A 68,832-nucleotide genomic window follows, 5' to 3' on the forward strand; every position below is an offset into this window, starting at 1 on the left:
CAGCATGCATATAAATCATTCATTCTGTTAAGACGATTAAAGACAAAATAATAAGTAACAGTAATGTGATGTTTGTGAGATCTCAATGACTATATGGGCTCTAAGTTTACATCTTTCGAAACAGAACATACTGGAACTAACACGGAGAAAAAAAAAAAAAACTGTTGATCGGCCCGGACACAATATCCCATCACTAATCCTCTAATGTTGGTCACATAAGGCAATGTTATGGGACACAACGGTTAGGTGAGTAGAATTTACTGATACACAATTTTAGGCTTGTTTGTCATTGGCTTCACTTCGCTGAGTGCGTCACAATGCAGCACTGAATATAAGGAGAAACAATTACAAGATACTCTTACTTGTAAGTACTACAAAAATCTTTAGTACATCTTCAAAGAACAAGTATTTTCATTTTAATTTTATTAGAACACGACCACATATATATTTATATATACACAGTCTGTCCCGTGCGAAAAGTGACTTTTTTTTTTGTGCCACGGAACCACCAACTATCTATGGAGAAGTTTATGTACTAGGTAGCGATACATTTTGACTATCTTTCATCAAAGTTGCAAAACGCTAGCAGCGACGGTCGATGCATACGGATCTTGTGACAGTACCTGTTGAACGTCGGTCGGAAAGGAAAGCAATGTGCCAACATTAAATTCTCTTTCAAATTGGGTACGGCAGAGAGGTATTGAGCCATAAGAACGTGTTTAACAGGTATTCAAGATTTCGTGATGATCGTGGGAGCACCGAAGGTGATCCACGACCAGGACCACCAGTGATTGTGCAAATTGACGCAAACGTTTAACAGTAACGGAGACTGTACCCAAAGATCCTTGTACATCTGTAAGTCTCATCGAGGATCTCAATGGAATTCCAAAATCCATTCTACATCTCATTCTAATCGAAAATTTGGACAGACGACAAGTTTATGTCATACACTCTATGAACAACAAAAATATTGTACAGTGAAACAAGCAACTGAATGGATCCAGGATTATGTCAATCATTGTAACAGGTGCGGAAACACGTGCTTTCGGTACGAACAACTCACAAACCGTCAGAACTCGGAATGAAAGGGCAAGGCTCTCTGAAACCGAAGAAAGTGTGCATGTAAAAGAGCCGAATCAAAACTCTGTTCACTATTTTCTTCGATTTGAAAGTCATCATCCACAAGGAATTCACTTCAGAGGGTCGCACTATGAACGTCGAGAATTATGTAGTGTTTTGCAACGTCTGTTGGCCAGAATTTACAGAGTCCGACTTGCATTCAACAAGGCTTATGGTCTCTGTTGCACGACAATGTACTCGTACACCAGAGCAGGATAGTATGCCAGTTTGTGCGCAAAAAGGGATCATGGAGGTCAAACAGCCCTCATATTCTCAGTTCTCTAGATTTGATTACATAATAGATCTGGCTATTTCCGAAACTAAAATTTGCGTTGAAAGGAATACGTTTCGACAACATTCCAGAAACGCTTCGACCGCGATTTTGGAGGGAATTCCGAAGCATGAGTACTAAGACTGCTTTACCAAGTTCTACACCTTCAATGCATGTATTAACGAAATGCATTTTTAAATACACGGTATTGTAACTTATTATATTGTCTTTTATTTATCATTAGTCACTTTTCGCACTGGATAGACTATATATATATATTACAACTGGAAAATTCTAAAAGCATATTTTCATTAATACCGGTAATAATAATAATAATAATAATAATGGAAATGCTGTATATCCATGAAAGGTATAAAATTCGTGATTTGTTCTTATTTTTGTAAAATATTTGCCAACTTTACTGAGTAAAGAAATAAATCTTAAAAATTACATGGGGAAAACTAAGTCCATTGAGTGATTAACAAGAATGAAAGAAAATATAACACATAAAAAAAAAGAATGTGTGTGACAAACAAAATTAAACAATAACAAAGCTAGACGTTTTATATACCGCAATGCAATTCATACTGTCACGGAAGTACATTAAGGACTGCTAAGTATTTAAAGATACACTAAAACACTACGATACCGTATCATACTATAGCAATATCGCTACAAAGCGTCACGAGTTGTGCCTAATTAATAACACATTATTTTTTTAACCTGTGGACGGGTTTTTGATATGTAGTTGAATTGTTAAGACTTTTTTTCTTTAAATCCTTTAAATATGGAATCGTAAAATCAAAGCACGTCATAAAGTGATGCAAAGCATATATAATAACATACAATAAAACAGATCAAACAACGTACCAATACACAGTAAAGACACTTTCTTTGAGCTTCTTAAAAATATATACATATACATAGAGAATAACAAAAGTAAAAACTTCTAAATATTTTTGATTTTCAATCTATGATACTTTACATTTTGCACGTAAAATATTAAAATTCAAAGTAATTTAGAACAGTAGCAGTAATAATTCGATTCTCTGCTTACATTTTGTTACTAAGTATGAATTCCACCGGGGACTCCAATATCTCATCAAAGGCAAGAGGTGCAGTATTTTCTTTCAAGTTATTACAATATAGGTTTTTATTTCCAAAATAAAAGTCAATATTGTTCGAAACGTATAACATGATCCATACATGTAACGATTATGATACGTAAACACACGCATAACTACATAAAAATGTAACGAATGACTTTTCTAGCACTCTATATAAAACATGTATACATAAAAGACGAAAATTCAAAAAATTACATATTAAAATCTTTATGTAACTCGAAATCCACCTGGGACTGTTCCTTGAGAACGAAAAATCAGTACACATTTATATCACAGCCCTTATTAAAAGGAAGAAAATAACTACTTACCCAATATGACACTCAATCAATCACAGTCCTTAATTACTGGGACTAGTTTTCTTTGGCTTGTTAACAATGGCATATTCAGTATCATTGTACACCTTATGATCTGGTCCATTGTTCTGATTATCCTTAGCACCTTCAGTGGTTTTCTTCCGAATCATTCCATAACCGTAATGAGAATCATCTGCGAGTCTACACGCTTCGATTTTTCCTATCACTTCATACTCGTTCCACGCTGGTACATCCTCCTCATTAACCGCACTGCCTTTCTCTTTATCGAAAGACTTGATGAGCTGAGAAACGATTCCACTATTACCAGAAGAGAAAGGTGGCGACTCTAACTTGGAATGTTGCAAAGGAACTTTCTTGTAACCATGCTTCGGTTCCAATTTCGAGGAAGACGTACCAAGGTGCTGCAATTTATCATAATTCTCAGTGGTATCCTGTTTTACAAGCGACTGTTGAACGATAATTTTGGAACTCTGTGACTTTGAACAGCTATCATCTCCAGTGCCACTACTACTAGTTTTAACAATACTTTTATCATCCTCGGAATCGCTTGGAATATTTTCCGTATGTGTTAATTCGCTCACTCCCATTGTTTTCCAGGCATCTCGTCGTATTTCAACACAGTCATACGGCGATGATTCCTGTGCGGTAGATGGAAAAAACACGTTATTTTTCTCTAAAGTATTTCCGCCATCAGTAGTAATATCTGGAGTGAATGGAGAAATGTTATCCACCGTGTGTTTTTTATATACACTTAGTGGAACAGGAGTATCTGGTAATTTCTTTCCTTCAAGTGATTTTCGCGGTGGTTTCAGTGGCTTTATTTTGGCAGCATATAAAGTGGTATTACTAACAAATGGACTTTCTTTACTAGAGAAAGCTAAAGGTTTCACAAAGCCATGATGATCAAGATCAAAAGGAGAAATAGTGGTGGTGGATGGGGAGGGGGGTAAAGGACTTCGGGATCTGGCTTCCATATTACAAGCAGCATGAAACTGGTTCTCTCCACAGATGATACCAGGAGACGGGGGTGTATTCAACACTTTCTTCATATTTTTCATTTTGGAAGAGACGCATCGGAAGATTTCTTGTTGATGATCGTGCTCAAACTGAAATACTCCTTCTCCTGTATCGCATTTCCTCCCAGCTTCAAAGGTGAATTTTCCATCTCGGTAACCATACCTACGGATGTACTTGTATGGCCACATATACAGTATTAGTTGATCACTATTTCTGAGCTGTATGGAAGATGCAGAGACGATCAACGTATATTCTCCTTCCAGGCCGCATCTTGCTGAAGCTTCCGTAGGCACCACCTTCACAATAAATATCCCTAAAATCAAACGAAATTTCGCTCAAGTGAACAAAATCCTCTTTTAACTCAAGGAAGAATACATTTCATTAAAAGTTATGTTTAGGTGTTGAACATTTATAAATTTTATTAGTCGTTTTACAGTACAATAAGTTTTCTTCGATGCCTGCCCATCTCGACTAAAACTTACTGAAAGAGAAAATGTGCAATAATGACCAGCTTCGATATTTTAAATTCACAATTCGTTGAGAATTAGATTTAAAGTAATCATTTACTGAAACGAACTGACACATGATTAAATATTAATTGTAACTTACTTTATAATAGTCTTAATATTAAATTATCAGAATTTTCAATACTAACGTCTATCTTCATAGAGTATTATTTAAAACATCAACTACAAATCAACTCTTACTCCAATAACTCTACCGGTACGTAAATGCGTAGTATACGGTTATCTCCTTAATGCTACAAAAACGTATGAAATCCGTGAAGAAGGGATAGACGCACTCTAAGAATTATAAGTATATACAATACATCACAATAAACCCCACCCTAAATTTTTTGCACGATAAAGGGTGAATCACAGATACTAATCGAAAATTTAGATGTGAATTGATTTGCAACTAGTTTTAAATAATACCGCCGATGAAGACAGCAGTTACTATCAAAAATTCCGATAATTTAATGTCAAGATGCATTAAGATAAGTTAACAGATTTCAAGTCAAAAATAAATAAATAAATAAATAAATAAATAAATATATTATAATATTTTCAAATAGGTAGCACCAGCCAACAAGGCATAAGATAAAATGCATACTGAAATTAAATATAAATGCTTGCATATTGAAATTAAATAAATAACAGTAGCTACAAGAATTACGCAATGATTGTCTACAATAAGAAAAGTATAAATGGAAAAAATACACAACATGTAAGTAATTGTATAAAAATGAAGGTAATTTTGGTGATAATTAAATCAGGGGAAAATGGTTGAACCATTGAAATGATTCTTTGAATATAGTTATCATCTCCCTCAAACTGAATATTTATCATGTTTCATTGATTAAAATGCATATCATAAGAGAGGAGATCGGGATCATAATTTATGCGGAAAACTGAGTATTTTACGAACCTCTCAACTTAGAAACATGGAATTCGGTATAGACTCCACATTAAAAATAAATAGACGCATGTCCCAACGTTTTTGAAAATGTTCGTTTTAAGGAGAGAAAAGGAGGCATTTTATATTACTGATGATATGCATGCATAATTCTGGAACACCTAATGCAACTTATCAAACTTGGTACATACGACTTACAATCTGGAAATATTAAAAGACTGTGGGGGTAAGACAACCATCCCTATCCCTACAAATGGGAAGGAAGGCGGTGACATGAACAAATAATCTTAAAAAGATTGATATTAGTGCCGAGATGAATACTGACACTCTCGGTCGAGTGCTGTGGAGGTAAGACACCTACTACCCCTAGGGGAGGAGAAGGAATAGCATGTAACAATTTAGTCGAAAACGACTGACATTACGATTAGGATTAGGAATTAGATTTTTGGGCTTTCCGCATCTACAGGCGGCCATGTTAGCCCGTCATGTATGAAGGATGACGTCACTCGGTGATCACACTATCCAAGGAAAGGAAAGGAAGAAAGATTGGGGAAGGAAGGAAGCGGTTTGGGACCTATGTTAGGAACCATCCCGGCATTTCCCTGGGGTGAATGGGGAAAACCCGGAAAATTTTCACTCAGGATCGCTGGCCTGTAAAAGCTCTTACACTTTTTCGATCGAGTGTCCGCACCAACGACAGACATTAGTGTCGAATTCACAATTTTCTGGGTCGCTGAAATGAAATGAAATGAAATCTTTAAGTTTTACGTCCCACGGTTATGCCGGTTAGGCTAAAGGAGACGGTGATAATGAGTAATGAATGAAATGGTGGAATGAAGAAAGTGAGAGGAAACGGGAGAACCCCGAGAAAACCCACGCACACGGTGTTTGTCCACCACAAAGTTCACTTGGCGGGGGCTGGGATCGAACCCGGGACCCTAAGCACCAGAAGTGAACGCTCTACCACTGAGCCACCGCGGGGGTCGCTGAAATGAATAGTGACAGTTCCAATGTCATTTAAGTCCAAATTCATCCCTCATTAGCATAGGGCTGAAGGGTACTCTGTGGAAAGTGGATGATAAACATAATTGAATGTGACCAATACTAGCGTCCAATCCACAATTTTCAGAGTCACTGAGATGAATAAAGAAACTCCCGATGCCGTTTATGTTCAAAAAATGAAATGAAATCTTTCAGTTTTACGTCCCACGCTAGGCTAAAGGAAACGGTGATGATGAGAAATGAATTGAATGTTGGAATGAATAGTGGGAGGAAACGGGAGAACCACAAGAAAACCCACGCACACCGTGTTTGTTCACTACAAAGTTGACTTGGTGTGGGCTGGGATCGAACCAGGGACCCAAGCACCACTGAGCCACCGCGACCCTCGTTTAAGTTCAAGTTCCGTCATCATCCGCATGAAGAGTAAGAAGGAGTGAGGGTGGATGGGAGAAAGGGTAACATTATGGATTTCTATTATTACACTTCCATTGATACTTGTATCCTACAGGGGGAGGGAACGAAGACGGTTCAAATACCTTTCACAAACCTATTTTCCCCGTCCGAAGAACGAGCATTTCAACTAGTATATATATAAATGGAAACTAGCACAAGGTGTTAAAGTTTAAGTTATAAGTAACCCCGAGGAAATCCACGAACACGATGTTTGTCCACCACAAAGTTCACTTGGCGGGAGCAGGGTTTGAACCCGGGACCCCATGCACCAGAAGTGAGCGCTCTACCACTGAGTTACCGCGCCCTCTATTGAAGAATTGCATCTTCTACTTGAATTACAGTAGAAAATAAGTCCGAGCCAACTTCTTCACAATTTTTACTGCATGTAATGTAAAAATCAACCAAAATAAAGCATGAAAGAACGCAGATATTGGAATTGTAATTTTAAATTCTCAGCTAATAATGGTGGTGAGCTTAGGAGAAACTGGTTTTCATGCAATAAAATATGCAGTTTTATCAATAGTGGAGCAGCTGAAAAGCCCCAGTTACTGCAACAAGACTAAGTATGTAATGACTCCTTCTGTCATGTCCAGTTTTCTATTGAAGTACAAGAAATAATAGATGAAGATTGAGAGAATAATTTTTTTCTCATATGTTCTATATATCATATTAAAAAAACGAAGGAAAATAATTCATTCTTTCTAAAAAACGTTCCTTCTGTACACATACTGCGTATCTTCTGTCACTACGAGTCAAGAAAAATGAAAGATTTAACTACGAAGAAACTACAAGAATCTGCGGAGATACCACGAAGAAAAATATATTGAATGGATGTGTTTATTTACTTATCTGAAGAAAGTTAACTTCTCTGAGATAAACAATTTGGAAACACTATTATGTAGACGTTTTAAATTTTATAGGTTTATTTTTTCACAGTTATCTTGAATTTAATTACTTATATGCTTGTTACCACTTGCATATGTGAAAAGTGAAAAACATGTTCCTTCTGACACATAGTATACAAAGATCACGTCAAGACAAACAAAGGAGGAATTAGGTTTATCGTACCTCGACTAAACACTTCAGATTAGAGACGGATGACAAATAAGAATAGACAAAGAACACTGAGAACAACTGAATGATAATGTGGACATCAACAATTATCATCTATTATAAACTCCAAGATGCGACCAGGCTTCGAATTCGTAAAGGTACATTTCGGTCACTTCGTTAAAATGAATTGCCACAGCATAATGCAATGAACTCTTGTAAAACGAAAACTTAAAGAATCGTACCTTCACCGGAAGAGCAATACAATTCATTGTCCTCTTCAATTGTTTCCTTAGACGTGTTGTCTCCAAATGCTACAGTCTGAAAAGCAGAAATCCAATCTGCTAATTCTGCATTGGAGAAAGTTGCGAAGTGATGTATACCAGTCTTTGTAACGATCTGAAACAAAATAAACAATATAACAATAATTTACAGAAGAAGAAGAAAAAAAAAGAAAACACAGTTTACGGTAACAAATAACTTTAAACGCCCAAAACCTCACATAAATAGAAGCCTTGTGCAATCATATTATCACACTGAATTTGAAAAAAGTCGAGAGTAATTTCTTGTAATAATTATTACATAGTAACCACAATACACAAGATATCGAACTTCCATGATCCAGACATAAATTTAATTAACTCGTTAATGTCCTGCAGATCAGGAGTGGCCAACCTGTTGAGCGGCGACTCGTAAGAAGTAATCCGCGGTGGTCAGTTCTTGCACTATCCATCTCAATCCAAGGAATTCCAATGGTCAATCCTATTAGATATAACCAGTACATAGCTCATAGCTGACTTTTTACAGCTTTAGGTAAAAATAAACTCAGCTTTAAATAAAGACCTCTACACTCTTCAACTATTTTATAGTTATTCTGTGTAGTGAAATGTTTTAAATCTAAGTATTCTTTATTCATTATAATAGCCGGAAGGTTGTAACCAAGTCTCCTTCATTTCATAAATTAATAAATAAATAAATAAATAGGAAATGCATAAAAGTTGGCAACCGTGTCTCTTTGAACAAAACATTTTTTACACATTATTTACAAAGCTTAATTTCGGATTGTAGAATTTCATTTTTTGTGAGGGCACACAGTTTGTTACGTTAAGGTGGTAAATATGTAAGATTCCTGAATATGCGCTTTTGTTTTGGGGAGTGGGAGAAGGGAAATAGTGGGAGAAGGAAATGAAAAAAAGCATCAATTAATTTTTTGCTGCGGCTCTCTACCTTAGTAGTACACATGGTTATGTCCCTTGGGCTCATTATAATAGGACACCCTGGTCCTTTATTAAAATAAATAGACTGCCATTGATTTCTGGAATGAAAAGTAGTCCTCAAACCTAAAAAGGTTGGCTACTCCTGCTAAATATAGCACAATCTATATCAATTCAGGCAGGGGGTTACTTTGATAGTTTTCAGATGTTAAAATTCAGGGCACAGTAAGAATCCCATTTTTATTTTCAGTCCTAAAATATTCTTGGCCTGAGATACAGGCCGCCAAAGATGGCACTTGGCGCCATTACTCACGTGTGACTGTCATTAAAATTATAAAATGATGTATATCTGGAAGAGTTCAAGATATTTTGTTTGCTTTTTGTTCTACTTGAAAGATAATGATTTAATGATTCAAATAATATCCTCTGTTTGGAAATATTATCCAAGTTTTCGAAGTTTCCGTGCCTTCAATCATTTTTTAAAATACTTATTTGTTTATTTTTGAAAATTCAGATTTTTTTTTTTTTTTTTTTTTTTTTTATCAATACCACACAGTACTACCATACATTCCCTGAAAGGAGGACTTCCACTTTGAGTTTATAACAGATTTTTATAAACAATGTTCATATTTTAACTTCTGGGGCTAATGTCTTGATTGCACCATTTTTAAAGTTAAATCCTTCATGAGGATTGTGCTGAGTTTTAGGGTATTTTGCGGAAAGGAATGAGTTCGAAATGTCTTCTCACTGGAGCCACAGGAGAATGAAGTGTACTGATTTTCTGCATACCCATAAAAGAGTGGCAATATAAGACTACCAAAAAACTACTCCCTTCAGGTGGAGAATAATAGTGCTCATTTTACGACTATTTCAAAATCAAGATGTTTTTAGTGATGACTTCCTGTATTCTAAATGCTTTGACAGCATATCGACAACGACACAAACTGAACAAGAAATCTCCCCTGGTGTGGATGATGATTTTGTATCTGCAGAAGAATTACATTTCCTGAATCAGTCAGTTATAGAGGTTGCTAAGAAATCCTGCTAAGAAATCATGGTCAGTGAAGTCAAGCTGTACGCTGTATGCACTAAGAAAGCATAATACATAGCACAGCGAAATTACTGCAGCTACGGATGAGTACGCCAAATTTTAACTAACCCAACTTTTCAAAGTAAACATTCCATCTTCAGAAGAAAATGAACCAAACGAAGCTCATGCCACTTGCCAGAAATTTATAAACATCAATTTAGCTGCTGAATTGTCTGAATCCTACAATGAAAAGTTGCAACTTTTAACAACAGGTATCTACTGGAGTTAACATGGAAATTTCCAGTATTTCCAGTGTCCAGTATAATACGGTGAACTGAAAAAAGACGAGTTTCACACACGATTGTATGCTATACTGTGATATTTAACAGCTGAAAATGTAACGTTTTCTTCACTATTCTAATAGAAAGAATCTACAGAAACTAGTGACTTAAATTCGAAACAAAGAAAGAAGAGTATTTTCTGGACGGCATTACTTCCAGATTGTCAGTCGTAATCTGCACCTACTTTTTGCGTGTGTGTATGCTAGCCTTCACTCATCCCCTACAACCAAATCTGTACTCAAAGGGTTCATCATACTTTTGTTTTTAATATTCGAATTACAGTTAGTACAGAAAATATTGTTAAGGAGAAGACCAGTTCTTCCTAATGAGTTTCCCACAACTTAAATCATCCTTCTGGAAATATTTACATATGGAGTGCCTCCACGAGCAGAAACAGCATCATACACAAGCCACCGGGATACCAAACTATCTTCGTGTGTAAGTTTTTGTTCAGACACTGTTATATTATGTAGGTGTTTCCCTGGACTCGATTTGTGCGAAAACAATTCCAACATGTCTAGATTCCAATTTCCAGTGGCTACTTGTTCACTGAAGAAAAAGTTTTGGTTTGATTTGAGTTTGGATACGATCAACATAAGCTCCCACCGGGAATCGAATCCGGCTCTGCCGTGTCAAAGGCGCGTATGCTAACCATATAGTCACGAGGGAGCTCCGGTGAAGAAAAAAGATCCCATGATTTGGTTCTTTGACAGACTATACCAGACGTTGACCTTGGGTGTGCTCGTGTATGCATGTGGTTGTTCAGATTCCCATACGCGACAGTTCTGCCTATTAACACACTCGCTGATAAGACAGATAGCTTAATCAGGAAAGAAGATACGAAATGAAAAAAATGATCATCGGCATCGATTCTCTGAAGCATTTTCATAGCAAATCCACGTCTCCGTGCTTTGTCTTCCGGTTTCACTTACTGTACGAATAGAATTTTGTACGCATGCAACCGTAACTTCTTGCGATTCGCTTATAATTTACATAAAAATTGGAATAATTTTCCAATAGTTTTTGTAAGTTAGAATTATTCTCCTTATGTTGAATAAAATTCTAACAAACTAGATGACACGTAATTTGTTATACAAAAATACTCCAGAAAATACTGCAAATATATGAAAATATATATAATGAACATTCCAAAATTGAGTGTATATATATATATATATATATATATATATATATATATATATATATATACTCACATATATGTATATGTGTGTATATATGTATATATGTATATGTATATATGTATATATGAAATTGAGTGTATATATGAATATGTGACGTACATAAGAAAAAAAGAAATACACATACACTTATCGAATATTGAAAAATTATTGTGCTTTCAATATGCTGACTATCATATAGAGGGGACAAACTTTTCACATAAGCTTACGAAACAGATGAAGTAGTCACTAAACCTGTCTATTGTCTACTTCATTTGTTTTCTGAGCTTATGTAAACCGTCTGTCTTCTCTGTGTGATCAAGTCTACACGTCGAAAGTGCAATACTTTTTCAACATTTGGTAAGTGTATTTGTATATTTGGTATATATACAAGGTGTTTCAAAACAATACACACATCGTTTGGGAGCTGATTCCTGACACCAAGATAAGACGAAAAGTATACACAACTGGGTGCACAAATGCTTCCTTTCGGAGTTATAGGCTGCCGAAAACATGAAAAAAAAAAAAATGAACTTTAAAGGTCCATAGCTCCAAAACTATGAGACCTGCCGAAGTCTGGTCACCATTTCACGTAGGAACTAATATGTGCACTATTCAAAAATATGGTTCAGAATCCTGAGGTACTCACGAAGCAATTTTTATAGAGGGAGTTTGGCTACGGGCGTATAATCTGAAGTACTCACCAACTACTTCTATAAAAGATGTTGTGGAAGTACCGCAAGATTCTGAAACATGGATATTTGGATAGCGCACATACTAATTCCTAAGTGAAGTCTGACCCGACTACGGTAGGTCCCATAGTTTTATGCTATGGACCTTTAAAATTCATTTTTTTTTTCATGTTTTCGGCAGCCTATAACTGCGAAAGGAAGCATTTGTGCACCCAGATTGGTCTATACTTTTTATCTTATCTTGGTGTTAGGAATCACCTCCCAAACGTTGTCGGTATTGTTTTGAAACGCCCTGTATAATGCACACTAAATGACAGTGTAAGGCACACATCATTTCTGTTTTCTTGGGATAATTCGATGTTCTTTGTTAAGTAGCCCTCATTTTCCACTCCAATGAAGGAAATGTCTTGAGGAAACAGGGAAGGGCTGTTCTAGTCTACACGGAATGACAACTGCCAACGCTTTTTAAACGTCAGGTTTAGTAGGCCAGGAGAAATTCCTCCCGATCCGCGTCATAAAATTGACTGTCCGTATATTGCCCTCTGACTCTTCGACAATCCCTAAAAAGAAAACAATTAGTTGATCATAAGATTGAGACTTCAATAGGTTAAAAACAGATACCATCCATCTTGACTTGACTGAAGTTTTACCTCCGGCTACCTGACAGCCCCAAATCTGAACTTACGCGAAACACTCCTTAAATGGTCTAGGACCCACTAGCTGGCCTACGAGGTCAGCGTGTCGGCTCCTACGACAGTTGCGATGGTCTGCGCGATCAGGTTTCAGTACATTTCTACTCAAATGAGTTTTTCAATTGCCTCACTGTGCGAAGTAAACACCATTAATTTTTGAGCTTCCACCGGGAAACAAACCCAGAACCATGCACGAAAGGCGAGCATACTAGTCACTAGACCATAAACGAGCTTTATTTCTATCAATATATTGAAAGAACACATATTTGGAAGAGCATGAGCATAACAACAGTATAGGATTATCAACTCCGTGAACTTGTCTCAACATCGTGGATTCCTTAGTTTTCAGATGGACATGGAGTTGAGAAAATCGAATATAATTTATCTTTACCGGCCCACTTTTTAACCAGTACATGTGAGTAATTGTGTACGAATTTTCTACGTTAAGGCGTAGGTTCCTCAAGGGAAAGAAAGTATATACCATACAAATACATTCAGTAATAAATACCATGGTGTTGAGTATCAATTAATATACGCACCTGCTTTCCACACACAAAAATATTTTTCCTATAGCTTTTAACACATGCACACAACATTTTCTGTTCTTCAGTCAAACATGTCTGCCTTGTCTTCTTGTGGGTGTTGCCAATGTGGACGACCATGCTATCTGTTGAGAGCAATGATAATTTTTTCTCATGCCATGGAGTTGAGACGAAATAGAGGTGAGAGAAACGAAGCATAGTCAAGCTTTCGAAAATAATCGTTATAAAGGTTTACTTTCCCCAAAACCGAAACATTCAAGTGTTCTCTTACATTTAATGGTGTTTGATTTGCGACTTCAGTTGTAATTTATTGATTAAAAATCATCTGTAGTCTGTGACAGCCCACGGTGTTGAGAAATTGAGTAATAATTATTTTTTACGTATGTTTCGTGTTATATTTGCAAACTGTTATACATGGCATACCTACTTTGTGACGGTTACTACCAAACAAAATAAAAATGAGGTGATTCTTTCTAGTAGTAGTTTGAAGAAATGCCCGTGACAGAAAATTTCCCTTTTTCGTGGAATCACCCATACACAAATATTCTAAAAATTGTGTTCCACACAGAACTAACAAATACAAAAAAAAATTATGCTAAAAATATATGATTTCCATTATTTTTCACAACTTTATGATATTTTATTTTTGTTATCAGTTTCGTTTGAAAATAGTTAACTTTTCATAATAATCGATTAATTTCCCACACATTATATTTTATATTCTTTTACAACAGAAGACAATTCTCATTACATAACAGCTTCTTCGTAACTATATGGTTAGTACACCTATTTTCAGCGTGGGAGGTCCAGGTTAAATTCCCAGCGGAAGCCCATGTGATTCGGATCTCACGTTAAACTGTAGGTCCACGTCTCTCAGCCTCGGTGCTGAAAGACGCTACAAACCAATCCAATCGATCATTGCATAATCGTGAAAACTATCAATTTAATTTTAAATTTAATTAATTAAAGATAATTTTGATTTTACTCGTTACTTTTTGATTTTATTCGTTACTTTTTAAATTTTAATTTTACTCGTTATTTTTTCCGACATCAATTTTTAATTGAATCAATTATTTTTCCTTACTTTAATTTTTAAATTTAATCCGATATATTTTTCATTATTTTTCCAAACTATGATTATTGTATCTTTTGTTAAATAAATAATGTAATACAGAATTCTTTGGTTATAATTTTGTAAAGTTCTTTTAACGAAATCAGTAATGATAACACATTTCATTGGATTAAAGAAGAATACGCTGCAAAACACGGATACCCTACGCTGTACGTTTGGTCAACTAAAGATGCTTAGATAATCCAGAAATGGCTCCTTTATCGTGAGTTTCTTAAGCGTCCTTTCACCCTAATAAGAATATTCCTTTTTGTCATTCCTATATACGTTTCACATAAGGTCCTTCAGTCAATATAAAAGTTACTTTGTGCAGAAAATCGTATTAAGCGGAATTTATCAAATTTCTTGCTCATGTGAGGATACATATATGACAATGACCAAAAGGAATGTTAGCACTCGGTTGAAAGAAAGTTTGAGAGAGTACCAAGATGACAAAGAAGCCTCTTTGAATTACCTAAGCATCTTCAAACGACCAAACACACAGTAAGGGATATACGTATTTTGCACCGTGTCATTTTAATTTGAAAGAAATGTGTTTGAGACATATTACATTAGGACAAAAAGTCCAGGACTAAACACTGACAACGGAAATTTAGATAGAGAATGGGATAACATTACTAATCTCATCATCATAATAATAATAATAATAAAGTAATATATAAGCAAAGAATTCTTTATTACATTACTTATTTGTCAGAGGGTAATTTTTCTACACAATAATCACTGAATGTACTAATACAGATAACATTGTGGTGTGGTTGAATGCACCAATATGAATAACATTTTAGTATGGCTACACTGAATGTACGTCGATTTAAATGACTTCTGGCAAGTGGTGAGAACAACGTTGTAAATATATTCATAGAAGAATCAAATTGGTGAAAAAATCTGTAATGCAAATAAAATTAACAAGGTCTGTGAGTAGTTTAGTACACTAAACGTATGTGTGTATGTATAGATTTATAATTTTGAGGATTGATGAAAAAAAATGGATGCCTCCATTGTAACTCGGGTCACAAATTTACTACTTCGTACTGAAAAACTTTTCATATATCTTTTATACTTTCCATTCTGCTTTTACAACTTAGAATGTGAAGAGCCTATTGAAGAAAGAAAGAAAAAAAAACACCTTAAGCTACTGTTTGTCCTGATGAGGGATGCCCGATTAAAGCACTCAAAATATCGAAATAATATTACCTCTACATGAACATTAAAGAAGGTTAGTAAATTCAATATTATACATTAGACCTGTCTTTCTATTAAACAGAAGTGATTTTTTTATTTTATTTATTTATTTATTTTATTTTATTTTTTATTTTTATTTATTTTTTTGTCACAACCTTTGGTTAATGATTTCTCCAATTATCCGGATTACTGCATATCCTGATCTGGACTGTCGGATTCCTTTTGCTTGACTATTTAATAGCATTTGGAAGTAAAATACTTCGTAAGATAATTCGGACATCCAAGGGAGTGAAGTATCAGTAGAAGAATAAACCTATATGTCATTTAACCAGATTATCAAGATACTATTATTGCAACCAACAACATACTTATATCTACGGATTCCTTCCTTTCTTAACAACTCATAGTGCAACAGGCTACACTGAACTGTAACGACTTTGAAACATATATGATGCACAACTATATCATATTTCCACACTGTTTGGTAAATCGAAAACTGATTACAGCTCAATTCAACAACCCTACATTTTATAATACATAATTCCACTAAGGAAAAACTGTTAACACAGAATACATTCTTTATAACCCTCGATTCACATGACTTATACCTAATGTACAAATATTTAGCTCTTGCATCTCTACTGCGACCTGGATAAAACTTGCTTACATTACTTCCTGTAATAAATAGGTGGTTAGAGCACATAAATTCTATGCAGATGGACCTATCATGGGAAAAAAAAATGTAACAAAGCCCCCATTAAGAGTTTTCACGTTAAAACGCATGCACAGATTTCATTTTTATTTGGCGCTGATAAGACACGTTAAACTCCAAACACATATACATATCATTTAAAAACATTCACACCTAGTAATAAAAATGTATATTATGTACAAATGTTCTTAAACGTTTCAAGAATACAGGAAATATTACTTACTACGAATACAAATGGTTGATGTTTCTGCGCGTCGGACGTAATTTTAACACAGTTCTCCAGTGTTATAATACGAATGGCTGCTTGCTTCTTCCGAAAATCGTCCTCGCAATCGAATATCTCGAGCCTTTGGATGCCATGTTTGCTCGTTTTGAACAGCTGACAAAACTTCTTATGCCAAGACTTCTACGTAAATTAAAAAGCAGTTATGAGTTAATTTGATGAAAATATGTATTTCTTTCAAAACAATAATTAAATGTAGAGAATAACTAAGGCAACTGACTCATTCCACATCAAATCATCCACGTCACGTCACCGATCAATTCATATTTCAATGGAACTTCTTGTACGTGTTAACAATGGCAAGGAATTAAGACCTGTAAAATTTCTCTTCCGCAATCCTAGTAATTTATGAGAAATAGGAGGCCAACGTTTCAAAATTGCAGGTATCTCATAGTCATTCTCGAGGCCCTCCAATATTGCATAGAGGGTAATACAAGAAATCATAGCTCAGTATGTAAGTAATGTATCACTTTTAAATTTCTAACTGAAGTTCATAAAAGCTACAGATCTAATTATATATATATATATACAATAAAGATTACTGCACATCACGGATGAAAAACGCACCGTTGTACTTTAAAATAAAGTTTTTTGGGGGGTAAATATCTCATTTTACGTAATGCGTATTATCACTATGAGGCAGAACAATTTCCTTGCCGCTTCTTTTCTTAAATTGAAGTTGAAAGTATGTTCTAAAAGACTGTAAATTAGTATTTTTTGTGTGTATGTGTGTCTGTGTGTTCGGTTAAAAATTCTCGTTTAGCCCGGACGGGCCGACGCACAAACTTTGCACGTTGTCCACAAAGTGGTATTTCCATTGATGAGGGCAAAGTACTTTCACATCTTTGTCTCGACGCAGTCACCAGGTCTCAAGTAATCACTAAATATACGTTTCGTTGGTGTTCAAGTATGTGAGGGCCCAGAGAAGGTGGATAACCAGAAACAGAATAATTCATTATCGATATTTCACAATCATTTTTTCTCCCTCCTTTCCGAAATCTCTCTCTATATATAAAAGGGATGCATATATGTGTATATTCCAGGATAACTCTGAAGCGGCTAGAGCAATTTCAACCAAACTTGGTACACGTATGATTTACAGTCTCGAAAGAAATATTGTGGGGGGTAAGACACCCTATCAGCCCTAGGGGAGCCAACATGTAAAAATAATCAAAAATGACCAATAATAGTGTAGAATACATAGTTTTCGGGATCGCGGAAATGAGTAGTGGCACGCCTGGTGCTGCTAAGTCCAAGTATAACCTCCATTAGAACCCCTAAGGGGGAGGTGCATCAGGTAAAAATAATAGAAAACGACCAACATTAGTGTTGAAACCATAGTTCTCGGGGTCGTTGACGTGAACAGTAACACTCCTAATACCGTTTAAGTCAACTCTCATCAGCAATGAGGATGGGGATAAGAATGGGTGAAAACTAGGATGTCTAAATGGTGTGTATTAGCAGGTTTTTCTAGGATACATTCCGTCTGCCTGTGTGCATCAGAATGTTATTTTTCTACTCCATGCACGTCATATAGAAAATATATATCAAGACTTGATCCGTCATCTAGTTTATTCTGTGGACAGTCAGGACTGCATGCTAAGATATTGTTCCGAGTGTCCTCCAACGAAAATCTGAGGCAGCTTCTGCTTGCAAAATTCGATGATTTTGATCCTGGGAAGAAGTAACGTATTATCAATGGGTATCAACCGACAGAACAGAACAGAATTGGTGAAAAGTACTGTCACACTAGACGACCATGTGACAATTTTGATTGACCAAATATGGCAGAAACTTGAAAAGCTTGCCACATTCATTTATTCCCGAAGCACAATCACATTTCTTAAAGGACAGATAGAAAATTGTGTAGCCAGTGACAGCTATCGTTCTTGTGGACTTATCGTTACGTGAAAATTATTCCTGTATAATTTAAGACGAAGCTCAAGGGCAGTGTCTAGTGATTCCTATATCCTACACTCATCACCAGGATATACAGATCTTAGATCTGCAAACCTGACTAGGCTATTTCCAATTTGTGTGTGGTATAGATAAGTCGGTACATGATGTCACATTTGCTTATGAGACTCAAAAAGCACTAACTTGATTTATAAAAGAGCAGCTTCCAAATGTCATAGATATAAATTACTTTAGTGATGCATGCGCTGTGCAGCACAAGAATTGTAAAAACTTTTATTAGTTTGTGTTCCCATTATAAGGATTTTTCCTTAAGTACATTTTTTTTTTATAAGTCATGATAAATCCCCATGTAGTGCTATTTGTGAAACAATTAATCTTGTCTGCTGACTAAGGAAAGTCTTCAAAGATGTTCTACTGATTTTTTTAAATACAGGAGAAAAAGTTTTTACCTTCTGTATTTGTCACATTGAGCACATAAATTTCAGTTGCTGAGAAAATAAATTCTCATAGATACATGCAAAAAGCTACAAAACCGTTTCTCTGGTGCAAAAACACTTTTTGGAGTATATCATCTCTCCTCTCCTTTAGGCTAAACCTCAATTAGAACATAGCGAATCAATGCTGGATCCATACTTTTGTTCCATTTTTCATTTTACTGCTGAAAAACAACTCTAATAAGCACCGTTGACATCAACACTAATTATGATGTATTACGATAACCATTGGTATTTTGGATTAGCATTATCTAAAGATCAAGAGGAAAATGATGTTTAAGTGAAGCTTATGCACCCTTTTGAACCTGCTCTATTCTTTTTAGTGACATTGTGAAGAAAAAGATTATGTGTGTCATGTTCCGATATCTAATATTATCTGTTCTATGTGATCACCCTGTACCAAAGGTATTGGCAGATCATATTATTTCTCAAACAAGGAGGAACAGTACAGGCTGCATTTTGCTCAACCGCATTAGGAAGTGTTTCTAGTTTCAAACCGTGAAATATAATTACTATCACTGTCATATGCTGAAATAAGAAATTGTTTTCATTCACAAGGAATTTTGGGTACTTCTGTCATTACTATTTTATAATGTAACGTACTTAAAAGTTTATTTATTTATTTATTTATTTCGCTGTAAAATTCATGAAGAATACGGTAACTAACATAAATATTTATCAACGTAATTGTGAAAATGTGTTTTGACCTGTAATAGATCTTGGTTCTACCGTTTCTATTTCTAAGTTGTGTGCTCGTGAAAGTACGTCTTCCCACTGGAAAAACTGGAAAATAATAGCAAATACTAAGAATAATTTGGTAGTGGCTCTCTAATTTTCATACAAGTTACCCTTCATTTCTACGTTATTCATATGATACTGGACTATAAATTTGGAATAACATTTCAATTTTAAAATTATATCCACTTTGATTATATATTTCGGAAAGCAGAAAAACTATCATTATAAAATTTCGAAACTGAATGATTCTGTTTTTGGTTATCCCCCTTCTCTGGGCCCCCACACATTTCCATGCCAACGAAACATCTACTTAGTGATTACTTAAGATCTATGTGATTGCATCGAGGAAATAGAATGCCAATACCTTACTCGCATCAATGGCAGCAGCTCTTTACCAGACAACACGTAAAGCCGGTGCATTCGCCCGTCCGGATTAACGAGAATTATTAAGAAAAGTATTAGAAACAAACACTAGTTTTATTTCGCAATCACTTAGAACAGATTTTCAGCTTTAATTAAAAAATAAAAGAAGCTGCACGGAAATTGTTCAGCCTCATAGCGATAATGTGCATTACGTAAAGCGAGAAATAAAAAGTACAAGGATGCATTTTTCATCCTTAATGTGTAGTAATCTTGACTGTATATGTCTTTATTAGCTCTAAATTTTCATGAACTTCAGTTAGAAATTTAAAAGTGGTGCATTGCTTACATACTAAGGTTTTTTTTTTTTTTTTTTTTTTTTTTTTTTTTTTTTTTTTTTTTTTTAACGCTCTAAGCAATATTGGATGGCCTCAAGAATGATCACGATTCTGAAATTCTGGAACTATGGTCCTCAATTTCCCACAGACTATTAGGACTACGTAAAAAACTGCATTTTTCATTCCTTCGCACTGTTAACAAGTATACTTTGTTCACTATCCTCATGTACAGTTACTATCCGATGCTGACACACCATAGGCGGTGAAACAAGTCACCAAACTCACTATTGGAGCTTGTTTATGGCTGGTCGTACGGAAGTCTATGAAGTGATAGTCTTCTTGTTGCCAGATTTTCCATTTCTCATTCTTTGTAGTTATTTCTCTATCTTTTTTTTTTAAATATATATATATATATATACTAAAACATAATAGTTATGAATTTTGTATATGAGTAAACGGTTGCAGAACTGTTAATATGTATATATAAAAGCATATTTTAGACTTTGCTGTTTGATAAACATTTAAATTTGCACACCAATTCATAGTTTTGTATACCAATTTCACAGCGATGAATAATAATAATAACAATTTTTTTAAATCAGGTTTTAAATTAGTACATATGAAACTTCCTTTATTAACCCTTTCCGGATTATGGGTTTTTGGGGTATTTTTTAGACTTTCAGTCAAGCAGCTACTGCATCGTCACTATTTATCCTAGGATCATGGTTCATACCTCATTCTCTTCAGAATGGAACCGGCTTTCAAATGGTACCACTTGCATGCTCATACCATATACCAAGCAATTGGAATTATGCATACCAAGAAGTAAACTTTCATATTTATGACAATGACACAATAACTTTCATACAAATGTTCATTCCTAAGTTATATTTTCGTCTGATAACTTCTAGACGAAATTAAAAAAAAAAAAAAAGTCATAAATTATGTACGTGAGTGCCTGTTGGGGTATACTGCTCTCGTTTCGCTGCAAAAATGTTTACTATACCTGAGTTAAGATGCCTGTTGAAACTGTGCATTTTAAATTAATTGCTTAACTCCTGTTCCAAGCATTCTAGAAAGGAAAGAAAGAAAGAAAGAAAGAAAGAAAGGAAGGAAGGAAGGAAGGAGAGAGAGAGAGACACTTATTTCTTAGTATGATGAGTTGTGCTATTTAGATCATATATAATAATAATTTCCCCTGTACCTTGTAAGAAACGGAATACTGCAAGTACACCCCTTCCAGGTGATAAAGAATACAGTTATCACTGAAAATATGGTTCAATTTATTTCTTTGCAAATTCACATTCGCAACATAATGTATGATTAATAACACCTGAGTATTTAGTTCATAAAGGACCCGACATATTACTTATGGAAAGGTGAAACACTCTCTTGTGACTAAATGTTTATCATGCATTCATTCAGTGCTCGTGGCCCCGTTTCGACTCTCGGTAGTGGTTCAGACACAAATCAAAGTAATGGTTGGCTTGCCAATTTAACCAATAGGTCCCGACTCCTGCAGTTTCCGTTCGAATAAAGATGTTAAAATCCAATCAATCAGTTTCAGAGTAACTAGTTTAATTGATGCCGATGGGTCACAATAATGGACCTTTTAGGCGCAATAAGTAATCACATTTACGTACTACATTATTTACAATAATTTATTAAAGACTATTACGTACAGATTTATATTTCAGTAATGTAATTTTGGGCGTATATTCGACAAAGACAATAAAAGCATATTGTGAACCAAACAAAAATAAAGATAAAATAAACATTGGCAAGAAAGAGAAAAAATAGCCACTGACCATTAGACTCATTTTTATGAAATATACCTTGATTGACAATTTGGAAAGAGACAAGGCAACATCGTAGAACATATCGGGTCATCTGTTGGCATTATTTGAGTGTTGTTTTGTGGTTCCTGGAGAAAGGAACCAAGCCTTTGAGATTCTGAAACTATACATGAGGAAAACGAAGTATACAAGACGTTTCATTAAAATCCGACTCAATGGGTGACGTTTCGGATATTTTCTGGGTGATTTAACGTGGAATCAGCCAACTATAAAACATGGTAACAGAGAAAGTACAACTTTGTGATGGTCCAAAAACACTACAAGTATCAATTTGATTAACAATACTAGCTAACGACCATAATATAGATACTGAAATACCAATGCCGATTATAGAAAAAACATTATTGTAGTTGACAATGGTGTTGAAAGAACACAAGAATTTATGAACTTCTTGCCAGGACAAATCTCTTCATGAGTAGCTATATAACGCAAGAATATATCTATTTCGTTCAGGACCTATTCCATAAACGGAGCTCTCATTGGTAGAAAATATAATTCTGTTTTTGTCCATGATATTTCGAAAAACAAAATAATGTTCTTTATATTTTGGAAACACACAATCCTTATTATGTAAATTTAATTTTCAATACCCACTAGAAGCGCTGGACGTCAAAGACGCAAACATCCTCACATGTATTAGTAACTGTATTTTTTTTTTTTTTTTTTTTTTAACATAACTGCGAACGCCATAAGTCACATCTTAAGTCGGGGGGGGGGGGGAGAACTGAACTCAAATTGTGTAGTTGCTTCCTTTCGGATTTATACGCAAAAAATAATAATGAAGAAATGAACTTTAAAGGTTCATAGTTCATAGCTCCACAACTATGGGACCTACAGTAACTGGGTCAAGACTTTACTTAGGAACTAATATGTGCCCTATCCAAAAATACATGTTTCAGAACCTTGGCACATACTAGTTCCTAAGTGAAGTCTTGACCCGACTAAGGTAGGTCCCATAGTTTTGGGGTATGGACGTTTAAAGTTCATTTTTTGATGTTTTCGGTAGCCTATAACTCCGAAAGGAAGCATTTGTGTACCCAGGTTGCTCTATACTTTTTGTCTTGGTGTCAGGAATCACCTTCAAAACGTTGTCGGTGTTGTTATGAAAAACACCTTGTATATATAATTCAATCCTATTGAGGCGTCACACATACACAAGATACATCACATACTCTAATAGAGAAATTCTTGCTTGCTTGTAAATTCAGTCTCCAAAATAAACATTTTTATGAAACTATTTTGAAATCTGTCTCCGAAACTGTTTAACTGAAATAAGAGTGTCTCTTTAGTTTAACTTCACAGAATTCTGGAGGAGGAAAAATTATCCCTGGAATGTTCTTAAACGTTCCAAGAATACAGGAAATATTACTTACTACGAATACAAATGCTTGATGTTTCTGTGCGTCGGAAGTAATTTTAACACAATTCTCCAGTGTTACAATTCGAATGGCTGCTTGCTTCTTGAGGAAAAATTATCCCTGAGATAATTTTTGTTTTTTCTAAGGGATATACATTTTTTTCGTGGAGGAAAATCCTTCGCATCCCTTCATCAATTCGCAGACTGTCTCATACTAAAAGAAAACAATTCTATTTGCTGGAATTTCTTCAGCGCATACACTGATGTACATAGATATATATATATAAATAAACTGATGTACTACACAAGTATCACTACGCCAGCAATGTTGCCACAAAAGTTAAAGGCAAACAGAAAAACAAGAGCCAGTGATACAAATTTCAAAGCAGCCAAGCCTCTGATTTCAAGCATAAGGGGAAAAATGCACTGCAAAACATAATGGAACAAACACATTCATTTTCTCAAATGTCACCATTGTTAATGCGACACCTTCCACGAACGCACCCTCCGCGCTTCACCTTAACAGAAACCAGATTAAAAGTAAGCTATCTTGCGGTGCCAATAAATTGTACCATGTCTTTTCTGTGTGGCTTTGAAATATGGATACATTTGAATTTAGAACTGCCTGGAATGAAGGTACGAATACGTGCAGCTGGCAATATAAATCGAACTAATTTATCATTCGAAAAGAACAGCAGCTCGCCTTGCGCCTTCGTTGTTAGTAGCTAATAGGATTAATGTTTGCAACAGCCAAAAATAAATTGAGGACAACGACACGACATAGAGAAGAATAAATTAAAAACAAAGTGTGGAATTCTGAATAAAATATTAATGTGAATAGTATTTTTGTAAAAACAGTAAACTGACGGGAAATACAGGGGCAATTATCAAGAATAATCAAAATGGAAATTAAGTCACCGAATACTTTGCACTAATTGATTTTTAAAGCAAACAAAACCTTACAATACGAGATGTAAAAATAAGGATCCGGTGATATAAGTACTTAGTAAGAAAAATGGGATAATGAGGTTCCCAGAGAGGAAGGAAATATTAAATTAATACAATAAACAGAGACACAAGATAAGCCAGTTTTCTAATGAATGTGTGTCCTATAACAGTGGTTCTCAAAGTGGGACCCGTGATGCCTAAAAATTGAAATGTGTTGTAATAAAATGGAACTCACAGCTGTTATGCAAGAAGTAGTTTTTCAGTTACTAAAATGAAAGCAATTAGAAATTATACGTACGTAGTGTTGTACAGTTTCCGGAAATTTTGAACCTGTTGGTAAAAAAAACGTTTTTTCCGGTTTCTTTCCGGAAAAATCGGGAAAATAACAAAAATCTTTGTATTAGGTTAGTTTTACTAGTAATGGAACCGTTTTTTTTTTTTCGAACGCGTGAAAAATGTAAGTTGAGAAATTTCAATATTGTGAATATTTAAAAAATAAGATTTCGAAAATAAAACTGGTGTAGCTATTCTTCAAAATTAATATCTGCACTCATTTTCTTTATGTGCATCTTAGTCATTTACTCCTGGATGTGCATTAATTACAGAACTTTTACAATTGCATACACATCTACCGTTATGAGGCGTTTCTGCTGCAACAAATGAAACTGAGTTCTTAATGTGCTCTTTGATCTGGTGAGATTTTGTTAATTTTAACCACATTACTTCTTAAAAGAAAGAGCAGAGGACAAATTTCACTAATACTCATGCATTTAGACATGTAATTACTATAACTATCCCATCAGGCCTTGTTTCCATATTGTACTAAAACACAATCACACACTGAGCAAGGCTATGTGATAATATGTAAAAAAAAATTTAATTGGAATTTGTGCAGCTAAAAAGTGAAAGTGGGAAACACAAAAGTGTTACTTTTTAATGAAGCGGCGGAACCTAATTAAAAGTTGATCTCCGGAGACTATATTAGAGATGACAAACTCCCAAGCAGCCAGAAGAAGTGGAAGTCTGATGAAGACACGGTTATTGTGTTGAAATTGTTACGTGATTGTGTTTTTTACATATTATCACATAGCGTTGCTCAGTGTGTTACTGTGTTTTAGTAATTACTATAAATTAATATTCAAATACAGACTTCAATATAAACTTTATGTACAAAATTTTGTATCTAAACAAATGCCTGTTTTCTAGTGCGACAAATTACCTATATATACAGTATAAAAATGAAAGTAACTATATCTGTAACTTAACAACTTGCCTGGGATAGATATTACTATCTCACTTTGAAGGTGCAACTTGGAGAAATGAAGTGCGTATATACCTATATTGAAAATTACCGATCATACAAATTCAGGCCCGCAACTTAGAAGGGGAAGGATATATATATATAAATGATTGAAAATAGCCGATATCAGTGTCTAATCCATAGTTTTCGGGGTCGCTGAAGTGAACAGTGACACTTTCAATATTATTTAATAGGGGCGCGGTGGCTCAGTGGTAGAGCGTTCACCTCCGTTGCTTGGGGTCCCTGGTTCGATCCCAGCTCGCGCCGTGTGGACTTTGTGGTGGACAAACACCGTGCTCGTGGGTTTTCCCGTTTCTTCCCACTTTCTTCATTCCACCATTTCATTTCTCATAATCACCGTCTCCTTTAGCCTAACCGGCATAACTGTGGAATGTAAAACTTAAAGATTTCATTTTTATTTTCGATATTGTTTAAATCCAAATTCAACGCTGAAACTTTAGGGAGGAGGAAGGGGATGATTATATATATATAGGACTGGATCCAGGATTTCCTGAGGAGGGTGCACCAATAACTATCAGTACATTTGAATCAAATTTAATTTTTTTTAAATGCCTTTAGGCATCTGTGATGTGTATGAGGAACTGCTTAAACTATTGTGTTTAGCAAAACCGCTTTCTTTTAAGCCCGAAACGGAAACATGACATGAAATTTTAGGAAAATATTGCTATTTCCACTGCCAATTTCTCACTTTAGATAGTGTATATTCAGAACGGAGGGGGGGGGGGTGCACGTGCTCCGGTGCACCCCCCTAAATCCGGCCCTGTATATATAAGATCGAAAATGACTGATATTACTGACGAATGCATAGTTTTCGGGGTCGGTGAGATGAGCAGTGATACTTCTAATGTCGTTTAAATCCAAATTCAGCGCCGCGACCTGGGGTGGGGGAGAGGGGATATATATACAAATGATCGAAAATGTCCGATATTAGTGTCGAATCCATAGTTTTGGGGTTTGCTGTGATGAACAGTAACACTTCCGATGCTGTTTAAATCCAAATTCAGAGCCACAACTTGGGAGACGGAGAAGGGGTGTGTATAAAAATGATCGAAAATGGCCGATATTAGTGTCGAATCCATAGTTTTCGGGGTGGTTGAGATGAACATTGACCCTTCCGATGCCGTTTTAATCCAAATTTAGTCCCCATTAGTACTCCTAAAGAGTAAGGATGACATGTAAAAGTAACTGAAAATGACTCATACTAGTGTCGAATTCATAGTTTTTGGGGTTCCTAAGTTCATTGCTGACAGTCTTGGTACCCTTTACACCCAAAATGAAACGTATTCTACCTGTGCGAAGAACGAATATTCTGCTTGTCTTTAATAATAACGAACGGAAGTTTTACATGTTAAATTCTTTAATATATTTGTCGCTGCTCAAATTTACGCACTTGTGCTTTGTGTGTGTGTATATGCAAATAAGATCATCTCTCGTTTTGAGTTGTTCGAAAAATATACAAATAATAAAAAGTGACTTTTGTCAGAAATCAGAAAACTAAAAGCTAAAATTAAAAGCTGTTGCTTTAAATATTTTCCCTGCTAGCGAAATACGTTGTATATATGCTGCAGATGCGTTATAGCAAAGAAGATTAGCATCAGGCGAAAAAATGGTTATTTAATTATATTTTCCGGATTTTGCCAATATTTCCTTACAAAAGATTTTTTCTAATGGGTTCCAAATTTCCGGGAATTTTACACAGCACAAGGAAGCTCTCCATAAAATATATATTTAATTTTAAAATACTGGTATTAATTGAAATGATTCTGACCCTGTTATTTTAACACTTCCCTGCCATAAAAATGCAAATATATTTCCTGCCACAAAATTTCCCTATTCTAATACAAGAAACATAACTACTCAATGATCTTAACCGTAAACTAGTAAATATAAAATAGTTATCATTTCAAAAGTATAATGTAGTAAAATATTCGAAAATTTCAATTTTTCCTAATTTTTCCATTTTTTTCCAAGCTCGGGCAAAAAAAGGTAAAAAAAAAATGTTTGTTACCCAAAATTTCCGTTTTTTTCCAGGCCTTTACAACACTATACCTACGTTTGTAAATTTAAATGTTTTCCTAAATTTCTGCCCTTAAGCCGGTTAACCGTTATATAGGACTACAAGTGAGAGAAATTCCTTCTTTGATAGGGCACTTTTCGAAAAGCGGTTGTACATTAACTGCACGACGCCTCGAAATTTCATGAATTTCATCTTCAAGTGACGGAAAGCTCGTACTATCACCATAAATTCCGGATTTTAAATATCGTCTCCCCCCCCCCCCCTTCCCAATTCTGGGATTTCTAAAAACGATGAGAAACTCCTCCCAATGCAATTATGGAAAAACAGAAAGAATTTCATTCCTCACATTTGAGAACACTGTCTGCCAAGTAGATCTGCTTTAAAGAAAACTGATCTTCAGTCTTAAAAGTTACTGTATTTTCAATGGAAATTTCGTTCACTAGGAAACAATCATGCATCTTTAGAATAAATTACTTATTGCATTATTTTTCTTGGTCTTTTTCTTCTCAGTGATAATTCTAATTAGTATATTTTTTTAATACTAGTACGTGAAATTTCAGATAACATTGCAAGGGGATCTGAAAATCACTTTCCGAATGAACAGGGGGTCCGCGTTATCGATAAGTTTGAGAACCATTGCCCTATAGCTTCTACAAGTAGAAAATGTATCATACGTCTAACAGAACTAAACCCAACCACAAACTTTAATGTACGTAATTGTCCCCAGTAAAGCTATTATTTCGAATGAGTTGTTTAGTAGGCTTATATTCTTACCTTATATAAAATTGGTGCAGGTCAAGTTTAGGCACACCACATTTTGCAAAATTTACAGATAAAATCCAATACTCTGCATGGAAAAACATGTTAAATAAGGAACAAATGTCTGCAGGACGTAGAATGAAGTAGTAAGTACTATAACTGTTCTTTTTTTAATGCTTACAAATGTGAAGTCTTAAGTGTTACGTACACAACGGTTACAATAAGTGTTTTGCGCAGTATATAAATTCTATATTTTATGGTACAATCGTAGCGTTACTAGTAAGTAACCATTACAACACACCTAAAGGAACACGTATCGCTGCAAAAACCAACGTGTTTTCATTATTCTCGCTTATTCGCCTACCTATCGTCACTGATGCGCTTGCTCACTTCGAGCGTACTCCCACGCAGATCCCCAGCTTCATCTGCACTAACTCGGTTAGATAGCATTTGCGTTTTAGTGGTCTTCTAGCACAGGTTGATTTGCTTTTCTACCATATTATGGCGTATATCAGAACACTGTATTTATACCAATACCTCACTTAACATAGAGGAAATTTAACACCAGCAGAATTGTTGGAAACTTACAATTCACTAACACTAACTTCATCTGCACTAACTCGGTTAGATAGCATTTGCGTTTTAGCGGTCTTCTAGCACAGGTTGATTTGTTTTTTCTACCATATTATGGCGTATATCAGAACACTGTATTTTTACCAATACCTCACTTAACATAGAGGAAATTTAAGACCAGCAGAATTGTTGGAAACTTACAATTCTTTCACAGTTTACATATAAATACACAGTGCCCGGACATATTCCATAAAATTAGTGCAAAAGAGAAACCATACTGTGCTAGATGCTACTGCAAAACCCACACAGTATTTAACCAAACCAAAGCAGGGCGAAGCTGGTGGCCCGCGTAATAGCGTAGGGGTGCAGACGAGTCAGCGATGGTGGCTATGCTCATAGGCAAAAGTTGTCTCAATCTCAACATGTGGATTTCCGCGGTAGTACGAGTTAATATAGCACTTGTAATGGTTTCATAATAATAACACTACACTTGCAAACATAAAATACAGCTGTACACTTACCATTTTATTCTGATTCTTGCAAAAATTCGTTCGTTATAAGCATGTCTTTGCATGCGGAACATTGAATTTTACCTGTAAATTTCACAATATGTGGTGTGTCTAAACTTGACAAGCACTTTTTGAACAATTACTTCTGATAGTCCCCTTGAACTTTATCTATGCTAACTGGGGTATTGTTATGTTGCCCGGTGCAAGTCTTTTGAGGGACAATAAGGAAACTAGTGAAAAATTATAATTTTTTTACAAGTATTTCGAATGGTGTGCCTAAACTTGACTACTACGAGATCGTTAATAAACACATTCTAGGTACTCTCCCTATTCTCAATATAGGCATAGACATTGTTTGCTTGTCACAGAATCTCGGCATGCAAAGACGTACATGATTTCCGTTGACCTTGTACTCAAAAACTATGCTAGTGGATTCTTCTAATCAGCATACACGATTTGCACATGACGAGGTTTCAAACTTAAAAAGCAATGATAAGTGCGCCTTAAAAATAAAGAAAATAATAAAAAAGAAAAAGGGATACTTGTAAAGGATATCAGGAGTGGAATTGTCATCTTCCATTACTTAATATATGTATACATATCCACTACACATATTGGCATTTCCTGTACTTCAAGATTAACTCTTCTAAACTTCACTATGTAAGTTTCATGCTAGAAATACTAATGTTATAATCTGTTACCTCATCATATTCATGTTAGGTCCAAGAACGCTAATAAAATCTGGATATCAGCGTTTTATTGAAATGTTGTCTTTAAACAACAAAAAATAAATCCATTTTAGTACTTTTACGTCCGAATGCTTATCATGCTTTCAAGCTAAAATTGGGAGTATATTACACAAAGGCATTAATTATTTCAACCAATTTAAACAACCATAGAATGTGTATAACGTATCTACCTTCAGCTGCATAAATCCTTGCGGTGGAGATAACAAATATCCTTGTTTAAAAGGATTTTCTGTTTCCATCTTGGAGACTATCAGAATTCATCACACATCAGAAAAAAACAACAGGACATTTGCTATTTTTAATTCTACCATCAAAACACCCCAAAGTAACAAACACAATCGCGCACATTGCTCTCACTCGATCACAGATCACAACAACTTTTCGCCTTAGAGCAGGAAGTTTTAAGATAAAACAGTGTTGGCATATCTTCAATGTTACCTTTAAAACAACTTAAATCGATAATGTTTATTGCAGCCTGGTGAACTATTATGTTGTACCATTTGTATGTTATAAGAACATAATTTTTAGTCGATACAGAACAAACAGGTAAAAGATACTTGAATAATTGAGCTTAAAACTTTCAATGTTTCCCATGTACTCATACATAAATGAAACAGAAGCAGGCAACACTGGAAAACACACCCACCGGATCCACAGGTAGCAAAAGAGGTCGGCGTAAAAACCGAATTCGCGCAATTTTTGTTTTACATTCTCTTTCCAATTTCTGAAAGCGAAATCCGCCGATACTTTCACGTAATCACATGTATCGTCAACTTGTTATAACGAACTTTTTTCTTTCTCACGATAAGATACAGTAGCGAGTAGTTAACAAGCTCCTAGTAAGTTCAGTGTTGATATGAACTGACTTTATTTCTATTTCTCTGCAAGAACAGGAACCACCCGAAAAGAGTGCCGGTAAAACAAACTTTCCCGGATCTAAGTAAAAGAAATGGGTAAGAAGAGAGATGGTCTTGTGGTAATACTTTTTTTCTTTTTAATCTTCATTCAAATCGGACTAGCCTTCAGCATGGCTAAAATTTATTTAACTCTATTCAAAATGACCGACTTGCGCGATCCCTTAAAGGTTAAATTAAATGTTAACTTCTATATTAGCTTTTTTCTTAATATTATCTTACATTGGTTTAGTAACCCGACCTTGGATACTAAACTACTTGATTGTATGACTCATCTTGGACCAGTTACCGAACCTGTTTTTCTTCTAAATGTGAGTAAATGAACCCGTCGTTTGTTTGTGATCTGAAGTCGAAAACTATCAATAGAAACACTGATTTATATATATATATATATATATATATATATATATATATATATATATATATATATATATATATATATATATATATATATATATATATATATATATATTAAACAGTAAGTTTTTATGAGATGACATTCCCCTTGTTCCTGTTTTAAACATCAAAAATAGCCTACTAGCAATTATTCTTCCAGAAAATAATGTTGTTTCAAACCTGCGAAGTTTTACAAAATTTATTGTGGATTATATACAGAGTGAGTCAAAATTGTTATCTCTCACACGCTATAAACATTTATTTATTAAGCACACACCAAACGTGTATTAGATCGAACTTTTTATCATCATTATGTTATGCAAATCAGTAAAACACACACACATAAAGATGTATTACTTCCAGGTATTTGATAAATTGTTTAGGCAACCAAACCGACGCTTGGGATGTGTGGGTTGCATAACTTATGTTTGCAGGTAACAATTGCAGTGCTGGTTTGAAAACTAATCAAGACAGGCAGACCCAAACTCAACATAGGAATCACAAGTAGTGTATGTTGTAAACAACTTTCTTAATTGTATTATATATGAGAAACAAATGTGGTACTTTAGTAAGAGAGTTATAAAAAATATAAAAAACTAAAATTTCCGTCTTTTCCCAACAAACTGACTTTTTATCGGAAAATCCTTCACCCCAAGAAAACGGACATTTTGGCAGCTCTAATAAAAATTGAATATTTTTTTTCGAACTATCAGGACAAAGTGTTTTGTTATAATATCTAATTGTATGCCTGTATCGCAAATTTTTAAGTTAAAGTTGAATTTATTTTTTTATTCCTGGTCGATTTCAATTCCCTAGACAACGTGAATGATATTCAGAAATACATATAAAAAGAATATTTTTTACAAAAGTTGTACAAGAAAATCGATTTATTCTGACTATAAATATGTGCAAATTTCCAACTTGGGAGTTAGATTTTATAGTACGATCTCTCCCATAATTGGTTTGGTTTGATTTGGATTTAGTTCCCCTTTCAGCAGCAAGGTTATATGAGACGTAAATCTACAACGAAACTGGGATATGAAACACAGGAGTCACACCTGCAATTGAACCCGGATCTCCCGCGCCAAAGGTGCATTTGATAATCATATAGCTACGAGGGAGCTCATATTCCCTTATTAGACTTCCTAACTGTGTTATTCCTAAGTGTCGGAACTGTTATAGAGCGGCTATGTCCGTCCGTCCGTATGTCGACAGATTTAAGAACAAAAACGGTGAGAGATATCAAGAAGCGTTATATGCAATCGATTCATCGTTCCAAAAATATGTTCCACTTCCTCTGCTAACCTGTAATTTAGACTGGAAGTGGTTACTGAAAGTAGCAATTTCCTGTTTCAATGTTTTTCGCCGTAGATAGCAACAACCTGTTTTCTACAATCGATTAGTGTATCAAGGAAATACTTGTATATCGTCACCATTCACAACATTGTGCCAAACCGGAATTGGTTGAAATTTACCAGTATTTCAGGTTACAATACTGATTTCCATGGAACAAGAACGGTAAATGACATTGAGCTTGCAATCAGTTCAATGTCCCAAGAATAGGCCTCATCTTCTCCATTGGTCTTCTATTCAAACAGGAAATTGTAGAAATCAACCATTTCCGGTTAGAATATTTATTACTATAGAACAGAAAATGCAATATATAACGGAAAGCGTTTTCTTTGCAATCGGTTCAGGTGTTAAGAGAGCATACTATCATCAGTTGCAACACTCTACGACAACTGAAAGTGGTTGAAATGTACTTCTGGTTTCAATATTGATTTCCAAATAGCAAAACATTGTAGGAGATATCGGGAAGCGGTTTTATGCAATCGATTCAGCGTCCCAATTATAGGTTCCAAATCTTTCGTTAACCCTGTATTCAAATCGAAAGTGGCAGAAATCAACCGTTTCCGGTTTTAACATTGGTCGCTATAGAACACAAACTGTAATAGATAGAGGCAAGCAAGATAAATAACAAGCGGATTTCAGCAATCGATTAAACGTCTCAAGACAACATACCATCACCATCCGCAAATGGTTTAAATTTATTTCTACTTCCGATTTTAATACTTATTTCCATAGAGTACAAGCGGTGAAAGAGAGAGATTAAAAAAAAAAAAACACTTGTTTTTAAAACACATTCGGCGCCCCAAGAATGAGTTCTAACTCAACTTTTATGTATCTGTTGAAACCAAAAGTGGTGAAAAATCTGTTTATTCGATTACAACACTAATCGCATAATGAATAAAACAGAAATGGTTAGCAACAAGCATATTTTTTATATGGAAGAATATGTTTCAACTCTTGATTTTATTCTTTTTTATTGCAATCATAAGCACTGGCGCAAATCCCAGGGGGATGAGGGGAACATGTCCCCTCAATGTTGGAACTGGGAGACTGTCCCCCCCCCCAGTAATCGATTTGAAATGTGTTTATTGGGTATAAATGTGATGATTTATGTCCGACTGCCACTTCATCTACATCCCCTAATATATAATACAGTATACAACAAGTTCCCCTCAAAAATCAGATTCATCTACCATAATATGAGTCTTACTTCCCCTCCCCCTTCACAGAATAAGCCTCATTTCTGCTTGCACAGACAAAGGATATATCCTTTGTCTGTGTCTGCTTGCTTCCCAATGTTGAAGACAGCTCTGCTCCTCTGATTCTCCACAACATATTTTCAACTTCATAAGTATTTTGAACATTGCTATAAAAAAATAAGAAAAGAAAAAGAAAAAAGAACATGGTCTTACCCCCCCCCCCAATGTTGAAGATAGCTTTGCACCACTGATCAGAAGTGATAGATATCAATTACCACTTCCGGTTTTAATATTAATCCCATAGAGTAAAAAAAAAGTAAGAGATGGCGAGTAATGGCTTTTTAATATAGATTCAGCGTCCGAGGAACATCTTATATCTTTTATCTTGGCTCGCGCCATGTGGACTTTGTGGTGGACAAACACCGTGCTCCTGGGTTTTCTCGGGGTTCTCCCGTTTCCTCCCACTTTCTTCATTCCACCATTTCACTCATCTCTCATCGTCACCGTCTCCTTTAGCCTAACCGGCATAATCGTAGGACGTAAAACTTAAAGATTTCATTTCATTTTTCTTTTATCTTGTTAATACACGTATGTTGCAACCAGTTATTATAGATGTATAATACATAGACTGGTTTTGTTTTAAAAGGCGGTGGCAAAGGCTACTAAGTGAAGTAGTATCCTATTTATTTTTGTAGGAGAGAGAGATTTCGGAAGATTGCGACAAGCAGCTGGGGAAGGCTCGGATAGAACGTAAATTAAATGTAAATTTATCATAACAAGTAAGAATGCATTTTATAAACTATTGCATATGAATTATTTTTACCTGTTTCCCTATTTCCGTTAAAAAAATAAATAAATTCAAGAACTGCTTTGCTTCTCTATTTGAAAGCATTGAGCTTAGTATCGAAACCAAGATGCATTCAGTAAACACTGCATGTGCTTCGGAAAACCGTCTGCTTGAAGAACTCATGTGAAAGCACAAAGTCTTAGCGAAGGTCGCTCTCCTGGCAATTAAATCGGTGACTTAAAAAGACAAAGATGAATGAATGAAATAAATCTTTAGAGATAGTTGTGAGACACGAAATAAAGAAGATTGTTGTAAATATAGGTAGTAAGAGATGGAGTGGGTCAGTGGGTCGTGGGTCAACAGCATGTGACCCACCATGACCCACCAGCACCCACTGCGACCCACCGACTCAGTCTGACCTACCGACTCACTCTGCTTACTCCATTGTAGACAGTATCTTCTGAAGACTGGTAAATTTGTCTGCGTTTTACTTTCAAGACCTTCATTTCCCTTCTTTTCCATTTGTTTCTCTTTACTTACCTGAGGTGAGTAGGCTGTATCTAAGTGAAAAAACAACTTCAAGCACTTTTGGATTTGATATTTGTAATTGTAATAATAGCGATAGGACTTATACTACTACTTGGCTTTCGAGGCCTGTCAGTTTTTAGAGGAGCTAACTACTGGAAAAATACATTTTTTAATCACTGTAATGTGTAAATTATTATATAAAAAATTGAATGTAACTATATGTGCCTGATCATAACAGCCGAATTGCAGTCAAATGAAATGACTTTTGGTATATAGTTAGGCCTTAATCCAAACTGGGATGTTATATTGCTTTCATTATAATGCATAATATCCTAAGGAGGTAGTGAGGATCCGAATTTTTGCGGAAAATAATGAGTATCTCGCATGCTGTTAAACTTACGGAGCTAAAGTTCAGTGTATTAACTCTTTATTAAAAATAAACAGAATCCGCCTTATGCATAGTCGTTTTGACGTATGATTAGCGGCATACTAAAAGCGTGACTATTGCAGGAAACATATGTTGGTCGGCCGCTTTAGTATGACACTAATCACGGATCAGAATGACTCTGCATAAGGGCCAGGGATGTAATGGAGGGTATACGCGGGTATACGGCGTATACCCAGCTCTAATTTTTGGAAACTATCGTATAGCCACCTAAAATTTAGGAAGTACGCGGGTATACGCTACATTTGATCAATAGTATACTCACTTCATTGGAACAAACAAGTGTTTTTCATGTACTTTTCAAAACAAAAATATCTCACTAAACAGCTGGTCGTCAGGCTGTTACCGCGAATGATGTCTAAATTTTTTAAAAATATTTGCGTTTTCGGGGTGTGGGAATCAAATTTTCTGAGAATCTCTTCTATAATGGAAAACAGCGCTCTGAACATGCAGTGTTTTTTCCTCAAGATGTCACATGCGTTGTCCCTACCTTCCAAATTCCAAATTCAATTCAAAATCTGTCGATTGGATACAATTTGTGCAAGATAATATGGAATAGAAAAAGTTCCTTTCTAATCGCGGAAGGAGGTTCCGAAAATGTGGTCTTTAAGAGTTAAGAGGAAATTAAATGAATATATTTGCACCATGAAATCGTTGGCCTCCATAAAAATAACAAAACACATAAGCTATCGTCGGTCTAGTTTGAAGCATTCACCGTCGTTCCCAATACCACCAAAAACAACAGCGAACCTCGGATTAGTACTGCTCATTTGTAGCCGCAATTGACCAATGAAAAAAGCGATTGATTTCGATAAATACTCAGCAGCTAGTACTAGTAGTAGTTTTTCCTCAACCTACTGAACAAAAAAAGGGACGGGGTAAAAATAAACATTTTTCTTCGTTATTTCATTTTCTTTCAGATAAAAAAGAAAAGTGAAGAAAATTTGTTAACAGGAAGGGGTAGAAAACAAAAGTTAGGAAAGACTTGTAGCGTATGAGCATGTCACAACAATCTTTGATCTTTTCGATACAGCCGTCACTTCGAAAATATTTGCTTAGTAGTGTTTAACACTTTGGAGATTTATGGTACGAATCGGTACATTGGAATAGTGTTGTGTTGAAACGCTTAAGCTCATGTAACACGTATTGAACCCGGTTTTTTTATTGGTGAAGTCAAGCATGGACCAAAGAGCACCCCAGATGCGTTTCGGAACCGGATGGTAAACTTGGCGGTACCAACTGGGGGCGGAGAGGTGAGGGAAATTACAAAAAAACACCCTTAGTTTTCAAGATATCAAGATTAAAAATTTGCATACGGACTGTGTGCACCTTTGAATATTTCTCTCTCTCTCTCTCTCTCTCTTTTTTTTTTTGTTTGTTTTGTTTTTTCTGATACCTACCTGAACCCGGTTCTTTTAGGAAATACTTTTAGGAGGAGAACATTTTTTGTCTTTATCTTATTTTTCTTTTTTCTCGGGGTGCGTATTTATTTTATTTATTTAACAATCACCAGATACAGCTCAGAGGCCATTTTATACTGCATATCTAACTACAACAATAATAATAGAAAGGATTTGGGAAGGTATCGGCCAAGGCCTGTTTAGTAGGTATTATCCCGGCATTTGCATGGTAGAACTGAGGAAAACCACAGTCAGGGTGGTTGGCAGCGGGAATTGAACCCACGACCTACCGAATGCGAAGCCACGCTCTACCACTTGAGCTACTTCTCTCGGAAAGATTGTTGTTTGTGATTTTTAAAAATCACTCTTGACGGGAAACCTAAAGCTCGAATCGAAAGAAATTATTGGCCTAAAGTTTTAGATCAGTATACCGATACTACTCGATTCTAACTTCGGCGCTGGTATCAGGGCTTAATTCAACCATAAATTGGCCTCGAAAACGCTCTCCAAGGTGCCTATTTGCTGTTTGGTCGAAGCGGCTCTTTTGAATCGCTTCGCTTCTGATAAAAAAAAAAAAAAAAACTAAACGTTTAATTTAAAAAAAAACTTATCGGACCAAGTTGCCAACACGAAAAATATTCGACCATAAATTGGCATAGACCCGATGTGGCTTCCCTCAAGAGCCGCCCCTTTATACGAACTTGTTGAAGTTTAGTGTCAGTTTTCAACGCCGTGACTGTATGAAATATTATCCTGCATTTTAAGGTGGAATCCCGGAACTATCGTAATGCATTTAAATCGGCAAAAGAAAGCTCTGTGTCTGAAGATCACAACAAAGACTAGATTTGAACTTGTGACAGTGGTATAACCTAAGTTTATTTCTGCTTTTCCGATACATCTAAAATTCTAAGTTCTAGGTGTAGTAGTTCATGAAAATAGCTTGTCTTCGTATTATTGTATTATTTGTCTATTCTTTATACTTAGCTATTAACGCTTCAAGTCATTAAGTATTTGCTCATTGGGACATAGCTGTCATTGTTTTAATTGAATAGTTGAGTGACACAGTAGCATAAGTACCGACAGCAATAAGCCCGATATTAGTATTAATACATATACTAATTTCGATATTATTCCTGTTGGTACTTAGGATAGAGGATAACTCAATCTATCAATTCTAAAACGGTCATGCGGCAACGAAACCAAAATTAAGCTTTCTCTATTTTAATGCAATTATGATCCGACAAAAGAAAGCTAAATTCATTTTCCGAGCAAAAGAAGAACAACTAAACACAATTTGGGAGAGAGAGAAAGAGAGAGGTTATAAGCTGCAGAACGGACAAACTACAGATTGAGGGCGATTAATCTCTTCTTGGTTATGGCCCTGATTATCACAGCAGCCAGTAGGCTGTGGTTCGCTACCGATTTACAATGTTAAAATTCAAAATTTCAATCTTAAATTACTCCAAACGTACTCAACATTTTAACTCAAACGAGATATGTGTATTTGTGTGTACATTAAATACATCCTTTGAAAGTGTCACAGTGATAGATAGGACCAAAGGAATGAGCAAGGTGTCGGAAACAACATTGGTCCAAGTCATTTTTTTCTTATAGTTATCAGTCATACAAGTACAACCAGAGCTAAATAAGGCTTTAAATTAATCCATAACATTATAGGTAATCTTTTTCTTAGTCAATGGTTGATAGGTTAGATAGGTTAAGTGGTTCGGTAACTGTTCTCCAAAACATAGCCTTCCATTCAGACTTCTCTTGATACTTCATATACACATCCTGCTTGTTATGTAATCGATACGCACAGAGAGCCAGTGTAAATTGCCTATAAGCAAGGATATTTCACCATAACTTTCTTATGAACTTTGAACTTGAAATCTTAATAGGATATAGTGCAAAGCCTGAAAGTATTGAACACCCTATATATATATATATATATATATATATATATATATATATATATATATATATATATATATATATATATATATATATATATATATATATATATATATATATATATATATATATATATGTGTGTGTGTGTGTGTGTGTGTGTGTGTGTATGACTGTGTGTGAGTGTGTGACAAGGGATGAAGCGTTTACCCACCTAAACAATTAGCATTACATCACTGCATAAGGCTCAATGTGTCCTAGCATTTTTTTAAATTCTCCTTTATGAAGGAGGGGGGGCACCTTCTATAGGCCTATATGGAAAATTGGAAGTGAGTTTGTTGGTAAAAATAATAAAAAACGATTGATATTAGTTAAAAAGAAAATCAGAAACAAAAAATAGTGCTTCGCTTCATATACCCATTGCTTTCTACTATAATAATTGCTGAAGCTTATGTTTATTATATGGAGCGCTTACAGCACAGGGCAATCAATAGACCAAAATTCTATTGATGGTCAATTGAAAATATTACTACTTAGCCATAATCTAGAAGCAATAGTTAATGAACCAACGCGAATAACGGAAAATTCACAAACTGCCATCGATCAGGTGATTATAAACAAAAGGAAATTCTATTGCTTCGTTAATGTTTTCAATAGCGGGTTTTCTGATCATAGGGCACAAATAGCCACTGTGAACTCTTACAATGCAAATGTGTTAGTTAATCCACGAAACAAAAAACTGGCTGTTCAAAAATAATAAAAATGAGAAAAAGAAATTTCAGTGAAGACAATATTTTACAATTTAATAAGTATCTTGAATCCGAGGACTGGTCAAGTGTAATGTCAAAATCATCTTATTCGGTGAACGATAAGTTTAGTATATTTTTCAGTAAATTTAAGCTGATATTTGATCAGTGTTTCCCATACGCAACGTTTACAATCAAGAACAATAAACAAAAGAAATGGGTGACGCAAGGTATAATAGTGAGTAGTAAAAAGATGAAGTCACTAAATCATCTTAGCAAAACTACTAAGGATAATAGTATTAAGATTTACTGTAAAAATTTTAAAAACATATATAAAAAGGTAATAAAACAAGCCAAAAAGTCCTATTATAATAATATAATTTCTAATGCAGAAAACAAGACCGAAATGGCCTGGAAAATAATTAAAGAAGAAACAAATCAAAAACCACAACATGTTCAAAATACTGAAATAAAACTCGCGAACGGCAAAAACTGTAAAGACCCTCATGTTATTGTTGAGCTTTTCAACTCTTACTTCAGCAACATAGTTACTAACCTACTTAAATCGCAAACACCATCGAATGATATTAAGAATAACCCTAATCGAATTAATCAAATAAGTCGTTCTTTATTTATAATTCCAACAAATCCTTCGGAAATAATATCAGTAGTAAGGAATTTTAAATACGGATCATCAAGGGGTCCAGATGACATCCCGGAATTTATAATCAAAAGATGTATCCACGCAATTGCACAGCCTCTGTCTCACATAATTAATGACTCATTCTCACAAGGTATATTCCCAGACAGCCTGAAATGGGCCCTTATAAAACCATTACACAAAAAGGGTGACAAAAAGAAATGCGAAAATTACAGACCAATAGCTCTCTCCTCTAAATTTTCGAAAATTATAGAATCCATAATGAAAAATAGATTAATTACGCATTTGGAACGTAACAATGTTTTATCTGACTCGCAACATGGTTTTCTTAAAAATAGATCCACATCTACAGCTGCCCTTCATTTCTTGCAAGAAGTAGTAGACTCAATAGAAAGTAAATCATACCCACTATCTATATTTTGTGACTTAAGTAAAGCTTTCGACTGTGTCAACCATTCGTTACTCTTAAGTAAATTAAATGCATATGGAATAAGGGGTGTTGCTAACCAATGGTTTCAAACTTACCTTACAAATAGACAACAATTTGTAGAGATAAATTTCATTAATGAAGACAACTTGTATATCGAAACTCACAGATCAACACCTTCTATGGTTAACATAGGAGTTCCTCAAGGATCAGTCTTAGGACCAATATTGTTTCTTTTATATGTTAATGATCTACCACTTTATATCACTCATGGTAAGTTATTTCTGTATGCAGATGACACAAATATACTTGTAAAAGGAAGTAATTTAACTGAGCTGCAAAATAATGTAAATATAACAGCAAGAGAGCTCGAAACTTGGTTACACCACAATAACTTAATTATTAACACCGAAAAAACCAAATGTTTATATTTTTTCCCAACTAATTCATCACCAATCAAACCTTCGTTTACAATTAATAATAATAATGTGAAATGTGCTTCAAATACTAAATTCTTAGGATTAAACCTAGACGACAAACTTAAATGGAAACATCATATAAACAATTTATGCCAAAATTTATCTTCTATTGTTTATATGGCTTATACACTTTCCTCTGTTCTTAACCTAGACACTTTAATTTCATTATATTATGCGTCATTTTATTCCCGAGTACAGTATGGTATTGCCTTCTGGGGTGTCACTAATGATTTGTTTACAATATTTAGATTACAAAAGAAAATAATCCGTATCATTACACATTCCCATTTTCGTAGTAGTTGTAGAAGTAAATTTCGTGAACTCAGATTGCTTACGATACCGAGTTTGTATATATATGAGGTATTAAAATTAGTGAGAAAAAACATAGATAACTACTTAACGCATGCCGACGTACATGAATATAAAACTAGAAACTGTGATAAATTTGTAATACCGTCACACAGAACAAGTATGTTTGAAAAAACTACATTTTATAGAGGTGCGGTGCTATATAATAAATTACCAAGAGAATTGAAATACATAAAAGATGATATAAAGTTTTTGAGAGAGGTTAAAAATATGCTAATTTGTAAATCTTATTATTCTGTAGATGAGTATATAGGTGAATAATTCTTTATTATTTCTGAAGGCAATAAAACTTAGTACGTAGATATATTTTAACCATTAGATTAAATAACAAATCTTTATTTTTTCCTTCTTTTATTGTAAAAAAAATTTAGTTTTATATCGTATGCTTATAGTTTATTTGTATGTGTTTATTAACTCTGTATTTAACCAATGTATTATTGTGAAATGACATGTTCTATACCATATGTACAAATTTGTGTACTCTGTATGGTCAAATGAACGCAAATAAATCAAATCAAATCAAATCAAATCAAATCCATAAAGTTGAGAGGAAAATAGACATAAAATTTGTACTGTAAGCTTAAGTACACGGAAATTTTAAGTTTGGATTGTATGCATAATTATATGGAAAATTTTACTTTTTTTTTTTTTTTTTTTTTTTACGTTCGTCTTCTTACCTTTGTTTGGGACTTTCAAATTTCATCCCATTTTCCACTGAAAAGTATCTATAATTCAACAAGGAAATAATTATACTATGATAATTTAATTGAAATTCATCGTAATTTGGCCCATAACAAACAACAGTGTGCTAATTGAAGGGGAAGAAGGGGGAAATTTCCAGACACCTCTGAACACTTCTCTGGAACCTTGTTCCCTTTTGCCTTCTGGGGGACGGAACTTGGTAATGACATCAAACCATCATGTGTAATTACAAAAGTTAAATGTATAAACAAATAAGAAATCATTGGTTTATCAGGCTTTAATTGATAATTTATGCACAAGATTCCCTATCGAAGGTGTGGTAGATGAAGTTTCTGTTTTCCATGAATCGACATTGCCAACTGACATGGTCGATATGAAAAAGATGTTGTATGGTGATAGAGAGATGATACTTCTTGCTGATTGTTTCAAAACTGACCGAGAAAAATCGTTATGAGACTTAAGTCTAACAAGCAGATTGTCGAGTATTACCAATTTCCACGACTGAGTGTGAACGGGGATTTCTCCTTATGACTTGACAGATGATTGATATTAGAAATAGACTAAGTGTTCAAACATTGTCTAACTTGTTGTTCATCAATCTTAATGGCCCACCGCTAGACAAGCTCAAAGTAGACGAGCTAGTTATTTCTTGGCTAAAGGATGGACATCATTCCGCTGCGCATGATTTAGTACCACGAAAGAGTCCTCGAAGCCAACAGGAAATAAACCCGATTTCAGATTTGTTTTAAGGTGGCAAATTACGAGTTATGGAAAATGTATACTTGTATTACTAATGGCTTATTTGTGTTTTTCAACTTTGTAAGTAGTAGAAAATGGATCGATCTGGAACAGACCTGAGCCAGTTTTAGCCAACTCACAAGCCACTGAGAAAATGACCACCGTGCACCGTGAGCCCACGGCCTTTTACGACCTCCATTTTAGGGGTGAATTCGTTCCCTTTTACGAGCACTTTTAAGGGGGTGTATTCGTTCTCTTTTACGAGCACATTTTAGGGGGTGAACTCATTCCCTTTTATGAGCATATTTTTCAACCCCTACGAACACATAACAGAACAAGGGTATACTCGTTCTCTTTCATGAGCACTTTTTCAACATAGCAGACAATGAACATAACAAAGGGGTACGAACACATAACATAACAAGGGTGTACTCGTTTCCAACCCCTATTTTAACATAGGAGATAACACATAAGATTACGAACACAGAGAAGAGAAGATAACACATAAGAGTACGTAACACACAGCACAACAGATAATACATAAGAATACGTAACATAACAAGGGTGTATTCATTCAACCCCTATTTTAACATAGGAGATAACACATAAGATTACGAACACATAGAAGAGAAGATAACACATAACACTACGTAACACACAGCAGAACAGATAACACAAAAGAGTACGTAACATAACAAGGGTGTATTCTTTCCAACCCCTATTCTGAACATAGCAGATAACACACAGAAGAGAAGATAACACATAGCACTATTTTAACATAGCAGATAACATATAAGATTACGAACACATAACATAACAAGGGTGTATTCATTCTCTTTTATGAGCATATTTTCCAACCCCTATTCTGAACATAGCAGATAACACATAGAAGAGCAGATAACACATAGCACTATAAGAGCAGAAGACTACATAACATAGCAGGCCTCCATTTTAGGGGTGAACTCATTCCCTTTTATGAGCATATTTTTCAACCCCTATTTTAACATAACAGAAATGACATAAGCATGTCCTCAAACTACTGACCATCGTGAACAAAGGTCAAACTCGAAAACGAAACAACATATCGAGGTGCTGTTTCCACATTTAGCAATTGGTCATCAAAAAAGTACTGACCATCGAGGTCAAAGGTCAAAACTCGAAAACGGAGCCACATACTCAGGTGCTGTTTCCACATGGAGTAATAGGTCATCAGGTACCACAAGTTCCAAAATAGTGGCCATCGAGGTCAAAGGTCAACATACTTAAAACCTCATAACTCTTAAATGGATCCACATATTGAGGTGCTGTTTCCAAATCTAGTAACTGGTCATCAACTACTACAAGTTTCAAAATAATGATCATCGAGGTCAAAGGTCAACATACTTAAAACCTAATAACACGAAAACTGAGCCACATATTGAGATGCTGTTTTCAAATCTAGTAACTGGTCATCATCTACTACAAGTTCCAAAATAGTGGTCATCGAGGTCAAAGGTCAGCATACTTAAAGCCTAATAGCTCGAAAACGAAGCAACATATTGAGGTGGTGTTTCCACATTTAGCAATTGGTCATCAACTACCACAAGTTCCAAAATTAGTGGTCATCGAGGTCAAAGGTCAAAATACTTAAAACCCAATAACTCGAAAACGGAGCCAAATATTGAGGTGCTGTTTTCAAATCTAGTAACTGGTCATCAGGTACCACAAGTTCCAAAATAGTGGCCATCGAGGTCAAAGGTCAAAATACTTAAAACCTAATTACTCGAAATCGGAGCCACATACTCAGGTGCTGTTTCCACATTTAGTAATCGGTCACCAACTACTACATGTTAAAAAATCATGACCATCGAGGTCAAAGGCCAAAATACTTAAAACCTAATAACACGAAAACTGAGCCACATATTGAGGTGCTGTTTCCAAATTTAGTAATTGGTCATCAGGTACCACAAGTTCCAAAATAGTGGTCATCGAGGTCAAAGGTCAAAATACTTAAAACCTAATTACTCGAAAACGGAGCCACATACTCAGGTGCTGTTTCCACATTTAGTAATCGGTCACCAACTACTACATGTTAAAAAATCATGACCATCGAGGTCAAAGGCCAAAATACTTAAAACCTAATAACACGAAAACTGAGCCACATATTGAGGTGCTGTTTCCAAATTTAGTAATTGGTCATCAGGTACCACAAGTTCCAAAATAGTGGCCATCGAGGTCAAAGGTCAACATACTTAAAACCTAATAACTCTTAAATGGATCCACATATTGAGGTGCTGTTTCCAAATCTAGTAACTGGTCATCAAATACTACAAGTTCCAAAATAATGATCATCGAGGTCAAAGGTTAAAATACTTAAAACCCAATTACTCGTACACGAACCAACATATTCAGGTGTTGTTGCCACATTTAGTAATTGGTCCTCAGGTACTACAAGTTTCAAAATAATGACCATCGAGTTCAAAGGTCAAAATACTTAAAACCTAATAACACGAAAACTGAGCCACATATTGAGGTGCTGTTTCCAAATCTAGTAACTGATCATCAACTACCACAAGTTCCAAAATAGTGGCCATCGAGGTCAAAGGTCAAAATACTTAAAACCCAATAACTCGAAAATGGATCCACATATTGAGGTGCTGTTTCCAAATCTAGTAACTGGTCATCAAATACTACAAGTTCCAAAATAATGATCATCGAGGTTAAAGGTCAAAATACTTAAAACCTAAATAACTTAAAAACGGAGCCAAATATTGAGGTGCTGTTTCCAAATCTAGTAATTGGTCATCAACTACTACAAGTTTCAAAAATAATGGTCATCGAGGTCAATGGTCAAATATTTAAGCCTTAATAACTTTAAACAAAGCCCGTGTGATCTATTCAATTTTGTACAAGTGAAGAAGGAATAAATTTGAGTGGCTTATTTAGTTTTGTATTAATGAGAAAGAAATCCAATTTTAACTAGCGCAGAATTTCTGTAACAAGAAAGAAAGCAAAGATATGCCATATTAACTAGCTGAGAATTATATGTCATCTTGTATTATTTAAGCAAAACGAAGAAAGCGAACATGGACCATTTTACTCAAATTTGGATGGAGTATTCATCTTTGTATGAACCAGAAAAAAAAATGAAGAAGGTTCAATATTTCTATACAATTTTGTACTACACAAATAAACGAAATTTTATTTTTGCATCAATCACAAGAAAATCAAATAGTAGAGGGAACAAATTTCAGTGGTCTATTTTATTTTTGTACCAATCAGAAGAAAAGCAAAGATATACCATTTTAACTATTTAAACAAACGAAAAGATAAATTTGAATGACCTATTCAATTTTGTACCAACGAGAAATGCCATTTTATACCATTTTGTATTACTCCAATAAACGAAGGAATACCAGAAAAAAAGAAGTGAAGATTAGATGGATTATTTTCTTTTGTACCAACTAGAAAAGAGAAGAAGAGCAACTTTAACTAGCTCATTATGTACTGTTTACACAAACGAAAATTGACCATTATGTAACTTTTGAACTACTGAAATGTTCTATTTTTGTATCAATCAGAAAAACCCGAAGAAGGATTATTTTAAGAAGTTCATAATTTCGATGTTCTACTTTTTATACCAACGAGAAAAAAAAATGAACTAGCTGAATATACAAAAGAATAAATTTAAGTGACCTATTCAATTTTGTACCAATGCTGAAATGTCATTTTTAACTGGTTCAGAATTTTACTACACAAATAAACAATGGAATATTGCACCATTTTGGAGTATTCAAATAAACAAAGGACTTATAATTTGTGTCAACTCTAAAAAGGATCATTTTAACTAGCTGAGTATTTTATATCATTTTGTATTATTTCAACAAGCAAAAGGAAAAAGCAAAAAAGGACCATTTTAACTAGTCTAATAAACGAATGCATAAATATGAGTGAGCTATTTAATTTTGTAGCAACGAGAGGATTATTTTATACCATTTTGTACTACTCAAATAAACGAAAGAATAAAATTGTAGTAACCAGAAAAAGCGAAGAAGGCCCATTTTAACTAACTGAGAATTTCTGTACCTTTTTGTACTATTTAAACAAACGATGGAATAAATTTGAGTGGCCTGTTTTTTGTACTAACCAGAAAAATCGAAGGAGGTCCCTTATACTAGCTCAATGAACGAAAGAACAAATTTGGGTGTTCTACTTTTTATACCAAACAAATAAGAACCATTTTGTACTACTCAAATAAACGAAAGAAAAAGCGAAAAAAGACCTTTTTATCTAGCTTAGAATTTCTAGTGCATGTTGTATTATTTAAACAAATCGAAGGGCTAAATTTGAGAAAGCGAACATAAACCATTTTACTCAAATTTGAATTGAGTATTTAGCTTTGTATGAACCAGAAAAAAAGTGAAGAAGGACCATTTTAACTAGTTCAATATTTCTGTACAATTTTGTACCAATCAGAAGAAAATCAAAGAAGGGTCATTTTAAATAGCCAAGCAGAAAAAAGGAAAGAATTAACACTTTGTACTAATCAAGTAAACGAAGGTATAAATTTGTACTGACCAAAAACGGAGAAGACATTTATTGAGGTGTCCTATTTCCTCTTTTACCAACGAGAACCATTTTTAGCTGGCTTAGAATTTTATACCTTTTGAAAAATTTGTATCAAATCGAAAAAAGCAAGGAAATACCATTTTAAATAGCTCAGCATGTTATAGCTTTTTGTGTTTTTGATCTACCCAATTTCTTGACCATGTTGTACTATTTAAACAAACAAAGGAATAAATTTGTGTGACCTATTCACTTTTATAGCAAGCAGAAAAAGGAAAGAATAAATTTGAATGGCTTAAGCAAAGAAGGTCAATGGTAACTAGCCTATTGAAGAATGAATAAATTTTGTTTGCAATTAAAAAAGCGGAGAAGGTCTACTTTCTGTACCAACCATAGAAAAACAAATTTGTTTGACCTATTCACTTTTATAGCAAGCAGAAAAAGCACGAAAAAAAGGGAAGAAGGTTCATTATAACAAGCTCGGTATTTTTATCTTTGTGATGCTATATTTTGTATTATTTTTGTGTCATCCAGAGAACGATTTAAATTGCCTCTTCCTGACAAATCAGTTGCCAGAGTCCAATGTTAGTTATCTATTAAATTCTTAATATTACAGTACTACAAATTGATCCAGTTAACAGTTCAAGTTCTTCTCTTCTTACACAATCAAATGCATATGCTACAGTGGGCTCAGTGTTCATTTACAGGATTAAATAATTGTTTATCTTTCTCTAAAAACATTTCTACTAATTTGTTGATATAATAATCACACTCTGTAATGTATTCATATACCAGATTAAATTTTTTCTCCAAAGTATATGTGTTCTTAATATTACAACCTTTAAAATGATTCTTTATATAAAGTTTATAGATTTTCTCTCTCATGTTACGTTTAATCAAGATTGTCCACACCTTTTGCAATAATTCGTAATCATACTGCAGCAAACAGTTGTGATCTTTTTCATTCTCATTATGTTTAGAACATGCTTCACATAATAATACTGAATTTGGTGTATACTCATTAAATAATTGTATAACACATGTATGACTAATACTTTCACTAGTACACCCGCACTCATTAGCTTCCAGTTCAAAACAGGTAATATTTGAAACACTGTCATCATCTCTTTCCGGGAGTATTTCATCATTATATCTATTATAGCGTCTAAAATAATACACAGCTTCTATTTCCTGTGTTGGATATATGATTCTCACTTTATCACGTAATTCATCTGGCAAATCGGGGTCAGACGGGTGAATTAACAGTATAGGTTTTTCGTTTTCACGCTGAATTTCTTTTTCTCTAGGTGAAACATAAACAATCTCCTTGCTAGTCATTTTTTCTGCTCTTCAGCAAAAACAAATCAAATAAATAATTTTATATATCTACAATAAAAACATTCTATGCATTCTCCGTGTTTAATAATATGTTTCAAAACAATACAACATCGTGATGTATGTTCTATTATTTCCAAATATACTCCATAAATTTATATTCCATTATAATAAAATACATAAATGCAAAAATATATATTTGTCTTTTTGAACTTAGACGAGGAAGGAAAGTCTAGCAGTACAAATGTTAAATATCTGCAGCAACATGGAACTTTGAAAACTTCTCTTACTTTGATATAATCTCTTCTTCTGCTGGTCAAGTATGCTCTTTCTTCTTTTTTTCTTTAGTACGCAAATTGCTATGTAGTCTGTTCTACACAATTATTACGCAACTCTGGTTTGTCAAATCTCACGTTCAAATATTTTATGAGCCTTTCTTAGTGACGGGAGAGGCAATTTAAATCGTTCTCTGGATGACACAAATATAATACAAAATGTAGCATCACAAAGATAAAAATACCGAGCTTGTTATAATGAACCTTCTTCCCTTTTTTTCGTGCTTTTTCTGCTTGCTATAAAAGTGAATAGGTCAAACAAATTTGTTTTTCTATGGTTGGTACAGAAAGTAGACCTTCTCCGCTTTTTTAATTGCAAACAAAATTTATTCATTCTTCAATAGGCTAGTTACCATTGACCTTCTTTGCTTAAGCCATTCAAATTTATTCTTTCCTTTTTCTGCTTGCTATAAAAGTGAATAGGTCACACAAATTTATTCCTTTGTTTGTTTAAATAGTACAACATGGTCAAGAAATTGGGTAGATCAAAAACACAAAAAGCTATAACATGCTGAGCTATTTAAAATGGTATTTCCTTGCTTTTTTCGATTTGATACAAATTTTTCAAAAGGTATAAAATTCTAAGCCAGCTAAAAATGGTTCTCGTTGGTAAAAGAGGAAATAGGACACCTCAATAAATGTCTTCTCCGTTTTTGGTCAGTACAAATTTATACCTTCGTTTACTTGATTAGTACAAAGTGTTAATTCTTTCCTTTTTTCTGCTTGGCTATTTAAAATGACCCTTCTTTGATTTTCTTCTGATTGGTACAAAATTGTACAGAAATATTGAACTAGTTAAAATGGTCCTTCTTCACTTTTTTTCTGGTTCATACAAAGCTAAATACTCAATTCAAATTTGAGTAAAATGGTTTATGTTCGCTTTCTCAAATTTAGCCCTTCGATTTGTTTAAATAATACAACATGCACTAGAAATTCTAAGCTAGATAAAAAGGTCTTTTTTCGCTTTTTCTTTCGTTTATTTGAGTAGTACAAAATGGTTCTTATTTGTTTGGTATAAAAAGTAGAACACCCAAATTTGTTCTTTCGTTCATTGAGCTAGTATAAGGGACCTCCTTCGATTTTTCTGGTTAGTACAAAAAACAGGCCACTCAAATTTATTCCATCGTTTGTTTAAATAGTACAAAAAGGTACAGAAATTCTCAGTTAGTTAAAATGGGCCTTCTTCGCTTTTTCTGGTTACTACAATTTTATTCTTTCGTTTATTTGAGTAGTACAAAATGGTATAAAATAATCCTCTCGTTGCTACAAAATTAAATAGCTCACTCATATTTATGCATTCGTTTATTAGACTAGTTAAAATGGTCCTTTTTTGCTTTTTCCTTTTGCTTGTTGAAATAATACAAAATGATATAAAATACTCAGCTAGTTAAAATGATCCTTTTTAGAGTTGACACAAATTATAAGTCCTTTGTTTATTTGAATACTCCAAAATGGTGCAATATTCCATTGTTTATTTGTGTAGTAAAATTCTGAACCAGTTAAAAATGACATTTCAGCATTGGTACAAAATTGAATAGGTCACTTAAATTTATTCTTTTGTATATTCAGCTAGTTCATTTTTTTTCTCGTTGGTATAAAAAGTAGAACATCGAAATTATGAACTTCTTAAAATGATCCTTCTTCGGGTTTTTCTGATTGATACAAAAATAGAACATTTCAGTAGTTCAAAAGTTACATAATGGTCAATTTTCGTTTGTGTAAACAGTACATAATGAGCTAGTTAAAGTTGCTCTTCTTCTCTTTTCTAGTTGGTACAAAAGAAAATAATCCACCTAATCTTCACTTCTTTTTTTCTGGTATTCCTTCGTTTATTGGAGTAATACAAAATGGTATAAAATGGCATTTCTCGTTGGTACAAAATTGAATAGGTCATTCAAATTTATCTTTTCGTTTGTTTAAATAGTTAAAATGGTATATCTTTGCTTTTCTTCTGATTGGTACAAAAATAAAATAGACCACTGAAATTTGTTCCCTCTACTATTTGATTTTCTTGTGATTGATGCAAAAATAAAATTTCGTTTATTTGTGTAGTACAAAATTGTATAGAAATATTGAACCTTCTTCATTTTTTTTTCTGGTTCATACAAAGATGAATACTCCATCCAAATTTGAGTAAAATGGTCCATGTTCGCTTTCTTCGTTTTGCTTAAATAATACAAGATGACATATAATTCTCAGCTAGTTAATATGGCATATCTTTGCTTTCTTTCTTGTTACAGAAATTCTGCGCTAGTTAAAATTGGATTTCTTTCTCATTAATACAAAACTAAATAAGCCACTCAAATTTATTCCTTCTTCACTTGTACAAAATTGAATAGATCACACGGGCTTTGTTTAAAGTTATTAAGGCTTAAATATTTGACCATTGACCTCGATGACCATTATTTTTGAAACTTGTAGTAGTTGATGACCAATTACTAGATTTGGAAACAGCACCTCAATATTTGGCTCCGTTTTTAAGTTATTTAGGTTTTAAGTATTTTGACCTTTAACCTCGATGATCATTATTTTGGAACTTGTAGTATTTGATGACCAGTTACTAGATTTGGAAACAGCACCTCAATATGTGGATCCATTTTCGAGTTATTGGGTTTTAAGTATTTTGACCTTTGACCTCGATGGCCACTATTTTGGAACTTGTGGTAGTTGATGATCAGTTACTAGATTTGGAAACAGCACCTCAATATGTGGCTCAGTTTTCGTGTTATTAGGTTTTAAGTATTTTGACCTTTGAACTCGATGGTCATTATTTTGAAACTTGTAGTACCTGAGGACCAATTACTAAATGTGGCAACAACACCTGAATATGTTGGTTCGTGTACGAGTAATTGGGTTTTAAGTATTTTAACCTTTGACCTCGATGATCATTATTTTGGAACTTGTAGTATTTGATGACCAGTTACTAGATTTGGAAACAGCACCTCAATATGTGGATCCATTTAAGAGTTATTAGGTTTTAAGTATGTTGACCTTTGACCTCGATGGCCACTATTTTGGAACTTGTGGTACCTGATGACCAATTACTAAATTTGGAAACAGCACCTCAATATGTGGCTCAGTTTTCGTGTTATTAGGTTTTAAGTATTTTGGCCTTTGACCTCGATGGTCATGATTTTTTAACATGTAGTAGTTGGTGACCGATTACTAAATGTGGAAACAGCACCTGAGTATGTGGCTCCGTTTTCGAGTAATTAGGTTTTAAGTATTTTGACCTTTGACCTCGATGACCACTATTTTGGAACTTGTGGTACCTGATGACCAATTACTAAATTTGGAAACAGCACCTCAATATGTGGCTCAGTTTTCGTGTTATTAGGTTTTAAGTATTTTGGCCTTTGACCTCGATGGTCATGATTTTTTAACATGTAGTAGTTGGTGACCGATTACTAAATGTGGAAACAGCACCTGAGTATGTGGCTCCGATTTCGAGTAATTAGGTTTTAAGTATTTTGACCTTTGACCTCGATGGCCACTATTTTGGAACTTGTGGTACCTGATGACCAGTTACTAGATTTGAAAACAGCACCTCAATATTTGGCTCCGTTTTCGAGTTATTGGGTTTTAAGTATTTTGACCTTTGACCTCGATGACCACTAATTTTGGAACTTGTGGTAGTTGATGACCAATTGCTAAATGTGGAAACACCACCTCAATATGTTGCTTCGTTTTCGAGCTATTAGGCTTTAAGTATGCTGACCTTTGACCTCGATGACCACTATTTTGGAACTTGTAGTAGATGATGACCAGTTACTAGATTTGAAAACAGCATCTCAATATGTGGCTCAGTTTTCGTGTTATTAGGTTTTAAGTATGTTGACCTTTGACCTCGATGATCATTATTTTGAAACTTGTAGTAGTTGATGACCAGTTACTAGATTTGGAAACAGCACCTCAATATGTGGATCCATTTAAGAGTTATGAGGTTTTAAGTATGTTGACCTTTGACCTCGATGGCCACTATTTTGGAACTTGTGGTACCTGATGACCTATTACTCCATGTGGAAACAGCACCTGAGTATGTGGCTCCGTTTTCGAGTTTTGACCTTTGACCTCGATGGTCAGTACTTTTTTGATGACCAATTGCTAAATGTGGAAACAGCACCTCGATATGTTGTTTCGTTTTCGAGTTTGACCTTTGTTCACGATGGTCAGTAGTTTGAGGACATGCTTATGTCATTTCTGTTATGTTAAAATAGGGGTTGAAAAATATGCTCATAAAAGGGAATGAGTTCACCCCTAAAATGGAGGCCTGCTATGTTATGTAGTCTTCTGCTCTTATAGTGCTATGTGTTATCTGCTCTTCTATGTGTTATCTGCTATGTTCAGAATAGGGGTTGGAAAATATGCTCATAAAAGAGAATGAATACACCCTTGTTATGTTATGTGTTCGTAATCTTATATGTTATCTGCTATGTTAAAATAGTGCTATGTGTTATCTTCTCTTCTGTGTGTTATCTGCTATGTTCAGAATAGGGGTTGGAAAGAATACACCCTTGTTATGTTACGTACTCTTTTGTGTTATCTGTTCTGCTGTGTGTTACGTAGTGTTATGTGTTATCTTCTCTTCTATGTGTTCGTAATCTTATGTGTTATCTCCTATGTTAAAATAGGGGTTGAATGAATACACCCTTGTTATGTTACGTATTCTTATGTATTATCTGTTGTGCTGTGTGTTACGTACTCTTATGTGTTATCTTCTCTTCTCTGTGTTCGTAATCTTATGTGTTATCTCCTATGTTAAAATAGGGGTTGAAAACGAGTACACCCTTGTTATGTTATGTGTTCGTACCCCTTTGTTATGTTCATTGTCTGCTATGTTGAAAAAGTGCTCATGAAAGAGAACGAGTATACCCTTGTTCTGTTATGTGTTCGTAGGGGTTGAAAAATATGCTCATAAAAGGGAATGAGTTCACCCCCTAAAATGTGCTCGTAAAAGAGAACGAATACACCCCCTTAAAAGTGCTCGTAAAAGGGAACGAATTCACCCCTAAAATGGAGGTCGTAAAAGGCCGTGGGCTCACGGTGCACGGTGGTCATTTTCTCAGTGGCTTGTGAGTTGGCTAAAACTGGCTCAGGTCTGTTCCAGATCGATCCATTTTCTACTACTTTTGTACCTAATTTTTAATGTCTGTTCTTTCCTTTTTATAAACTAGAAGGTAAACTACTTTGAATAAATATTCATAATAATTGCAATTATGCATATTTGTAACTTAAATTTAACGTGGTGTTTTAGTGATTACACAAATTACAATTATGAGCATACTTCATGGAGATGCTCTTACAGACAGTACCCGAGTACCTTTATACAGAAGGTCGATCCGCGTATATATGTCCAATTTTACACCCGTACCCCTGACCACAGAAGCGACCGAACCAAGTGGTTAAACGCGTGTGCTATACCTGGAGGTCCATTCTATCGTCTGCCAAGCGAAACTATGTATCGTGTGCATCATGGCTCAAAAGGTGAACCGTTTTTGGAAGGGCTACGTAATTGGACTTTTCCACGCCAAATATTCGGTTTCTAAAATTCAAAAGCAGTGCAAAGAAAATGGTTGTGCATTGGGTTCAACGACTATCAAGAACATAATCAAGCAGTATAAAAAAGAAGACATACCAGGTAAGCATTCACCCACTAAGGGGTCGAGGAAGCGAGCGTGTACCACAGTGACTCCACAAGTAGCTCAGAAGTTGCGGCGAATGGCCTTACAAGAAAATCCCCCTCCGCAACGTGTGATGGCAGCTCGACTCCACATACCACAGTCAACTGTTAACCGCGCCCTGAGAGGGAAATTACACCTCCGGAGGGTCTTTAAAAGTCATGGACATTACCTAAGTGTGGCCCATCGCCGTGAGAGAAAGACCAACAGCAGGCGCCTCTATGAACGCCATCTATCTGGGGAAAAGAGGAAGTTCGTGGCCACACTGGATGAAGCGTGGGTGTATGTATCGGATTGTGGCAAAATTCGCTCGATAACTTACACTTCGCGAGATGCAAAAAGCCGTCCTGCGTTCATCCGTCATTGCTAAGCAACTTTCTCGCAAGGATTTATGGTTGTCGCCGGTTACTCTTATCAGGGCAAGTTAGCAATTCGTCAGGTCCCTAAAAACTGTAAAATCAACTCTGCATTCTTTCAGCAACATATACTGGCCCCAATTTATACAGAAGATCTGCCTCGTTTGTATGGGCATGCCATAAAGCAAGTGTATGTGCATATGGATAAGGCCTCCTCACATACATCTCGTTCTACCCAGAACTTTCTGAAGCAGATGGAGACAGACACCGGTATTCGTGCTGTTCCATTTCATGATACACCAGTGAAATCACCAGATGCCAGTCCCATGGATTTCTGCGGGTTTGGCCTACTAAAGAGGGCACTTTCTTCTCGTCGTGTCACTACTCTCGGGGGCCTGTGGAAAGCTTGCCGGGAGGAATGGGAGAAGATTCCACTTCCTGTACTTCGTCGAAGTCTTCTACAGTGGAAGTTACGGTGCAGGGCTATTGCCAGAACACATGGCCATCACATTGAGGCCAACCGATGGTGGTCCCATGGATTTTCATAAGGTTAGTGCTATTTCAAAATTGGACACATATACGCGAATCGACCTTCTGATACGCTATGGGAAATTCATTTTTCAAGTCTTTAGAAGAAAAATACTGTGAACTGAGAAATCATAACCTTTTCCATATTATACAGAAGTATTTTCCTGAGAATAGAGGTATCTTTTGGAACGCGTTGAGAAATTAACACTCGCAAGAATACTCTCTTAGTACAAGTATATTTTAGGCACACACTAATTTCCCCCCCACCTCAAAGTGCTTCAATTTCCTCACTGGCAAACACTTTACCATTTTATATCGTAAAGGTCAGATCCACCGTTATTGTAACAGAGTGGTGCTTGAGTGATTCACTAGAAATTCAAACTCCGATTAGTGACAATTTCACAGTCTTGTTTTATTACATTTGTAAACTCTTTAGTCAGTAGAAGAGGCCGTGAATCATGTATAAGAGTTGATGACGAGATTTAGGTGAGTCAGAGTAGGTCACAGTGGATGAGAGTGGGTCACGGTGGGTTACAGTGAGTCAAGTTTTCAATGACCCACGCCAACTCTGTAGGTAGTAAGCTTTTGTTTACCTGAGTTCGAAGTGGATCTGTTCAAGGGCGCCGATTTCTCTGTAAATTTGGATGGGCCCATTCAGATGCATAAGGTATATATATGAAGATTTTAAGACAAATTGCACTCAAATTATGCCAAATATTGTATATTCACAAATACAATAGGGGGGCCACATGAGTTTTGGGAAGGCCCCCCCCTAGGATCGGCGCCCTTGGATCTGTTCGCTGTTCAATGAAAGGAAAGAGGTGGAAGGGAGGCAAGTATACAAGAACCATTACCGAAATACTGTTTCTGAGATGATTTTTAGAAAACTTGACAAAAGTTACATTACTGTATACCATGCATTAAGCTCTCCTAGTCATAATACATCGTTTCGAACCTCATGAGAAGGGGTTTTCAGTCTGTTTCTCTATTTGCGTATGAAATCTTGGTTACAGAAGTTAATGTACAGTCAGCGACAGTAGAAACTGGAGGTTGGATACATAAGAAATGATAGCTTTTTCCAGTAGCAAAATAGTTTCACTGTATGTCTGATAGTTGGACAACCAACATGACAGCAAATACATGCCCGAAAACATAACATGCCAAGATATTCCTCCATTTGGAGAAAAAAGTATTACTATCTGAGAGCATCACTTAGAGAAACAACCACGAGATAAGTCTACAGAAATTCCATTCACTTTAAGATCAAAGAGATAGGAATTAATGCAAAGGAAACGAAAACAATAATACGCATCATGCAGAGACCGAAAAAGTATGGAAAGCTAAACAAAATGAGAAAAGAAGGAAAGAGGGAAAGGAAAGAGCAAAAGACATGGGAATAAATTAAATTTTAGCACTTAAGGATAAACAGTGTCCGTCTTTCCTCCTGCCCCCTGTATCCGTCCTGGTTTTTCTCCCTTCATAGGATAAATCTCATTCAGCATCAAACGCGAACATAATTTATAGTGTTTAACTCCTTGAAAAAATGTAACTCAGTCCAGGCCGAGAGTCGAACCCCGGACCCTTAGCATAACAGTCAGACGCTGTAACCACTTACCTACACACGCTATAGCAAGTATGTTTATAAACCAGCCATTACCCGCGCTATCAAACGTCTTAAATCAGCCATTGTCGGGAGTTACCCCAGTTACACTTGAAGTTTGAATTTTATTTACGGCCTTTAGCCATCTACGGCAACAGGCCCCATGTTTTCATTAAAAGCATTTGTTCTGTAGATTAAAATCAAGAATAACTTAATCTATACTCTTACTTACTGTTGTCAATATATATATATATATATATATATATATATATATATATATATATATATATATATATATATATATATATATATATATATATATATATATATATATATATATATATATATATATATATATATATAGAGAGAGAGAGAGAGAGAGAGAGAGAGAGAGGTATATAAAAATCGGATTAATGGGGGCTAAAAGAGTGATTTCGTAACTGCGAAATGGGTGATCGCACGACTACTGACATCTGGTAGCGGTGTTACGTAACACACACACTAGAAATAAAGGTTCGACACGACAAAATGCACATTGTGCCGTGGATAAGTCGGTAAGGTGTCTGCTTATTGAGTAGGCAATTCGAGTTCGAGTCTTGAGTACACCAATTACTTTTTCCTTCAAAATACATTTCTATATTTCTATATATGTTATTAATAATTGATTTCTTGCATTTTTTGTAAATTATCTTAAATTAGTGAAGGTTCAGTAATATCAAGAAGGTTAAAATACATATATATGATTGTTTTATCCGTATGTTCAGTCCAGAGATGGAGCGGGTCGGGGGGCCACGGGTCAATAGAACGTGACCCACTGCAACTCCCCACCCACCAGGACCCACTCTGTCTTAACAACGTATTACGACCCACAGACTCATTCTGCTCAGTGCATTGTAGACAGCTTCTGAACACTGGTGAATTTGTCTACTTTCAAGGCATCCTTTTTCTTTTCATTTGTTTCTATTGACAAAAGAACTTCAGGCAATTTTAAATATTGATATTTGCAACTGTAATAATAGCAATAGAACTTATTTGAGACGCAGCCTGTGATTTCTTAGAGGAGCTAACTACTGGGAAAAATGTTTGAATCATGTGTAATATATGAATTATTATATAAAAAATTGAATGTAACTATGTCTGCATGATTATCATACCCAAATTGCAAAGTCAAATGAAATGATTTTTGGTATATACTTAGGCCTCAATCTCAACTAGGAAGTTATCATACATGTATCGGTTTCATTATATTACATATTCTAAGAGGTTCCGAATTTTGGCGAAAATTTTAGTATCTCACAAGCCGTTCAAGTTGGAGAGCTGATATTCAGTATATTAATTCTTTATCTAATATAAATAAAATAAAGAGTTTGTTTGTGTATTTGTCTGTATGTCTGTCTGTCTGTCTGTGTGCGGCCTGGGAACCAGACGAGTGGACCGAGAGTTACCAAATTTTGGTCAGGGGTACCTTGACTTAGGCCCCAGATCAAGACGAAGCCGTTTTCTTTTCAAATTTCGAACCAGAGGGGTCTCAGTGGGGCTTTTACCGGAACCGGCTTGGGAACCAGACAAATAGACCGAGAGTTACCAAATTTTAGTCACAAATACCTTGGTCCACGCTCCAGATCAGAGTTAAACGTTTTTCTCAAAATTCGAACCAGGGGGTCTCAGGGGGGCGTTTATCCAGACATGTAAAAGTAGTAGAACATTTCCGATATTAGTGTCGAATTCATAGTTCCCGCGGTCGCTGAAATCAATAATGAAGCTCCTCTCGCAATAAACTTCCAAATTCACGCTATTCGGCTTCTTGCCAGGGGTCATCATGGGGGGGGGGTCTGAAATATCGAAACATTTAAAAGTAATCCAAAATGACCAATATTAGTGTCAAATACATAGTTTTCGCGTTCGCTGAAATCAATGGTGACACTTCCATTAGCAATAAACTGCAAATTTAATAACAAATGTATGCGGACCGGGAGTCAGCGGCAATGGGGGGGGGAGAAATACCAAGACATGTAAAAAATAGCCCAAAATGACCGATATTAGTGACAATTCCATAGTTTTTGCGCTCGCTGAAATCAATGGTGACACTTCCATTAGCGATGACTTGCAAATTCAGCTACTATTGTATGCGGGCCGCGGGTCAGCGGGTAGGGGATACCGAGACATGTTAAAATAGCCCAAAATGACCGATATTAGTGTCAAATTCAAAATATTCGCGGTCACTAAGATCAATGGTGACAATTTTATTAGCAATGACTTGCAAATTCAGCTACCATTGTATGCGGACCGAGGGTCACATGTGGGGTGGAGTTACCAAGATGTAAAAATAATCCAAAATGACAAATATGAGTATCAAATCCATAGTTTTCGCGGTCGTTGAGATCAATCGTGACACTTTCATTAGCGATGACTTGCACATTCAGGTGAAATTGTATGCGGGCCCGGGTCACATGTGGGGGGAGGTTACCGAGACATGTAACAATTATTTAAAATGACCGATATAAGTGTCAAATCCATAGCTTTCGTGGTCGCTGAGCTCAATGGTGAAACTTAAGATCGCGTTTACTTTGAAATTTAGCCTCAATCAGCTTAGGAACGGGGGTCATAATAGAGGGGTCATCGAGACGAAGCGTTTGTTTTTTTTTAATTTCGAACCAGGGGTTCTCATGGGGAGCATTTACCGGCACCGGCCTGGGGTCTGGGCTGAGAGTTACCAAATTTAGATTATGGGTACCTTGGTTAAGGCCGCAGGCCAAAACAATTTATATACTGTATATCGTGCTTGTCAAAAGTTCCGGAACGGCTAAATATCTCGGATAGTATGCGTTTTTTTCGAAAATTTAGAAGGTACAAAAGTTGCAGGATATCAAAGGAACTATCGGAAGCTCGTGCCTGTCAAAATATGTGCGGCTCTGTGTGGGACCCAGGGGGCTCAACTTTGATTTTTCAAATGAGAACCCTTTTTTATTGCAAGTTAGGTATCTCCGAAGCAAACTAAATCAAAATATGTACTACTCAAAGTTATAGGGTGTAAGTACCAGGCCAGAAAACTAAATAGCATGCAATGCAGGAAAATTACATAAAGATTAACATATTATACAGTAATTTCGCCGTGTATATTCAAAAGTATGTTAATAATAATAATAATAATAATAATAATAATAATAATAATGATAATAATAATAATAATAATAATAATAATAATAATAATAATAATAATAATAATAATAAATTATCACCTTCACTGTATAGTTTTAACTTTAACGAATTACTTACGTCTTCGTGCGAGTGCACATTGATTCTAGTCCGTTGGGGATTATTGAACACAGAGATTCTTAACATAGTTTGGCCACAACTGTAAGTCCTGTCGTTAGGAGCTCAGCTGTTCGTTTTAGTGTTTCATAGCAATTATTATTGTTAATGTTTAGTGCTGATAATACTTTTTGTTTAGTGCTGAAATTACTTTATAATATGTTAATGTTTATGTAATTTTCCTGCATTGCATGTTATTTAGTTTACTAATGGGAACTAATTTGTCTCCAGGTCATCGAATAAATGAGTTTCGGCATGCACTTTGGTGGAAAAATATCATTACAGGAAGAACATTACCTGTTCGCTCCAAACATCAGGGCTGAACTTAGTAATACCAACTTATTTGATTTATGATTTCCTGTGGGAAGATCGTGTAAGGATAACATGGTGAAATTCTGAGTAATACAGCTAATCAACATAGGTCCAAATTCTTTTCAACTCAATACTTCAATTTTGGGTATGCCCGCTCCCTCACTTATGGATACATACACACATTTGATTGATTAATGAGAGGAGAAAATAAATTTTACAGGAGTGGTTGATGCTATTTGTTAAATAATTATCTACCATTAATATAAAAAGTGGAAAGTATATTTACTCTTTATCGTATCTTTTCGCGTTTAATTTTTTTTCTAAATTCTTGGGTAGGCCCGTACCTAAACCCTAAAGCCGCCACTGAGTATCATGTTTGGCTTCCAACTAGAAAACTTCCATTCGATTCCACACCAAGTAACATATTTTTTCGCATAAAATAATGGCTGCACGGAAGGTGAATGATCAATATTCTTTGCTCAAAGTTTTCAATCTAGAGATGAAAGCAAGAATCATGTATCGTGGTGGATTTTCTGTTTCATAAGTAAGTGCATTTTTTTCCATGGATATTATCTTTTGCCCCTTGAAGCGATGGAAAATATGAGAAAATCATTTCGCGTAATGTAATTGACCTTTAAAATTTTTAAAGCCGTGGATCCAAGTAAAACAACAAAACATATTACGTTTGCAAATGCAATTTACACAACAAATAACACGAATAGTGTGACAAGCAGGGAAAACAGAGAAACTGTTATACGGTAAGACGAGACAAACAAAAATCATAAACTGAACGTTTAAAGTATATAGCAAGGAAACAGACACCTGAGAGTGTGGTGTAGTGAGTAACGTTCTATCCTACCAATCAGCCGATCCATGTTCGAATATTCGGCAAGTGCCTCTTTTTTTTCTTTTCGTCGAAGAACAGCCGTTATTTGTAATATTTACTCTTTTTACTTTTCATCAAAGGAACAGCCAGTAATTGTAGTATTTTTTTCTCTTTTCGTCGAAAGAACGGCTATTACTTGTAGTATTATGGTGCCCTTCTGTTAGATTTTTTTCTTATTCTCGTCTAAGGTAATAATATAAGGCTGCAAGTATGATTCTATTTAGGTAGATCAAGAGTAACGATATTCTAGATTTCTTTCCATTAATAAAATATAAAAATAAGCTTAAATCGGAAACTAAATATACAAGTAATTGAAATGAAAGTAGCAGGTTGGTTCAATTTAACCTGAGGGCAGAAGAGCAAACCACTAGGCAGAAAACCAAAGCAATATAACCTGAGGCGCATTCAGGTGGCTGTTTTATCTCTGTTTTAACTGTGAACTGAACACACCTTTTTTAAAAACACAATGTTGTCAATGAATTACTGGTCTGTGTAAAAACATAAAAAAAGAGGAAAGAACAATATTAGTATATTTTGTTTTATTATTAGATGTTTCAGTATGTTGAAAAAAAGAAATCATATCCACTATTAAATGAGAATATGATCAATAAATTAGTGTTCATACCGAGTGGAATGACAGTACGAATTCTGGGAGGGCCTTTTTTTTGGGGAATACTCACGTGCGAATGAAAAGAATGTAATAGTTATGGAATCAACCTATCAAGAGATTGGTTTCTGAAGGGAGTTCATTTAGTTAGGGATCCCAAGTTAAGTTGTAGAACCATGTCTCATATAGTCTCGGTGCTGAAAGGGATGTTACACTCCCATAGAACCAACTGATCAGTCTTAGAACTATCAGTTTCAGGAAAGATGATATATTTGTGAACTGTGAAAGGTCTCTATTAATCTACAAGCCAAACTTACAGCAATTTCCACATAACCCAAAATAGATTAAAGTCACAAATATGCGTATAAAAGTTGATGGCTCGCTGAACCATTGTGATCCATAATTAAACTTGATTTTTAGCTTCGTAAAATTGTGATTCGAGGTTCACTGGAGAAAAAGCTGGGGGAATGACAGGGACATGTCTCCTCCAATTTGGAATTGAGGAGGACTGTCCTCACAAAATCCAATTTGAAGTTTTTTTTTCTTCAGGAAAGTGATGATTTGTATCCGATTGCCACAAAGGAAAGTGAGATGAAATTGATGTCCCCCAGAATAATCCTCAAATCTGCCTGCCTCCCTATGTTGAAGACAATTCTGCTCCCCTGATACTCCACAGCATTGTTTATCAACTTCATAATATTTTGAACGTCGCTTTAAATAATATATGTGAACAGTCTTACCCTCTCCCCCTAATGTTGAAGACAGATTTGCGCCGCTGTCTAGGTTCGTAATACGGGTTCAAAAGACCTGTAAATATATTTTTAAAAATCAACAAATAGAATATACAATTCGTTTAAAAATATAGGCTGGAGCAATCTTTAAAGGTCCGACACGAATTAGTTGAAATGTTCATTTTTCGAACGAGAAGAATAAGTTTATGGAAATATTTTTTGCGAAATATTAAAACCTCTTCTCCAATAGAATAGTATATCAATCGAAGTGAAATGAAAAAGATCCAAGTGATTCCAACTACCAAATATCTTCTATGTTTATTGTAAACAGCTAAAATGCTTACTCACTTTGGCCAGTTTATGAATACAAAATTAGAAATTAAGATATTGTATCAGTTGCCTTGCTTTCTTTGCTAGAGTTGGAATTCCCGAAAACGATGCACCACATGGTCACAGATTTGTAAGGAGGAGTTTAAATGCCGAGATTCATCTTCCTATCATAAGAGTTTTATCAGAAACTCTCTTTCTTTACATTTTTCATACTCCTTTCCTCGCTTAGAACATGTATTGTATGGAAGTAAGGCAGGGTGCGAAATCCCGGGGGGGGGGGCGGGAGGGATTTCCCTCCCACCAAAAATTTTTTACTTGCGTTTCCCTCCACCAAAATGTGTAAGGGGGGACACCTTAATATGAAAATATAAGTAGGTCTATAATGAAAATTTTTAAACAAACAATAAATTTGAATGCATGCCTGTTTTTCAAAAACGTAGTTTAGTTGTAAAGGTATCAGGTGTTTAACTTTGTCGGCTGTTTCGTTGTGACGAGATGGAGACCTTTATTCTCTAGCGTACTAGTTGCGTGCAAAATTGGTAAAATTTCTTAAACAGTTCACGAATCTACAAACAGGTTTGCGGATAAGCACTTGCTTTTTTATGTAACATATGTGGACAAAGAAAATAACCATTGTTGTTTTTATAATTAGTGTCTGTAGAAAATGCCGATACAAAATTCCTTGAAGAGAAAATTATTCAAGCGTTTTCCGAAGATGGCATATTTTTAATCTTAAAGAAAAGCTTGTTAGATTTGGTTCGGACGGGGATGTAGTGTTTACTGGGGGAAACAAGGTGTTGCTGCCCAAATTAGAAGAAATTTCGACCAGTGCCTAATTAGCGTACACTACATGGCACATCGAATGGATATTGTATCTGAAAGAGTTTTTGATGTTGTGAATGCTGTCCACAACTTTGAATATTTGTTAGGCGAACTTCATACAGCTGCAAAACTTAAAAGTATCGCGACAGTCACATATACCGCAGGACTGCTAAAAATCAAAAGATTGTATCACATACGTTGGATTTCAAATAAGGAGCATGTATTATTTGCAGTCTTTACATAGTTTTCTTGTATAATGCAATTCCTACTTTTGGAGTATGAAAATTCTGACAATTTCAACAGAGATAGTTTTAAACTGAGTGGTATTTACAAAAAAAAAAAATCTGTTGGAGAAAAAGAACATTCTATTGCTCGGTTTTCTTCTGGATATTGCGTCCATTCTGTCTAATATTAGTAAAACGATGCAAAAGGACCAGTTTCGTACAATGAAATAGAGCAAGAATTGAATCTTTAATCCAAGCTCTGAGAGAAATGCGTATGAAAGATGATGTCTACCAAAGTCTTTGTATTAGTGCACTGCAGACAAGCGTCTGATACAGGGAGTGATGATAGTAAGTTTGATCAAATAAGGGGGCAGGTAATCCAGGGTTTAGTAGAAGAAGTGGAAAGAAGGTTTCCTTCTAATGATGTCCTAAAGTGCTTTTCAGTGTTTGAAAATAAAGATCGTAATAACATGAGTGGTTTATACGGTAACGTAGACGTATATAAAGAAGCTCAATTGTTTGGATTAAATCGATACTACAGTGTTAGAATTGCTTGGTTTGATTTAGTTTAACGTCCCACGGTTATGCCTGCTAGGATAAAGGAGACGTGGACCTACTGATTATAATGGAATCCGACCACTTTGGTCGTTCAACTGTACACCACCGGGAATTGAACCAGGGACCACATTAACCGAAGTCAAGCGTGCTAGCCACTAGATCAAACGGGGGTTCTACAGTGTCAGAATGGAGAGAGTACAAGTCAAGTTCTAAGTCGGTAAATGATTTTCAAGTTCTTAAAGACTTAACGCGGAAAGTTCTTTCTGTGCCATTATCAACTGCTGCCTGTGAACGTGGATTCAGTGTTGTTCATATTAAAAGTTTCGAAAGAACCCGTATGTTGGCGAGTACCTTTCAATCTTTATTAACAATTAAACTCAGTGGATCTCCTTTAAAATTATGGGATGCTGTTACTGCTGCTCATACGTGGGCTTTTTCTGGCCATCACATGTTCAACTCTCGTTACACACGGAAAGAAAGTGAAGTTTAATCTTATATTTTTTCTCTAAGGTAAGATACGTTATTACAAACTATATTTTAGGTCTATAAATACAGTAACACAATCATTCATTACCCGTATTATTGTGGCTCTCTCCGCTAGTCTACTGGCTAGCATTCGCGCACCATCTTCGGTGCACTGGGTCCCGGGTTCGATTCCCGGTGGAAGCGCCTTACAAAAATTTGAACGATTACCTTGATTCGGATTCCACCTTAAACTGTAAGTCCACATCTCATAGCTTCGCTGCTGAAAAGGCACACTAAATTTAAATAAGCAAATCAATCGTATTGTTGTATTTGTGCTTTCATTTTCTAAGGTTTAACGACCTACGAATATTCAGTAAAACTAAGGAAGACGGTCATGATGAGATAGATAATAATGGTGGATTAAGATAGTGGAAGGAGGCGGGAGGACCCCGAGAAAATCCACACACAATTGTTTGTATACCACAAGCAGAATTTGGCGCGAGCTAGGATCCAGCCAGGGATTCCACGCACCTGAGGTGAGCGCTCAACCACTGAGGCAGCACGGCAGCGAGGCTTTTTGTTGTCTATCAAGTATTTGTATTAAAATTATATCTGTTATTTATAATAATACTAGCAGCGTTCACCCCGCTTCGCTGGGGTCACCCCGGAACGCAATAAACTTTGTTACTTAGATAATTTTTACTTTTTCGCTTTCAAGTGATATGATAAAAACCATAGAAGATTGGAGTAAATGTTAACATTATATCGCCTGTCATTTATGTTAACCCGCCGAGTGACACGGTCATGTGGGTTGCATATAAATACGGTTAGATTTAGCTATGATGAGCTAACAAAGGATTTGTACGTTATGGACACTTGAATGGTCAATTATCTCAAGACACTGGTAATTGAAAATTAAAGTGATATGATAAAAACCATCTAGGGTCCAAATCTTAATAACCCCCCAAAAATGAAAGAAATTGGTTCAGCCGTATTAGCGTGATGAGCTAACAAAGGATTTGTACGTTCTCTTTTATATATATAGATATTCTTGCTAATAAAACAATATAAATACATAGTATTATTTAGACTTACATAAGTGATCGGATATCTGAGCGACCAAACTGAAATACTAAATACTTAGCGAAGAAACGGGAATTTCATAAATAATAAAAACTATGCTCTGACTCTACTGCTCATGGGGATCTATGGCTGGCCAGGTGAAGCGCTTCAAGTTAGTAGTTCTAATGCTTGGTTGGGACATCGGTTCTCAAGGACTATTATTTCTGGCTTATAGATCTCTACCGCATTTTCGTGAATGCAGTCTTCAATACGATGGTAAACACAAGGGTACTGTGGTCCTACGGGACTCTAACCCTGGACCATACGCACCGAAGTGTATATTAAATGCAGTAGATATGTTATCAATTTTGGTTAAATGAATAAATAACATTAAAGTATTTTTAAATAATGTCGAGTAGTTTGAACATTAATTATTATTATTATTATTATTATTATTATTATTATTACTAGTAATAATAATAATAATATTATTAATAATAATAATAATCCATTAAAATTTCAACCTTTTTGGAGGCTCCACGAAGCATTAGTGTGGACGCTGAACTTCTTCCCCCACCCCACTATTTTCAAATGATTTCGCACCCTGAAGTAAGGTGAGAAAAGCCCGGCGAGAGTTAACTAACAAGGGGAAAGCAGACTTTTTAAAATAAACTTCGGGGATATACTTCGGAGGTAGTACTGCACGTTTAAAGTGTTAATATTACAAACTCGAGTAGCGCAATTGCCAGAAATATTAGGGGAAAAGTGCCTTAAAGGTTCCAGCTCGCCTCATGTATGAGACGAAGCATAAAGTAACCAAGTGAAGGCGTGGCAGAGTCAGAAAGATCCACGTCTCAGGTGTAAAGGGTCCTGGGTTCGATTCCTGCTTAAGTCTTTTTTGTTTTTTTTCTTTATCCAATAAAGCAGCCATTTTTAAATCTGTAAGTTTTACGTCTCACGGTTATGCCGGTTAGGCTAAAGGAGACGGTGATGATGAGTAATGAATGAAATGGTGGAATGAAGAAAGTGGGAGGAAACGGGAGAACCCCGAGAAAACCCACGCACACGGTGTTTGTCCACCACAAAGTTCACTTGGCGGGGGCTGGGATCGAACCCGGGACCCCAAGCACCAGAGGTGAACGCTCTACCGCGGCCCCCAGCCATTTTTAACTACGAGTAAAATATTAATTCATAATATGTTTGTGAAGTTTTGTCAAGTTTCCAGTAGACGTCAGCTAATCATTTTTTCAAGTACTAAATGTATTCAAATATTCATTTCAAACGGTTCATTCGATTTCCCGTGGTGATCGGAAAGACAATCACGATGTCACTTTCACATATTGACCGCCTATTTAGAGCTTGTCCCCTTTCAAATTTTTTTAGAGTTTTTTTTT

At 35.2% G+C, this 68,832-nt stretch overlaps 1 protein-coding gene across 1 annotated transcript; it reads right to left on the reverse strand.

Moving 5' to 3' along the window:
• Positions 1-763: 763 nt before the first annotated feature.
• Dok (docking protein homolog) lies at positions 764-31,337 on the reverse strand. Its single transcript, XM_081766295.1, has 4 exons — positions 30,874-31,337; positions 16,708-16,890; positions 8,015-8,168; positions 764-4,161 (listed from the first exon to the last, which is right to left on the reverse strand). The coding sequence occupies exons 1-4, from the start codon at positions 30,940-30,942 to the stop codon at positions 2,855-2,857; spliced, it is 1,713 nt and encodes a 570-aa protein (XP_081622421.1). The 5' UTR covers positions 30,943-31,337; the 3' UTR covers positions 764-2,854.
• Positions 31,338-68,832: the final 37,495 nt, after the last annotated feature.

The sequence above is a fragment of the Thermobia domestica genome, chromosome 1 (assembly GCF_964235325.1).
Source record: "Thermobia domestica chromosome 1, izTheDome1.hap1.1, whole genome shotgun sequence".
NCBI lineage: Eukaryota > Metazoa > Arthropoda > Insecta > Zygentoma > Lepismatidae > Thermobia > Thermobia domestica.

Coding starts and splice junctions, on each gene's coding strand:
- Dok (XM_081766295.1), bottom strand. CDS start 30,942: ATGGAAACAGAAAATCCTTTTAAACAAGGATATTTGTTATCTCCACCG. Junction 16,891..30,873: donor AAGGATTTATGCAGCTGAAG/GTAGATACGTTA, acceptor TAATTTACGTAG/AAGTCTTGGCATAAGAAGTT. Junction 8,169..16,707: donor ATCAACCATTTGTATTCGTA/GTAAGTAATATT, acceptor ATTTTGTTTCAG/ATCGTTACAAAGACTGGTAT.